Raw genomic sequence first — 72,089 nt, forward strand, 5'->3', positions numbered from 1 at the left:
GTAAATAAGCCTTTACACTGAATTCTGCACACATTAATAACTTTAGAGAAATCATCGTAAATATTCATACTTGAATCGATCAATAGTATTCAAGTTATACTAGCCCTTCCACTGGCCTAGTGGCTAGCATGTGCTACTTTGGTGTACAGGATCCTGGGTTCGTTTCCCAGTGCGAAAACGTTGAAATTTGAGCGTATTACGGTGATTGAAATTCAACCTTAAACCATATATATCCATGTAAACTGTACGAGCCTCACATGGTGCTAAAAATAATTCCTACACTCCACCCAACCAATACTCAATTTATAATACTTAGAATTTTGCACCAATGATTCTTAATACGCAGTAGAAGCATCTTTACAAGTCAGATTATTCATTCCCGTTTGGAAACTCGGTGTGTTTTCCTAAATATCTAAATTAAGTAATATTACATACTCCAAGCATGACATTTCTAAAATTTATTGCAGTGGTACCTCTGAAGCTTTGTCACAGTATTAACTATTTCCCCATAATTCATTTCTTATATAGATTTCCCCGCTCATTTTCGTGGGCACAATCATCTCTTAATCGCTGAAACAGGAATGTTGAAATATTCAGACGTTGCTTGGACTGAAAAACAGAAAATCAAAAGATGTAACAGAAATTTTACCGGTTAATGTGAATAAAGTAAAAGAGCATTTCCATGTAAAATCTGTTCAAAATTCAGCTACCGTATTTTTCCTCCATTTCTTACATGTTGTCCACACATTTTTCAATTTCCAAATCTTGCCACACTGTTACGATGCAAATGTAAAGTTTATATAGGTATTTCTATTGTGGGCAAGAATATATCTTTGGTTATAACGTCGTAATAGATGATACGACCTTCCAAGATGTAATTTGATTAATTACTTTTACCCATAAGTGCTGCAAGGAAAAAAGTGCTTATAACTAGACTGCTACATACTTTTGTGACGCGTATGCTTTTTTAAAAGCATGTTTGTGTGTCTCCTGTTGAGCTAACGGCTTCTGAGCAGTAGACAGATCTACTGCTTAATCTTGATAAATAATAGTAATAATCCTTTGAATATGCATATGTGCTAGCAATTTAGATAAAGCAAAGCTTGTTGCATTTCAACAAACAGAAGCAGTCTTTCTGTCTTCATTAATCTCCTATTGTTATTTCCGACATGTTCTGCTGCAGTTAACTCTAGTCACTTTCACATAATAGGCTATTTTGCTTCTCATGTACGTTCACTGATTTTTCATTCTAATAAATATGACGTTTTTCAAGTTATTTTTTCTATGGTTACGTAAACGATGCAACTTCTTAAACGATGTCATATTTAGTAACTTTTATGTAGGCTATTATGTGTATTATACGGGAAGCATGTTTTCAAATGCAGTTACTTGAGTTGATTAAAGATATATGTGGTTTTGCATATATATAATGTTTTTTAAACCGTGCTACATACTTTAAACCTCTATTTTTCTTCCTCACAACTTCTCTCTCAATATTTCATGGTATTGATAACTGGTCTTTCCCACGAGATAAGACGAGACGAGATATTAGGTTATTGTAAGTATTAGAATAATAATGATAAAATAATAATAACAACAATAATAAACAGGGCCCGGATGTTGTTGACCTAAAATTTTCTAAAAAGTGACCTATAAAATGACACTAAAATTCCTGTAAAATGACCCTAAAAATCACAAAAATTGACCTTAAAACTTGCGTTTTCTTAAACATTTATTTCGTTAAACATTGACATTTTTTAATATCCATTGGATTTTTAATTAACATTTCTCACTCATATTCAAAAAGTATTGTTTCACTTAGCTGCAGTCTATTGATCATTTATTTATAATGATCAGCCCATTGTATGGCATTGTAAGTATTGAAAGCGTCAATTCACTCGCGAGTTGAAGCTAGGAAGCACTCAATAAAAGTTCGCAAGTGTATACTACATGAAAATAATAGATAGAAACCTGTTTAAAATCCTTGTACACCTTCTAATCCATTTTTAGTTATTCACGTGATCACATCCTTTGTAGTCAACAACCCAAAACTATCTGTTTGGCCACCTACCAACTCCCACCTTTCGTTAACCAGCTACAGCTTAGTTTTCATTAGCTTGTTAAGAATGCAGTTTTTCCACCCCAATAGTCAGGAAGCAAGAAAAGAGATATTCAACTTCGTCTTTTCCACATTCGTAAACCGTGTTCATTTCAAGATTTCCTTATGTAGAAGAAAAAGAATAAAAAGACCATAAGTGACCCAAAAGTTACCTTAAAATATTAAAAAATGACCTGAAATTTCAAAACGGCAAAAGGTGACCAAAAATTGACCCTAAAATACTATATTTTTAGAACCTAGAGTTGATGGATAACGTTTTTATTTGAACTTACCATGTACTAAGCGTAACAGAAAAAGGTTGAGTTGTCAACAAGATCCGGGCCCTGATAATAAACATTAAACTTCAAGAAAGAAAGGCAAAATGTTAAGGGAATCATTCTCCACGACGGCAAAATATTGGTCTACAGAGCATGAAAAAAAAAAAAAAAATTGCATTTCTACGTATGTGAGACAAACTAGAATTTTCTTTAAACTCTGTTTAGTCAGCACTTTTCATATCTTCAATATCGACATTATTTAGTCGACATGGTATCTTTGTTGAATCTCTTTATGACAACTTTAATAAGACAAGAACAGGAGGAGTGCTATTCCAGGAGTTGTTACAGTGTAGACATGTGAAGGATGAATTTGTCGAAAGAACATGAGATTCTTTGGAAAACTGTTTCCTTTTATAGCTATTAATCTTGTTGTAATGGAATTTCTAATTATTTAAGCACCTTCAAATTGGATCTTTTCGCATAAAACTATTTCCTTGTATGTTTTATCTAACGCTACGAAGGTAACCAAGAAAGTTCTGCCACTTTTTGTGAACGTCTGTGTTCAATTGGCCCTCACACCGCGAGTTGAATGCGAATAATGGAGATAAGGCGAAGGTCAGTTGTTGGTGTGAGTATCCAACACACTACCTAGTTGTGGTAGGTCAGTTACACTGTGAACTTGCGTAAGGACAGAGTAAGCATGGGACCTCCACAGAGTGTCATGAGGGCGTGTATGCTGTACGAGATCAAACTGGGGTCTAACGCCGCTGCAGAACTAGTCCTTTCCAGGCCTTTGGTGAGGGTGTCGTGACTACGCGGACAGTGCAGCGGTGGTTTAACAAGTTTATGGACGGTAAGAAAACACTCGAAGACACACTATGTCCCGAAAGAGCAACATATGTAAAAATGAAGAACTTCAGACAGCAATTGAGGAGAAGAGTGGCCAGACATGTGAGGAACTAGGATTACAATTCAGTGTGAGTAGAGAAACCATTCGGTAGAACCTCCGTCAACCTCCATCAACGCGAGGAAACCCCGTGTTTATTTGTTGTCTCGTCTGAGGAAGGAGCCATTTCTGGACTGGGTGTTGACAAGTGATAAGAAGTGAGCCTTGTACAAAGCCCCACGTGGCCGTCATCATTGGTTAGCATCCCATGAACCAGTTCTAAAACTGCCGGAACCAGCACTGCACTGGAAGAAGGTCCACTTGTGTTTTTGGTAGACTTCTCGCGGCATCGTGCATCGGGAACTGCTATCAGCTGGTCAGAGCATCAATGCAACTGTGTACTGTCAGCAGTTCAGCCATGTTCAAGAAAAACTCAAAACTCTGGAGCCAGCACTTCTGAATCGAAAAGGTATCCTCCTGTTACAGGACAACGCTATGCCCCAAGTGGCTAATATGACTCGGGACACCATTCTACGCCTTGGATAAGAAACATTATCGCATCCTACATACTCCTCAGACATTGCACCGTCCGGTTATTACCTGTCCCATTTCATGGATAATCACTTTAAAGGACTCCAGTTCAAATCCCTAGTAGAGTTGCAAAATATACTTGATACCTTCTTTGCTTCACATCCCACCAATTTCTACCGCGATGGAATCCATGGCCTTCCAGAACATTTGAAGAAGGTTATCTCGATGTTGATGGGGATTAATTTTGATCTTCCAGGTACGTCTTAGGTGGCATATCGATGTTCAAAGATGATGGGTGACAGAGCGACAGAAGTTTCTTAGTTACCTTTATAAAACAATGGTTCTTGGGAAAGCATTTGAAAACTCTTTGAATAAAGGATAGGCCTACAGGTCACAACTTTGTCACTTCCATTTCTAGACTTCGAAACTATGCTGTGGATAAGTATCGGAAGTCTGAAAGTTAATTCACAGAGTGTACAGTGGTCCATGAAGCTTCTTTTCAGATTTTCACATTGAAAAATCATTGGATTGTCTTTTTTAATTCACACATGGCGTGTCTGTCTGTGCCGTTTGCATACCGTGCCCCGATAGGCCGCTTTGAAGAGAAATCACCCCGGTCACGACTCGACTTTCGAGATGCTTCGTCTTTCCTCGGAGTACTCGAAGCTGCACGAAGTTGATCCTCCCTGTAATCCATGTTAGGAAATGGCATAGGAAGCAGTAGCGGGACTCCACGGCACAGCATGGTATGTGAGAATGGTCACTGCCGTGACACAGACGGAGCATGGCAGGGGAACATGGAAAGAAAAATTTCATCTGCATCTTTCTACTAAACCGAAAGTGGTAGAAATTTACACGTATGGCAAGATAGCCCCCCCACTTTAGAAAATTGAAACAATGACTAGGTCATTCGTTTGTACTACGTTTGTACCGTTTGTACCGAAAATATTTTCGTTTGTACCATTTTCCTTATAGGGTTACTTGAGAGGTCAACTGGGGGGCTATCTTGGCGCCAAGATAGCCCCCCCGTATCACAGAACAAAAAATTGGAATACACCATTCGAAAGCAAATCGTTTGTACCGTTTGTACCGAAAAAAGTTTTGTTTGTACCCTGATACTTTTCGAGAAACAGGGAATGATATTTGGGGGGGCTATCTTGGCGCCAAGATAGCCCCCCCGTATCACAGCACAAAAAATTGGAATACACAATTCGAAAGCAAATCGTTTGTACCGTTTGTACCGAAAAAAGTTTTTTTGTACCTTGATAGTTTTCGAGAAACAGGGAATGATATTTTGGGGGGCTATCTTGGCGCCAAGATAGCCCCCCCGTATCACGGCACTAAAAATTGGAATACACCATTCGAAAGCTAATCGTTTGTACCGTTTGTACCGAAAAACGTTTTGTTTGTACCCTGATAATTTTCGAGAAACAGGGGATGATATTTGGGGGGGCTATCTTGGCGCCAAGATAGCCCCCCCGTATCACAGTACAAAAAATTGGAATACACCATTCGAAAACAAATCGTTTGTACCGTTTGTACCGAAAAAAGTTTTGTTTGTACCCTGATAGTTTTCGAGAAACAGGGGATGATATTTTGGGCGGGGGGCTATATTGGCGCCAAGATAGACCCCCGGATCACAGCACAAAAAAATGGAATACACCATTCGAAATCAAATCGTTTGTACCGTTTGTACCGAAAAAAGTTTTGTTTGTACCCAGACAGTTTTCGAGAAACAGGGGATGTATTGTTGGAGCGGGAGGCTATCTTGGCGCCAAGATAGCCCCCCAGGTATTACAGCACAAAAAATTGAAATGCACCATTCGAAAGCTAATCGTTTGTACCGTTTGTACCGAAAAAAGTTTTGTTTGTACCCTGATAGTTTTCGAGAAACAGGGGATGAAATTTGGGGGCTATCTTGTACGCAAGATAGGCCCCCTAATGTGTACTTTTTCCATGTCCATTAGTAAGTATTGTATGTTTATCCATTTGAATTGATGTGTATTTAGAATTCTGGTTGTGCCTAAAAAATAATAAAAAATGAATTTTTCAGTAATAACTCAACGTTAGAATTGAATCGGCGAGTGGGAAAACAGTGTGAGTCCAAAATAAACCATTTTGAAGTAAAGGCAAAAATAACACTAAAGATGGAGAACTACAAGTTGTAATGAAGAGCAGTGCAATTTGCAAGACCTTGCACGTTATAACAGAATGCTATAATGTCGACTGTACATTTGTGGCATTAACAAAAGAAAGTTATTTTTTCAAATATCTCAAAATGCGTTTTCTGAACTAGTAGTGATTTTCCACTCACCGATTCAATTAAATTTTCTCTATTTCTGCCCTTTTCCTTAAGTAAATACGTATTATTCAGCAATGGCCTATTCGCTTTCGTCTATTGTCCATGAAAGCGGCAAACTTCTCGAGCCGTTAATGTGACAGATATAAACAGCTAATTTTTTCAGTTGGTGTAAAGCTGAAACGTGAAAGGACGCAGTTAGGTGAGCAAACATTTCATCTTTTAGTTTTCTTTGTTTAAGATTATTTCTGTAAATCCAGTATCTTTCTGAATTTGTACACACTTTGTTGTTATTTTTACGATATTTATTTGCGGAAAAGGGCACAAATAGAGAAAATTTAATTGAATCGTTGAGCGGAAAAATACTACTAGTCCACAAAACGCATTTTGAGATATTTGAAGAAAGAACTTTCGTTTGTTAATGCCACAAATGTACAATCGACATAGCATTCTGCTATAACGTGCGAGGTATTCCAAATTGTACTGCTCTTCATTACAACTTGTAGTTCTACATCTTTCGTGTTATTTTCCCCTTTAACTCAAAATGGCTTATTTTGAACTCACACTGTTCTCATACTCGCCGATTCAATTTTAACGTTGCGTTATTCCCAACAAGTCCTTTTTTTTTTATTTGGATATGTACAACAAGAATTCTAAATACACATAAATTCACATGATTAGACACATAATACTTATTAATGGGCATGGAAAAAGTACATATTAGGGGGCCTATCTTGGCGCCAAGATAGCCCCCCCAAATATCATTCCCTGTTTCTCGAAAACTGTCTGGGTACAAACAAAACTTTTTTTCGGTACAAACGGTACAAACGATTTGCTTTCGAATGGTGTATTCCAATTTTTTGTGCTGTGATACGGGGGGGCTACCTTGGGGCCAATATAGCCCCCCGCCCAAAATATCATCCCCTGTTTCTCGAAAACTATCAGGGTACAAACAAAACTTTCTTCGGTACAAACGGTACAAACGATTTGCTTTAAAATGGTGTATTTCAAATTTTTGTGCTGTGATACGGGGGGGCTATCTTGGCGCCAAGATAGCCCCCCAAATGTCATCCCCTGTTTCTCGAAAACTATCAGGGTACAAACAAAACTTTTTTCGGTACAAACGGTACAAACGATTTGCTTTCGAATGGTGTATAACAAATTTTTGTGCTGTGATACGGGGGGGCTATCTTGGCGCCAAGATAGCCCCCCCCCCAAATGTCATCCCCTGTTTCTCGAAAAGTATCAGGGTACAAACAAAACTTTTTTCGGTACAAACGGTACAAACGATTTGCTTTCGAATGGTGTATTCCAAAGTTTTGTATTGTGATACCGGGGGGCTATCTTGGCGCCAAGATAGCCCCCCCAAATATCATCCCCTGCTTCTCGAAAACTATCAGGGTACAAACAAAACTTTTTTCGGCGCAAACGGTACAAACGATTTGCTTTCGAATGGTGTATTCCAATTTTTTGTGCTGTGATACCGGGGGGCTATCTTGGCGCCAAGATAGCCCCCCAAATGTCATCCCCTGTTTCTCGAATACTATCAGGGTACAAACAAAACCTTTTTCGGTACAAACGGTACAAACGATTTGCTTTCGAATGGTGTATTCCAACTTTTTGTGCTGTGATACGGGGGGCTATCTTGGCGCCAAGATAGCCCCCCCAAATATCATCCCCTGTTTTTCGAAAACTATCAGGGTACAAACAAAATTTTTTCGGTACAAACGGTACAAACGATTTGCTTTCGAATGGTGTATTCCAATTTTTTGTGCTGTGATACGGGGGGGCTATCTTGGCGCCAAGATAGCCCCCCCAAATATCATCCCCTGTTTCTCGAATACTATCAGGGTACAAACAAAACTTTTTTCGGTACAAACGGTACAAACGATTTGCTTTCGAATGGTGTATTCCAAAGTTTTGTAATGTGATACCGGGGGGCTATCTTGGCGCCAAGATAGCCCCCCCAAATATCATCCCCTGTTTTTCGAAAACTATCAGGGTACAAACAAAACTTTTTTCGGTACAAACGGTACAAACGATTTGCTTTCGAATGGTGTATTCCAATTTTTTGTGCTGTGATACGGGGGTGCTATCTTGGCGCCAAGATAGCCCCCCCAAATATCATCCCCTGTTTCTCGAATACTATCAGGGTACAAACAAAACTTTTTTCGGTACAAACGGTACAAACGATTTGCTTTCGAATGGTGTATTCCAAATTTTTGTGCTGTGATACCGGGGGGCTATCTTGGCGCCAAGATAGCCCCCCCAAATGTCATCCCCTGTTTTTCGAAAACTATCAGGGTACAAACAAAACTTTTTTCGGTACAAACGGTACAAACGATTTGCTTTCGAATGGTGTATTCCAAATTTTTGTGCTGTGATACCGGGGGGCTATCTTGGCGCCAAGATAGCCCCCCCAAAATGTCATCCCCTGTTTTTCGAAAACTATCAGGGTACAAACAAAACTTTTTTCGGTACAAACGGTACAAACGATTTGCTTTCGAATGGTGTATTCCAAAGTTTTGTACTGTGATACCGGGGGGCTATCTTGGCGCCAAGATAGCCCCCCCAAATATCATCCCTTGTTTCTCGAAAACTATCAGGGTACAAACAAAACTTTTTTCGGTAGAAACCGTACAAACGATTTGCTTTCGAATGGTGTATTCCAAATTTTTGTGCTGTGATACGGGGGGACTATCTTGGCGCCAAGATAGCCCCCCCAAATATCATCCCCTGTTTCTCGAAAACTATCAGGGTACAAACAAAACTTTTTTCGGCACAAACGGTACAAACGATTTGCTTTCGAATGGTGTATTCCAATTTTTTGTGCTGTGATACGGGGGGGCTATCTTGGCGCCCCCCAAATATCATCCCCTGTTTCTCGAATACTATCAGGGTACAAACAAAACTTTTTTCGGTACAAACGGTACAAACGATTTGCTTTCGAATGGTGTATTCCAATTTTTTGTGCTGTGATACGGGGGGGCTATCTTGGCGCCAAGATAGCCCCCCAAATGTCATCCCCTGTTTCTCGAATACTATCAGGGTACAAACAAAACTTTTTTCGGTACAAACGGTACAAACGATTTGCTTTCGAATGGTGTATTCCAAAGTTTTGTACTGTGATACCGGGGGGCTATCTTGGCGCCAAGATAGCCCCCCCAAATATCATCCCCTGTTTTTCGAAAACTATCAGGGTACAAACAAAACTTTTTTCGGTACAAACGGTACAAACGATTTGCTTTCGAATGGTGTATTCCAAAGTTTTGTACTGTGATACCTGGGGGCTATCTTGGCGAAAGATAGCCCCCCCCAAATATCATCCCTTGTTTCTCGAAAACTATCAGGGTACAAACAAAACTTTTTTCGGTAGAAACCGTACAAACGATTTGCTTTCGAATGGTGTATTACAAATTTTTGTGCTGTGATACGGGGGGACTATCTTGGCGCCAAGATAGCCCCCCCAAATATCATCCCCTGTTTCTCGAAAACTATCAGGGTACAAACAAAACTTTTTTCGGCACAAACGGTACAAACGATTTGCTTTCGAATGGTGTATTCCAATTTTTTGTGCTGTGATACGGGGGGGCTATCTTGGCGCCCCCCAAATATCATCCCCTGTTTCTCGAATACTATCAGGGAACAAACAAAACTTTCTTCGGTACAAACGGTACAAACGATTTGCTTTCGAATGGTGTATTCCAAATGTTTGTGCTGTGATACCGGGGGGCTATCTTGGCGCCAAGATAGCCCCCCCAAAATGTCATCCGCTGTTTCTCGAATACTATCAGGGTACAAACAAAACTTTTTTCGGTACAAACGGTACAAACGATTTGCTTTCGAATGGTGTATTCCAATTTTTTGTGCTGTGATACGGGGGGGCTATCTTGGCGCCAAGATAGCCCCCCAAATGTCATCCCCTGTTTCTCGAAAACTATCAGGGTACAAACAAAACATTTTTCGGTACAAACGGTACAAACGATTTGCTTTCGAATGGTGTATTCCAATTTTTTGTGCTGTGATACCGGGGGGCTATCTTGGCGCCAAGATAGCCCCCCCAAATGTCATCCCCTGTTTCCGAATACTATCAGGGTACAAACAAAACTTTTTTCGGTACAAACGGTACAAACGATTTGCTTTCGAATGGTGTATTCCAAATTTTTGTGCTGTGATACGGGGGGGCTATCTTGGCGCCAAGATAGCCCCCCCAAATATCATCCCCTGTTTCTCGAAAACTATCAGGGTACAAACAAAACTTTTTTCGGTACAAACGGTACAAACGATTTGCTTTCGAATTGTGTATTCCAACTTTTTGTGCTGTGATACGGGGGGCTATCTTGGCGCCAAGATAGCCCCCCCAATATCATCCCCTGTTTTTCGAAAACTATCAGGGTACAAACAAAACTTTTTTCGGTACAAACGGTACAAACGATTTGCTTTCGAATGGTGTATTCCAATTTTTTGTGCTGTGATACGGGGGGGCTATCTTGGCGCCAAGATAGCCCCCCCAAATATCATCCCCTGTTTCTCGAATACTATCAGGGTACAAACAAAACTTTTTTCGGTACAAACGGTACAAACGATTTGCTTTCGAATGATGTATTCCAATTTTTTGTGCTGTGATACGGGGGGGCTATCTTGGCGCCAAGATAGCCCCCCCAAATATCATCCCCTGTTTCTCGAATACTATCAGGGTACAAACAAAACTTTTTTCGGTACAAACGTTACAAACGATTTGCTTTCGAATGGTATATTCCAAATGTTTGTGCTGTGATACCGGGGGGCTATCTTGGCGCCAAGATAGCCCCCCCAAATGTCATCCCCTGTTTTTCGAAAACTATCAGGGTACAAACAAAACTTTTTTCGGTACAAACGGTACAAACGATTTGCTTTCGAATGGTGTATTCCAAAGTTTTGTACTGTGATACCGGGGGGCTATCTTGGCGCCAAGATAGCCCCCCCAAATATCATCCCTTGTTTCTCGAAAACTATCAGGGTACAAACAAAACTTTTTTCGGTAGAAACCGTACAAACGATTTGCTTTCGAATGGTGTATTCCAAATTTTTGTGCTGTGATACGGGGGGACTATCTTGGCGCCAAGATAGCCTCCCCAAATATCATCCCCTGTTTCTCAAATACTATCAGGGTACAAACAAAACTTTTTTCGGTACAAACGGTACAAACGATTTTCTTTCGAATGGTGTATTCCAAAGTTTTGTACTGTGATACCGGGGGGCTATCTTGGCGCCAAGATAGCCCCCCCAAATATCATCCCCTGTTTTTCGAAAACTCTCAGGGTACAAACAAAACTTTTTTCGGTACAAACGGTACAAACGATTTGCTTTCGAATGGTGTATTCCAATTTTTTGTGCTGTGATACGGGGGGGCTATCTTGGCGCCAAGATAGCCCCCCCAAATATCATCCCCTGTTTCTCGAATACTATCAGGGTACAAACAAAACTTTTTTCGGTACAAACGGTACAAACGATTTGCTTTCGAATGGTGTATTCCAAATTTTTGTGCTGTGATACCGGGGGGCTATCTTGGCGCCAAGAGAGCCCCCCCAAATGTCATCCCCTGTTTTTCGAAAACTATCAGGGTACAAACAAAACTTTTTTCGGTACAAACGGTACAAACGATTTGCTTTCGAATGGTGTATTCCAAAGTTTTGTACTGTGATACCGGGGGGCTATCTTGGCGCCAAGATAGCCCCCCAAATATCATCCCTTGTTTCTCGAAAACTATCAGGGTACAAACAAAACTTTTTTCGGTAGAAACCGTACAAACGATTTGCTTTCGAATGGTGTATTCCAAATTTTTGTGCTGTGATACGGGGGGAATATCTTGGCGCCAAGATAGCCCCCCCAAATATCATCCCCTGTTTCTCGAAAACTATCAGGGTACAAACAAAACTTTTTTCGGCACAAACGGTACAAACGATTTGCTTTCGAATGGTGTATTCCAATTTTTTGTGCTGTGATACGGGGGGGCTATCTTGGCGCCCCCCAAATATCATCCCCTGTTTCTCGAATACTATCAGGGTACAAACAAAACTTTCTTCGGTACAAACGGTACAAACGATTTGCTTTCGAATGGTGTATTCCAAATGTTTGTGCTGTGATACCGGGGGGCTATCTTGGCGCCAAGATAGCCCCCCCAAATGTCATCCCCTGTTTCTCGAACACTATCAGGGTACAAACAAAACTTTTTTCGGTACAAACGGTACAAACGATTTGCTTTCGAATGGTGTATTCCAATTTTTTGTGCTGTGATACGGGGGGGCTATCTTGGCGCCAAGATAGCCCCCCCAAATATCATCCCCTGTTTCTACAAAACTATCAGGGTACAAACAAAACTTTTTTCGGTACAAACGGTACAAACGATTTGCTTTCGAATGGTGTTTTCCAATTTTTTGTGCTGTGATACGGGGTCTATCTTGGCGCCAAGATAGCCACCCCAAATATCATCCCCTGTTTCTCGAATACTATCAGGGTACAAACAAAACTTTTTTCGGTACAAACGGTACAAACGATTTGCTTTCGAATGGTGTATTCCAAAGTTTTGTACTGTGATACCGGGGGGCTACCTTGGCGCCAAGATAGCCCCCCCAAATATCATCCCCTGTTTTTCGAAAACTATCAGGGTACATACAAAACTTTTTTCGGTACAAACGGTACAAACGATTTGCTTTCGAATGGTGTATTCCAAAGTTTTGTACTGTGATACCGGGGGCTATCTTGGCGCCAAGATAGCCCCCCCAAATATCATCCCCTGTTTTTCGAAAACTATCAGGGTACAAACAAAACTTTTTTCGGTACAAACGGTACAAACGATTTGCTTTCGAATGGTGTATTCCAAATTTTTGTACTGTGATACCGGGGGGCTATTTTGGCGCCAAGATAGCCCCCCCAAATATCATCCCCTGTTTCTCGAAAAATATCAGGGTACAAACAAAACTTTTTTCGGTAGAAACCGTACAAACGATTTGCTTTCGAATGGTGTATTCCAAATTTTTGTGCTGTGATACGGGGGGAATATCTTGGAGCCAAGATAGCCCCCCCAAATATCATCCCCTGTTTCTCGAAAACTATCAGGGTACAAACAAAACTTTTTTCGGCACAAACGGTACAAACGATTTGCTTTCGAATGGTGTATTCCAATTTTTTGTGCTGTGATACGGGGGGGCTATCTCTGCGCCCCCCAAATATCATCCCCTGTTTCTCGAATACTATCAGGGTACAAACAAAACTTTCTTCGGTACAAACGGTACAAACGATTTGCTTTCGAATGGTGTATTCCTAATGTTTGTGCTGTGATACCGGGGGGCTATCTTGGCGCCAAGATAGCCCCCCCAAATGTCATCCCCTGTTTCTCGAATACTATCAGGGTACAAACAAAACTTTTTTCGGTACAAACGGTACAAACGATTTGCTTTCGAATGGTGTATTCCAATTTTTTGTGCTGTGATACGGGGGGGCTATCTTGGCGCAAAGATAGCCCCCCAAATGTCATCCCCTGTTTCTCGAATACTATCAGGGTACAAACAAAACTTTTTTCGGTACAAACGGTACAAACGATTTGCTTTCGAATGGTGTATTCCAAAGTTTTGTACTGTGATACGGGGGGACTATCTTGGCGCCAAGATAGCCCCCCCAAATATCATCCCCTGTTTCTACAAAACTATCAGGGTACAAACAAAACTTTTTTCGGTACAAACGGTACAAACGATTTGCTTTCGAATGGTGTATTCCAATTTTTTGTGCTGTGATACGGGGGGCTATCTTGGCGCCAAGAGAGCCCCCCCAAATGTCATCCCCTGTTTTTCGAAAACTATCAGGGTACAAACAAAACTTTTTTCGGTACAAACGGTACAAACGATTTGCTTTCGAATGCTGTATTCCAAAGTTTTGTACTGTGATACCGGGGGGCTATCTTAGCGCCAAGATAGCCCCCCAAATATCATCCCTTGTTTCTCGAAAACTATCAGGGTACAAACAAAACTTTTTTCGGTAGAAACCGTACAAACGATTTGCTTTCGAATGGTGTATTCCAAATTTTTGTGCTGTGATACGGGGGGAATATCTTGGCGCCAAGATAGCCCCCCCAAATATCATCCCCTGTTTCTCGAAAACTATCAGGCTACAAACAAAACTTTTTTCGGCACAAACGGTACAAACGATTTGCTTTCGAATGGTGTATTCCAATTTTTCGTGCTGTGATACGGGGGGGCTATCTTGGCGCCCCCCAAATATCATCCCCTGTTTCTCGAATACTGTCAGGGTACAAACAAAACTTTCTTCGGCACAAACGGTACAAACGATTTGCTTTCGAATGGTGTATTCCAATTTTTCGTGCTGTAATACGGGGGGGCTATCTTGGCGCCCCCCAAATATCATCCCCTGTTTCTCGAATACTATCAGGGTACAAACAAAACTTTCTTCGGTACAAACGGTACAAACGATTTGCTTTCGAATGGTGTATTCCAAATGTTTGTGCTGTGATACCGGGGGGCTATCTTGGCGCCAAGATAGCCCCCCCAAATGTCATCCCCTGTTTCTCGAATACTATCAGGGTACAAACAAAACTTTTTTCGGTACAAACGGTACAAACGATTTGCTTTCGAATGGTGTATTCCAAAGTTTTGTACTGTGATACGGGGGGACTATCTTGGCGCCAAGATAGCCCCCCCAAATATCATCCCCTGTTTCTCGAAAACTATCAGGGTACAAACAAAACTTTTTTCGGTACAAACGGTACAAACGATTTGCTTTCGAATGGTGTATTCCAAAGTTTTGTACTGTGATACGGGGGGGCTATCTTGGCGCCAAGATAGCCCCCCCAAATATCATCCCCTGTTTCTCGAAAACTATCAGGGTACAAACAAAACTTTTTTCGTACAAACGGTACAAACGATTTGCTTTCGAATGGTGTATTCCAATTTTTTGTGCTGTGATACGGGGGGGCTATCTTGGCGCCAAGATAGCCCCCCCAAATATCATCCCCTGTTTCTCGAATACTATCAGGGTACAAACAAAACTTTTTTCGTACAAACGGTACAAACGATTTGCTTTCGAATGGTGTATTCCAAAGTTTTGTACTGTGATACCGGGGGGCTATCTTGGCGCCAAGATAGTCCCCCCAAATATCATCCCCTGTTTTTCGAAAACTATCAGGGTACAAACAAAACTTTTTTCGGTACAAACGGTACAAACGATTTGCTTTCGAATGGTGTATTCCAATTTTTTGTGCTGTGATACGGGGGGGCTATCTTGGCGCCAAGATAGCCCCCCCAAATATCATCCCCTGTTTCTCGAGTACTATCAGGGTACAAACAAAACTTTTTTCGGTACAAACGGTACAAACGATTTGCTTTCGAATGGTGTATTCCAAATTTTTGTGCTGTGATACCGGGGGGCTATCTTGGCGCCAAGATAGCCCCCCCAAATATCATCCCCTGTTTCTCGAAAACTATCAGGGTACAAACAAAACTTTTTTCGGTAGAAACCGTACAAACGATTTGCTTTCGAATGGTGTATTCCAAATTTTTGTGCTGTGATACGGGGGGAATATCTTGGCGCCAAGATAGACCCCCAAATATCATCCCCTGTTTCTCGAAAACTATCAGGGTACAAACAAAACTTTTTTCGGCACAAACGGTACAAACGATTTGCTTTCGAATGGTGTATTCCAATTTTTTGTGCTGTGATACGGGGGGGCTATCTTGGCGCCCCCCAAATATCATCCCCTGTTTCTCGAATACTATCAGGGTACAAACAAAACTTTCTTCGGTACAAACGGTACAAACGATTTGCTTTCGAATGGTGTATTCCAAATGTTTGTGCTGTGATACCGGGGGGCTATCTTGGCGCCAAGATAGCCCCCCCAAATGTCATCCCCTGTTTCTCGAATACTATCAGGGTACAAACAAAACTTTTTTCGGTACAAACGGTACAAACGATTTGCTTTCGAATGGTGTATTCCAATTTTTTGTGCTGTGATACGGGGGGGCTATCTTGGCGCCAAGATAGCCCCCCAAATGTCATCCCCTGTTTCTCGAATACTATCAGGGTACAAACAAAACTTTTTTCGGTACAAACGGTACAAACGATTTGCTTTCGAATGGTGTATTCCAAAGTTTTGTACTGTGATACGGGGGGACTACCTTGGCGCCAAGATAGCCCCCCCAAATATCATCCCCTGTTTCTACAAAACTATCAGGGTACAAACAAAACTTTTTTCGGTACAAACGGTACAAACGATTTGCTTTCGAATGGTGTATTCCAATTTTTTGTGCTGTGATACGGGGGGCTATCTTGGCGCCAAGAGAGCCCCCCCAAATGTCATCCCCTGTTTTTCGAAAACTATCAGGGTACAAACAAAACTTTTTTCGGTACAAACGGTACAAACGATTTGCTTTCGAATGGTGTATTCCAAAGTTTTGTACTGTGATACCGGGGGGCTATCTTGGCGCCAAGATAGCCCCCCAAATATCATCCCTTGTTTCTCGAAAACTATCAGGGTACAAACAAAACTTTTTTCGGTAGAAACCGTACAAACGATTTGCTTTCGAATGGTGTATTCCAAATTTTTGTGCTGTGATACGGGGGGAATATCTTGGCGCCAAGATAGCCCCCCCAAATATCATCCCCTGTTTCTCGAAAACTATCAGGGTACAAACAAAACTTTTTTCGGCACAAACGGTACAAACGATTTGCTTTCGAATGGTGTATTCCAATTTTTCGTGCTGTGATACGGGGGGGCTATCTTGGCGCCCCCCAAATATCATCCCCTGTTTCTCGAATACTATCAGGGTACAAACAAAACTTTCTTCGGTACAAACGGTACAAACGATTTGCTTTCGAATGGTGTATTCCAAATGTTTGTGCTGTGATACCGGGGGGCTATCTTGGCGCCAAGATAGCCCCCCCAAATGTCATCCCCTGTTTCTCGAATACTATCAGGGTACAAACAAAACTTTTTTCGGTACAAACGGTACAAACGATTTGCTTTCGAATGGTGTATTCCAATTTTTTGTGCTGTGATACGGGGGGGCTATCTTGGCGCCAAGATAGCCCCCCAAATGTCATCCCCTGTTTCTCGAATACTATCAGGGTACAAACAAAACTTTTTTCGGTACAAACGGTACAAACGATTTGCTTTCGAATGGTGTATTCCAAAGTTTTGTACTGTGATACGGGGGGACTATCTTGGCGCCAAGATAGCCCCCCCAAATATCATCCCCTGTTTCTCGAAAACTATCAGGGTACAAACAAAACTTTTTTCGGTACAAACGGTACAAACGATTTGCTTTCGAATGGTGTATTCCAATTTTTTGTGCTGTGATACGGGGGGGGCTATCTTGGCGCCCCCCAAATATCATCCCCTGTTTCTCGAATACTATCAGGGTACAAACAAAACTTTCTTCGGTACAAACGGTACAAACGATTTGCTTTCGAATGGTGTATTCCAAATGTTTGTGCTGTGATACCGGGGGGCTATCTTGGCGCCAAGATAGCCCTCCCAAATGTCATCCCCTGTTTCTCGAATACTATCAGGGTACAAACAAAACTTCCCAGACAACACGTACCTGTACGGCACATGTGCACTTTCCATGCATAAGCCGTACATATGCACATGTTCATTTGTGTGGATGATGCATACATACATAACCCGTGCTTAAGCCGTACAGGTGAATTTGCGTGGATGAAGCACACATACAGAACCCGGGCAAACACACATGTGCATTTGCGTGGATGAAGCACACGCACATAACCCGTGATTAAGTCGTGCATGTATACATGTGCACCTGCATGGATGAAACACACATTTATATAACCCGTGCTTAAGCCGTTATGTGCACATGTACATTTGCGTAGATGAAACACACCCACATAACCCGTGATTAAGTCGTGCATGTGCACATGTGCACTTGCATGGATGAAACACACATTTATATAATCCGTGCCTAAGCCGTTACATGCACATGTGCATTTGTGTGGATGCTGCACACGTACATAACCCGTGATTAAGAAGTGCACGTGCACATGTGCATTTCCATGGATGAAAAACATTATATAACACGCGCTTAAGCTGTTTCGTGCATATGTGCATTTGTGTAGAATAGGCACACGTACATAACCAGTGATTAACAAGTGCATGTACACATGTGCACTTGCATGGATAAAGCACACACTTACATAACCCGTGCTTAAGCCGTTATGTACACATGTGCATGTGCGTAGATGAAACACACGCACATAACCCGTGATTAAGAAGTGCACGTGCACATGTGCATTAGCATGGATGAAACACACATTTATATAACCCGTGCATAAGCCGTGATATGCACATGTGCATTTGCGTGGATGAAGCACACGCACATAATCCGTGACTAAGTCATGCATGTGCACATGTGCAATTGCATGGATGAAGCACACATGTATATAACCCGTGCTTAAGCTGTTTCGTGCATATGTGCATTTGTGTAGAATAGGCACACGTACATAACCAGTGATTAACAAGTGCATGTACACATGTGCACTTGCATGGATAAAGCACACACTTACATAACCCGTGCTTAAGCCGTTATGTACACATGTGCATTTGCGTAGATGAAACACGCACATAACCCGTGATTAAGAAGTGCACGTGCACATGTGCATTAGCATGGATGAAACACACATTTATATAACCCGTGCATAAGCCGTGATATGCACATGTGCATTTGCGTGGATGAAGCACACGCACATAATCCGTGACTAAGTCATGCATGTGCACATGTGCAATTGCATGGATGAAGCACACATGTATATAACCCGTGCTTAAGCTGTTTCGTGCATATGTGCATTTGTGTAGAATAGGCACACGTACATAACCAGTGATTAACAAGTGCATGTACACATGTGCACTTACATGGATAAAGCACACACTTACATAACCCGTGCTTAAGCCGTTATGTACACATGTGCATTTGCGTAGATGAAACACACGCACATAACCCGTGATTAAGAAGTGCACGTGCACATGTGCATTAGCATGGATGAAACACACATTTATATAACCCGTGCATAAGCCGTGATATGCACATGTGCATTTGCGTGGATGAAGCACACGCACATAATCCGTGACTAAGTCATGCATGTGCACATGTGCAATTGCATGGATGAAGCACACATGTATATAACCCGTGCTTAAGCTGTTTCGTGCATATGTGCATTTGTGTAGAATAGGCACACGTACATAACCAGTGATTAACAAGTGCATGTACACATGTGCACTTGCATGGATAAAGCACACACTTACATAACCCGTGCTTAAGCCGTTATGTACACATGTGCATTTGCGTAGATGAAACACACGCACATAACCCGTGATTAAGAAGTGCACGTGCACATGTGCATTAGCATGGATGAAACACACATTTATATAACCCGTGCATAAGCCGTTACATGCACATGTGCATTTGCGTGGATGAAGCACACGCACATAATCCGTGACTAAGTCATGCATGTGCACATGTGCAATTGCATGGATGAAGCACACATGTATATAACCCGTGCTTAATCTGTTTCGTGCATATGTGCATTTGCGTAGAATAGACACACGCGCATAACCAGTGATTAAGAAGTGCACGTGCACATGTGCACTTGCATGGATGAAGCACACATTTATATCACCCGTACCTAAGCCGCTATGTGCACATATGCATTTGCGTAGATGAAGCACACGCACATAATCCGTGATTAAGAAGTGCACGTGCACATGTGCATTAGCATGGATGAAGCACACATTTATATATATATATAACCAGTGATTAAGAAGTGCACGTGCATATGTGCATTATCATGAAGCACACATTTATATAAGCCGTGCTTAAGCTTTATATGCACGTGTGCATTTGCGTAGAATAGGCACACGTACATAACCAGTCATTAACAAGTGCATGTACACATGTGCACTTGCATGTATGAAGCACACATTTATATAACCCGTGCTTAAGCCGTTATATACACATGTGCATTTGTGTAGATGAAACACACGCACATATCCCGTGATTAAGAAGTGCACGTGCACATGTGCATTTGCATGGATTTAAAACGCATTTATATAAGACGTGCTTAAGCCGTTATGTGCACATGTGCATTTGCGTGGATGAAGCACACGCACATAACCCGTGATTAAGAAGTGCATGTGCACATATGCATTCGCATGGATGAAACGCACATTTATATAACCCGTGCTAAAGCCGCTATGGGCACATGTGCGTTTGCGTAGATGAAGCACACGCACATAACCCGTGATTAAGAAGTGCACGTGCACATGTGCATTAGCATGGATGTAAAACGCATTAATATAACACGTGCGTAAGCCGTTATGTGCATAAGTGCATTTGCGTGGATGAGGCACACGTACATAACCAGTGATTAAGAAGTGCATGTGCACAAGTGCATTAGCATGGATGAAGCACACATTTATATAACACTGCTTAAGCCGCTATGTGCACATGTGCGTTTGCTTAGATGAAGCACACGCACATAACCCGTGATTAAGAAGTGCACGTGCACATGTGCATTAGCATGGATGTAAAACGCATTAATATAACACGTGCGTAAGCCGTTATGTGCATAAGTGCATTTGCGTGGATGAGGCACACGTACATAACCAGTGATTAAGAAGTGCATGTGCACAAGTGCATTAGCATGGATGAAGCACACATTTATATAACACTGCTTAAGCCGATATGTGCACATGTGCGTTTGCTTAGATGAAGCACACGCACATAACCCGTGATTAAGAAGTGCATGTGCAAATATGCATTCGCATGGATGAAACGAACATTTATATAACCCGTCCTTAAGCCGTTATATGCACATGTGCATTTGTATAGATGAGGCATACGTAGATAACCCGTGATTAAGAAGTGCACGTGCACATGTGCATTATCATGGATGAAGCACAGATGTGTATATCACGTGCTTAAGCCGTTATATGCACATATGCATTGTGTGGATGATGTACACGTACATAACCCGTGATTGAGAAGTGCATGTGCACATGTGCATTACCATGGATGAAACACACATTTATATAACCCGTGCATAAGCCGTGATATGCACATGTGCATTTGCGTAGATGAAGCGCACGCACATAACATGTGACTAAGTTATGTATGTGCACATGTTCACTTGCATGGATGAAGCACACATTTATATAACCCGTGTTTAAGCCGTTTCGTGCATATGTGCATTTCCGTAGAATAGGCACACGTACATAACCAGTGGTTAAGAAGTGCACGTGCACATGTGCACTAGCATGGATGAAAAACGCATTTATATAACCCGTCATTAAGCCGTTATATGCACATGTGCATTTGTGTAGATGAGGCATACGTACATAACCCGTGATTAAGAAGTGCACGTGCACATGTGCATTATCATGGATGAAGCACAGATTTGTATATCACGTGCTTAAGCCGTTATATGCACATATGCATTGTGTGGATGATGCACACGTACATAACCCGTGATTGAGAAGTGCATGTGCACATGTGCATTACCATGGATGAAACACACATTTATATAACCCGTGCATAAGCCGTGATATGCACATGTGCATTTGCGTAGATGAAGCGCACGCACATAACATGTGACTAAGTCATGTATGTGCACATGTTCACTTGCATGGATGAAGCACACATTTATATAACCCGTGTTTAAGCCGTTTCGTGCATATGTGCATTTCCGTAGAATAGGCACACGGACATAACCAGTGGTTAAGAAGTGCACGTGCACATGTGCACTAGCATGGATGAAAAACGCATTTATATAACCCGTCATTAAGCCGTTATATGCACATGTGCATTTGTGTAGATGAGGCATACGTACATAACCCGTGATTAAGAAGTGCACGTGCACATGTGCATTATCATGGATGAAGCACAGATTTGTATATCACGTGCTTAAGCCGTTATATGCACATATGCATTGTGTGGATGATGCACACGTACATAACCCGTGATTGAGAAGTGCATGTGCACATGTGCATTACCATGGATGAAACACACATTTATATAACCCGTGCATAAGCCGTGATATGCACATGTGCATTTGCGTAGATGAAGCGCACGCACATAACATGTGACTAAGTCATGTATGTGCACATGTTCACTTGCATGGATGAAGCACACATTTATATAACCCGTGCTTAAGCCGTTGTGTGCACATGTGCATTTGCACAGCTACTGCACATGTGTATGACACATTCGTAATACCGTGCAAGTGTATTTAGTTTCATTCTGCTAATATTTACATTAAATATGGCTATAGTATTTTTAATTGAAAGTTCAATTTTTTAAAAATTATTATATTACTCATTCTAAATAAACAATATAATGTAACCTGCATTTTTCGAAGGCTTAAGTACATTGGAATAAATATTCAATCAGATAAATCGACACGCTATAAATAGGCTCTCTCAGTAGCATAAAAAATGTGCAGTGTTCGCTTTGATGTAATAAATGACGTGAGAACCGAATAGACATGTGTCTGATTATATACATACAAAAAGATATGTAAATATAATAATCTTAATAAGATTATTATTGTTTGGAAGTAAAATATTATTTTTCTCTATTAGTTATTAATTTAATTTTTATTTCGAATCACGCATGCGCACTGGTTGGAGCTGTGTATTAGCCATGCACGGCGCGCTTATTTGTGTGGTCGGGTACGAGCTGTGGTGTGGTGGTGTTTGTCCAATGTTGTTGAAGGCGAAGAATTCAACATTATATTATAATCAGGTGAGTGATGAACTTAATTTTACTGTAATTTGTAAAATTTAATAAAGCACCCGTTTAAATAATAAAACTGGTGTTAATGTTGCCGTATACACATGCATCCTGTTCTTCTCAAGCAGTATTTATTAGTTGACATTTTATGTTTTTGGAGGGGACATTGAAGCTATAGATATACATTGAAGGCACTGTCATGATTTGCATCTCTTTAAAGAAAGATCTGCAAGAGTCATTATCACGTAGTCCTTTTAACATGAAATAAATTATGCATACATAACCCTACATTTGAAAGGAGGTAGTGTTCCAACGGCAGAACCTCCGAGATAATTTACAATCAAATCAAGGTATGCTAGTATCATTACCAAATCCAGAATGGGAATTAGGGGTAATAGTTAAAATAGGGAAGGTTCTAGCTTACTGGTCCCCCATATAGATTAGTAGCTGGGTAGGTTTCTTTCTGTACTAAGTTTATGCATTTAACTTATACAGTATTGCCGAGCGAGCGTTAGCGAGTGAAGGCGGGTTAGAACCCCGCAGGGCACGTTGTTTTCTGTCTTTATTACTGCTCAATGGGAAGGGACCAGTAATCAAGAACCTTGCCGTTAAAATAGAACCTGATCGTATGCATGTATTTTTCTTGAGCCATCTTTTAAGAAAGGTATAAAGGCATTACTCGAGCAAACGGTTCTATGAAATTTACACGCATTTATTGCATTTTCCGGTTTCTTTTTGCAGAACATGCACTAAATGAGGAGCTAATGCATAAACCACGAACCAACTTGTCTAGGTGGCCACTAAAAAGCACGAATGCTATCTAACCGAATCAGGGCAGGAGCGCAGCAGGAGGCCCGAGCGGATCAAAGGGGTGCGTTCGTAGGGAGCAGGCGGGTCAGCAACAAGGGCATACGCATAAACGAGGATAGTGAAAACATACATTAAATATCTGCAATAATTTTTACCTTCAAAAGCACTTATATAATAGTAGTAATTCTTAATTTCAAAATGGCTTCACTGCTTTCCCGCGTACAAATGGTCTGCTGCGAGGAGAAATTCGTATGCTCTGAATTTTTACTTTTCTACACTTACCATGACGCTTGAAAAACTATAATACGACGCTCTTTATCACACGTATCGACGCTCTCTAATCGTATGCTTACATTATATCTATCGCAGTCGTCCATTGCTAACACGAACGGAACTTTCCCGCAGTTTATTTTCACCTTCTTCGCATTCTTGTATTCTTCCGCTTCAGTAAATAGTTACATGTAGAATACGTTCACTACCATTGAAAATGTATTTCAATATGATATCCACTGACAGAAATTACTTATATTTACACTCTGCTTCTTTTACGAAAAGTGTTTCACATCGTATTTTACCTATAAATTTTGTTTTCGGTAGAACCGCCTGCTCGAGTGAACCCATACAAGCATTTTTTTTGAAGACCTTACTGCAACATGCAATATTTAAAAAGGATATTTGAATATAGATCGAATTGATTCAGGATATAGCTTAAGGGCAACTCTTTACTGTAGGTCTCACATGTAACATCTCCACTGTGACTTACTTCACAAAAGATAACTCTGCGAGGCAGGGTTGGTTTAAACCAGCTGGTTTTTCAGAAAAAAAAGTGGTTTAAACAAGAAAGAAAAAAAAAAAATGTTTAAATCGTGTGAACTTTATGGTGACGTTTCCACATATCAAACCATCCGCATTACGTTTATCTACTTTTCACCTTTTAATCGAGGGGTCCCGTGTTCAATTCTCGGTCCATCTTTCAGGTGTAAAGCAAGTAGCAATTCGAGGTGTCTCTTTAAGCGAAAGTCTTCTCCGTGATAACGTTGGTATTTCATAAGGAATTTAAGCCTAAACATACGAAATGAAACCAAGTTATATATTTCTACTTGTTTTATAAAGAAGCCAAGGCTGCTTAAACATATTGATAGAAATTGGCAAAATTTATCAACTGCCTACGTAGCTTCCAACATCAGCTTGGATTTCACTTTGTTTTAATTTTATTGAATATCTACATACCCAATTTTTAATTTAATACCTCAGTTTTAGCCTAGTGATTATGATATGTTGACCTTCAAATTTTACACACAAATACATTTAAATAACAGGATTTTCCCAATGGAGTTTCCCGATTTATATATATAATTCTGTATAATGTTTTTACTTGTGTAACTGTTTGTCTTTTAGTCCTTCTGAAATGACTCTTGACTAGGGATGGCCACAAAGTTCCGGTTCCAGAACCGGTTCTTAGGAACCGGTTTCAGACTTGGATCCGAAAGCCCCCAAAGACCCGTAAAGGAGCCACAAATTTCACCTTCAAAACACTGCAAAGAGGACCATGCGCTTGTGCTCTCCCCGCCCAAACTCTCTTGTGCCCCCAGAAAACAATTTTGGTCCACCAGTTTTTTTTTGTTTTTATTTTGGTCCACCAGTGTTTTTTGTTTTTATTTTGGTCCACCAGTGAGTGTTTAGCCAAATGAGTTGGCCAATTTGCCTGTTTAACCATTAAGTTTGCCAGTTACCCAGTTAATTTAGCTAAATGAGACAAGCGGCCGCCACCTGGGTGCCTGCCTGTCGCTTCCACCATTTCATCTAGCACACTGTTCACAGCCTTCCAGCAGCTCGTGTTTAGTGTAGGGATCGTCACAAAGTTTCGGTTCCAGACCTGGATCCGAAAACCCAGTTCCAGAACCGGTTACAGACCTGGATCCGAAGAACCGGTTCCGGACCTGGATCCGAAAAACCGGTTGTTGAACCGGATCTTCTAGAACCGGATCCGTTCAGACCCGAAAAACTGTTCCAACAGGAACCGGTTCTGGCCATCCCTACTCTTGACAATTATAGCTATTAACAAGCAAGCTTATGTAAAGATCAGTACAACGTATTTTTATCAAGAGTCCTTCGTGAGTGAGTCGGCAATCACATTTGTGACCAGTTAACCCCGGTTTCGTGTCCAAATGGACAATTTCTCTTGGATGTCTTTGAAGCTAGAACAGCTGGGGGATAGCCCAGTGCCTAGAATAGATAACTTGGTTTCAAATTTTATGCCCGAATGCAATCTCTTTGTCAAACCAAGGACCATGGGAGGGGGACCTCTCATAATTTGTACGTGAGAGATACTGGCGACCATCATGTTTGTATTGGCGAGTGAGTCTGACTTTGAAATTTTGCGCCCTGTTGTCTGTTATGCTATTGTCATTTTTTCTCTCTCTCTCTCTCTCTCTCTCTCTCTCTCTCTCTGTAATAATGCACGAAATTTGCACTTCACAAAAAAATCAAAGCTCTGTTCAGTCATGTCTTTAACCCGTTATGTAGATTCTTACAAAAAATAAAGTAGTACGAGAAAAAGCACAATCTTATCAAAAAAGAGCTGAGTTTGAATGATTTATGAGTGTTATCTAGTTAGGATATTTTTTCCTTCACTGCTATTAAATTTTTCATAGTCACTTATGAATCTTTGTAAATAGTGAATTGAAAAAATGAAATGAAATCTTTGAGTTTTACGTCCCACGGTTATGCCGGTTAGGCTAAAGGAGACGGTGATAATGAGAGATGAGTAAAATGGTGGCATGAAGAAAGTGGGAGAAAACGGGAGTACCCCGAGAAAACCCACGAGCACGGTGTTTGTCCACCACAAAGCTCACTTGGCGGGGGCTGGGATCGAACCCGGGACCCCAAGCACCAGAGGTGAACGCTCTACCACTGAGCCACCGCGCCTCCCAAATAGTGAATTGAAACTAAATTGTCCACAATAATGTAAATGGATTGTGTGTGCTAGATTTGACTTTAAAACTTGTTTTGAGAACACACAAAATTTAAATTTGAGCATATTACAAATGTGATTTGACGCGAAATAACTATGTAGTAATATGTAAGAAAGATATGGTAAAAATTGAAGTGTTTTCTTTCATAATACTTTCATTTTCTTAAATGTGGGAAACTAGGTCGTATCTACATACTATAATTTTTCCGCTATTTTTGGAAACTAATAGGAAGTTTTTAATTATGTATACGACAAACGCCATGAGATATTTATTATTTGTCCACACGGGCCAGTTAATTTATATATATTAGTATGGCGCTAAATACGTTGTACAACTGTTAGGTGTTACACTACCGAAAACGTGAGAAAATTAACTTTAAGGATCCATGGCTCCAGTACTATGGGACCAATCGTGGTCGGGTCAAAGCGTCACATAGGAACTAGTATGTGTCCTATCCAAATATCCACGTTTCAGAATCGTGCGGCATTTGCGCATCAATTTCTGTAGAGGCAGTTGATTAGTACTTCAAATTTCCGGAGCATTTCCGAAATGCCTCTCTAAGCTTTAATGCGCAAATGCCGCACGATTCTGAAACATGGATATTTGAATAAGGCACACACTAGTTCCTAAGTGATGTTATGCAGGGCTCCCAGCTGTCCTCTTTTTCCTATTTTTTCTTATTTGTTTGGAAATGTGTGTATATTTGTCCTATATTTTAATCTTCTCCTATATTTCCTATATTTTTAGTGATTGCATTATTAAAAATACAAGCCAAAGACAGTTCCAGTGATGATTTAAGTTGCTACATATTAGCAATATGCTAAATAAGTCATAGCATTTTTTAAGGGACAAGTCACTAATCCTCACTATTACTTTTTTTTAAAAAATTTGCTCTTTACTATCCTCCTCTGTTCATTTTTTTTTCTGTTTCCTATGTGCTTATTCTTCCTCAATGAAGCTTAGCTGAGGAACCTTACCGTGCTCCAGACTCTTGTAACGCAAGCTGTGTTAGCATTTTCTTTCAGCAGTGTGTGCAGCAGTATTGTTTCGGCATTAAGGTGTGTTGGTATTCACCAACATATCCCAACGTCTTCCAATATTGCTGTACATAATATGCAAGGTCCACACGCGTCCTGGAAACCCTGGAAATAAAAGTGTTTCGTAAAAACGTCCTGAAAAGGTCACGGAAAACGTCCTGACGAGAACTTTCTGGAACTTCAAGATTTCCATTGAAAGTCAATGAAAATCCTCAATATTGTTAGAAGCTCTGTTGTATCTTTTCTAGAGCACAAAGGTGAAAAATCCAGGAGTCTGAAATAGTTACCTATAATGAGCAACCAAGACAATATTACGTGAGTAGACATTTATAGACTTTATAACATTTCAGAAAATAAATTGTTTTCACAGAAATTAGTTATGTAGCGCTCCCTAGCAGAATGCTCCCGATTTTTGGTGACTGAATTTGATCTAACTTTGACCTAAGTTTTCCGGAGATACATAGATTATCTCCACTTTATAGGTTCAGATTCGCGTACATCCTGTATGAGATTTACCATTGTTATTTTTTTTCCTACTAGATAGCACCATTAATACTCCTCATTGTGAATATAAACAACTAAAAGTAGTACTGATGGCACAGTCCGTCAATCTTCTATTTCAGTGTTCTAACTTATTAAATTAAAAAAAAAAAAAATTCGTCGCTTTGCATGAGTAAGGTTGTGAATTTACGAAATACATATTTTTCTGAAGTCATGGCAATTGTATTAATTTGAAAGGGATGTTTGTATGATACTTTTTATATTGCTACTCTCACTATTTCATTGTAATAATAGAATATTGAGTGTCTGTTATTTATCTTATTGTGCTCTGAAATTAAACTTCACTTTCTGCTCACTTTTATATTGACTGTTCGCTTCTATATTCATGTGTAAGACAAAAACTTGACATTTACAACATTGGTGCTGAATACTAAATTGTCGTAAGAGTTGACATTTTGAAGTTATTAAATACGTTTCATCCGTATGCATGTTTTTTTCTATAAGTTAAATTGTGTAAAAAGTTTTCAACAACTAAGAATGTATGTGTATATTGACTATGTATATGTATAATTTTATCAAATTTGCAGAATTAAGACACATTCAAAAAGTCACACATTAAAGAATTATCTTCTTTAGCGATCATGGGAACTCGGATAGTACTACATTCCTCCACATGCTCTATGAAGTAAAAACAGTGGAGTTGGCAAAAAATGTAATGCATTTCCTAGGTTGGTTTCTTCAGCAAACAAACGAAAGTAACATTGAAAAAAAAAAACTACCAATAACATTGATTGTTTAAAAGTAAGATGTATTAATCTATCCAAATTGGATCCTAGTTTTCATCAGATTTGCTGATTTATTTTTGCCACCACATTTCACATCATATAAAAGATATGTAACCTTGGCAGATAACTTAATCACAAGAAATAATTTATGGTGATTATTTGCTCTAACATTAACTAAATATTGAAAAATATTATTTATATGCATGAAATTTTTTCGCTGCATTAACACAGCACAATCGATACAATGTTACTTTCAGTTTCAAATGTTGGCGAGTGGTGGAAAAACTCCAAAACAACTAGCACAGAATATTCTTCGTCGTGTCGTGGTGGATGAAGTTGCTGAGCTGTATAGCCTCACAGGAAAGTCGGGAATAAATTGTGTGAGGAAGCTGTCGTTTGTGGAGACACAAACCTACAAGTTTATTGTTGGTAAGATTTTTTTGTGCATTTTTTTTTTTTAATCGTGATCGCATTGTCTTCAATGCTTGATAGTTTATAGGGTGTTTATTGGGAAAGGGCAATAATTAGGTTGTGCTCAAGCATGTCCAGAACAAGAAGTCCATATAAACTTTGTTTCAGGGATATTACTATATGAATTTGGTACATGTGGACAAGGAAATGTGTACATTGGAGTTACGTTGAAACAGTTTCATTAATTTTATGTTCCCGCTGTTATTTACCAACACTGTACACCTTTTCTTTCAACCACCCATACAGTAGCCCAAGGGTGTTAGAACAGGTGCCTAGGTGGCCATTAGACTAGCCCAAAACATCCAATCCAACGACTAGTATTTTGCGTGAAGGCACTGGGTGATAGTCGAGTGAAAACGGTTCACCGTCCATTTGGTATCACATGATGCGTAGAAAGAATACTATCCTCCAAATACGGAGGGAAAGTATTTTGCAAAAGATGAAGGTATGGTGCACTGTCAACACGAAAGTTCCATCTGGTAACTGTTCGCATGAAGCATGTTGGTTTTCCGCGGACCATTGGTGCCAATTATGAGTAGTGTTAATCCTGTAGTATCCTCCTCAGTCCTCTTTACATTAGTTACCATTCTCGTGTCTTATAGTATCACAGTACGCATTTCAACATAATTGCAGTGTACCCTTGTCACCATGCATTAAACTTCATGTAGTGATATATCTGAAACAAAGGTTTAAAACGTATATGTTTATGTAAACTTGATTGTTGTAGTCGACAAATCTGACCGCCTCTCAAATTATTGACCTTTCCTCCTGAAGCACCCTGTATATTGTTTCTTTTTGAGTAACAAATTGTTCTTTGATATAAAATATACTGTTTTGCAATAGAATGTAAGTTGAGTGTTTGTAGTAACACAGACCCCACCAAAAACAAAACAAACAGAAGAAAAGCGAGATGAGTACAGTTATGTTTAATTATTTCAATAAGTGAGGAATTTTTAATTTGATAGGTTCTTTTTCTGGCGTTAGTAGAAGCCATAAAATTCTACTATATTTACTCAATTATACCGCTGAATTGTTCCAAATTTTATTACCTTAAAACAATGATTCTCATTATAAACAATAATTTTGAAAGGCATGTGAAACATGGCCGTTGGTTCAATTCCAGATCACACAAAATATTTCCAATCCTCTCCCCACATTATTTAAACTTGTAAGACGAAAATATCATACGTCGTATATGCTTTGTAATGACTGCACTTTTTTATTTACTTAAAAAGTCACTGACAATTGCTGCAAATGATAAAAATGTCAATTAGATTGAGAGGGGAGTCATTGGTGTGGTGAGTGACTCACTGCTGGGAATGACAATTTCAGTAATCTTCAATACAGAGAGGCAGTGGGAGGGGGGGGGGAAATCGGAGCATAAACTTCTCTGTATGCTGTATGCGAAATAGTTTTTCTTTATCTGTTCCGTATAAAAATTGCGTGAAGTATTATACTCTCGTAAATACAGCAAATATCTCATTACCAAGGTATCATTCAGACGGAAAAGGATTGCATACCAAAATTGTTGTTAGGGTTTCTCTTTCTCACTTTTGATGTTCTTATTTTAGGATTTAAGTTTACTAATGAATGTATAATTTCATATATATCAACATAGTCATATGTACATTTTTTTCTAGCATCTGCAAAGAAATTATATCCTGAGTGTTCGGAGGAGCAAATCAGGGAAGCGATAAGTGATTGGCTGCACCACGCCAAAACAAGGAGGTCACGAAGGTACGTATCACCTCTGATGTTTGGTTTTCATGTATTCGTAAGCCTTTATTTTAATATTTACATGCAATTTTGCAGCAGTTTTCAAAATAAGAACGGTTAACAAGTGGTCTCCAAGCTTTAAATTGTCACTATAATCTACATCAGAAGTCGGCAACAGGGCGGACATTTTTGCATACTTGGGACCTAGCGGGCAAGGAGGTGCGGAACTGTGCTTTTACCTTGAAATATGTGCGAGTAGCTAACGGAGTATAAAATGTGTTTGCTCTCGTAGGTAATTTATAAGCAGAAAAAAAAAACCTTTGACGCAGTCATTCTTTCAACTTTATTCTCTATAATTTATACGCACCTATTCTCAACGTGTATATTAACGCTCTCCAGCGGCGTTCTCATTTTCAAAGGGGACACTAGAACAAAACTGGGCGATTCGGGGGTGTTTGAGATTTCATGATCTTTAAGACTTTTTTCTTATTCTGCGAGAACGATTATGTATTTTACAAACTATTAGAAATTTGTAGACTTATATGACACAAACAAACTTTTTCTTTTTTTTTTAAAGGTTAATATCGACGGAAAAGAGAGGAACATTTCATTTTTTTTTTTCGTCTTGTACAGTGTTCAATATAAATATCGCAACTCGACTACAGTTTTAAGATTTTATCTTATGCAATACATTTGAAATCAATGTTCTGCAGGTTGCTGCATAATCAATCTAACCTTAAACTAACGCCTGATAGGCAGGTAACCAGCGAAATATTGATTTCAAATGCATAAATTAAAGTATTGTACTACTATAGAGTTGCGATATTTATGTGGAACACTGTACCACCTGATGATAAAAAGAAATTGACTCATTGATAGTAAAAGAAATGTTTCTTAAGAATCTTACTAGTATTGTTTAAATTCAAAATGTACATTATATTAGTTGAAAAAAAGAAGAAACCTTTACGTCAGGATTGCAACGCTGAGTTAGGAAGGAGGATAATCCGATGTCCCGTCATTGCACTATTCGATTTACAGGCACGCAGACAGAGAATATGGATTTTGCCGATCGCTTATCTAGGATATAGGATCTTTTTTTCTTACACAAATTTGCCACTGTGTTTTTGCATATTTTGGGTTAAATTTTAAGCAGTACTTAGTCTTCCAGTGTCTCAGTATCTAGTAACATGACTTGAAATATGAATATCTAAAAAAATTTATTAATAATGCCATTGTACTTGATAGCAATAAGATTTATAAATTTGTTTCACTGTGAGTCATATAAGTCAGGGGCGCACTGACAGGAAGTCGTCGGATCTGAACCCCTATAACGTTTAATTTGTATGAAAATGAATATAATTTCAAGGGCAGGTACGTAACTTATTTGCATTTCATACTCTAAACCATCCTCGGCCGCTCGCAGAGAGGAATACAGAGTGCACTACTGTATATACTTCTGCCTATCTTGCATAACGTGGTAGAGATCAGCCAGTTATATACAATTGATAATATGGAAAAGGCAACGTTTTTATTGGTTGTTCATGCCACAAAAATAAATCTTTTTCATCTTGCTTGCTTCTCTGAATATTGTTTCTTACTTTCAACCCACTTCCCGTAGCTTAGGTAACATAAAACTTCGATTTGTGCTAGATTTTTCTTCGTTATGCGTTGCCTCACAGCTTTCGTCTTCATTTTGAACTTTTCAGAAGGCATTCGAAGTGTAGTGTTTCGATCATCCGTGAACATTCACCTCAATTTCTCTACCAAATTCACTTCTCATAGTTCTTACTGCATCCAGTCTTGAGTTTATTCTCATCCTTCACTGTCCGTACGAATGAGCACGGGGTGAACAAGCATGCTCATACATTTACTCCTGTTGTAATAACTCAGTTTTACGTGTACTTAAACCCACACTTGTCAATGTCATTCAAGGTCAGTGCATTTAGTACCATTTACTCATGAGATGTTCTACCAGTGTTTTCAACACACGTTTGCACAGGATTGCCACCTGTCGATAAAAAGCCAGCCTCGTTTTCAAATTGCTAATTTAAATACTCTTACTGGAATTGATTCAATACCCTAAGAAATCTTATTTCAGAGATGCTGATGGTGGTGATTTATTGAGCTTAAATGGTAGTCTTTAGCTTTGTTTCTGGAGAAAATGGTATGGCATGTATAATTTGGATGGACCATATTTAAATTCTTAATCTCAAACTATGCTAAGAATATGACTGTGATTTAGTTTAAATAGATTGATTTAGTGTCTGCACTTACTGTATTACTTTTAAAACTTCTCTTTACAGGATGCAGAGGACTGAGGCCAAGGATTTATCGGAGAAAGTAAATTAAAAGAAAGAAAAAAACTACAACCATCTTGTAGATTACTTTTTATATTTAATAAGAAATAAATGTATAGATATATATATAATCAGTTGTTATCAATGTTGTAATACCTACTATTTCCATAAAATTACAGCGGAGTTGCACCAAGTTACGGTTAATAGAATATATAAACATTTTTGCACTTGGATTTTGTTTAAAATCTAGTTTCACTTGTGATTGAGTTGAGGCCACTTTGCTTTATCAAGCATATATTTTAAATCTGAAATAGCTCCATGATGGCTTTTGATGAAATCATACTATGTAAAAGCTATGTTGACAAACCAAGCACTGTATTAAAAGAAAAAAATATATATGCAAACCACAACTGTTTATAAGTTCAGAACCTAATTATTCAGACAAGTATGAGTTTTTTCTTTCTTAATATTTTCAGTATCATATATAGGGGTCGGAAGTTAAAGATAGTTTTTCCCAAGTGCCCGAAGGTAAGAGGAACACCATAATATATGTTAATTTCGGGTCATTTTAGGCCAGAAAATGCTTAGTTTTAAGTCATATTTGGCTTATTGGTCCCCATTTCCCTTTAAGTCTTAACAGCTGGTTTTGGTACTTGACCTTTTTTCAACTACAGTTTTGCTGCCCATTCTCAATTAGAAACTCTTAAACATAGTTTTCTGTAATAATCTCTGACAATAGGAACCCTTGAATGACTGGAGCAGGTATAGTAGGTATGACCAGACAGTAGATGCTTGTGAGGATTGTCCTCCAAGTAGTTCAAAATGAACAGCAGAAACAGGGCGACGAAAATGCAAATTTGCAATTTTTTTTCTGTTCAACATATCACCAGAATTGTGTATTATTTAAATATTATACACATTAAGTGTATCATTATTGATTTTATCATATTTTAAGTATTTTTTTCCAAATTTAGGTCATTTTCTTAATATGTTTAGGCTTTTTAAAAATTTTTTTAGGTAAGGTCTTCAACTTCCAGGCCCTAATGGTACGATACCCAATATGCTGCATAGCAAAATGAAAAGTCTATAATGATATATGTGTAGGAAGAAAGAAAAATATTGTCTAAATGCTCGTGACAGTGGTTTGTTAATATATACGCTACTGATAAACAAAGTTTCGTCAGAGTACCATATTGTCTCGTCTTCAGGTGACGAGAATATGCTGTAGCTGCCTTTTGAGGGGGGGGGGGGGATTGGAATATAGAACTTTGGGATTACTGACCTGGAACGTTAATGGTGCGGTAGAGTAGTGCACGAGTCAGTAATTTTGGGTAAGTATATAATTGCTTTTTCGTTACATGTAACTCTGTTACTTTTCAAGAAGACGTTTACAATGTTGTATTTGAACTGCGTAAGGCACCAAATATATAAACTCCTTTTTTTTCGTTGTATCTCTAATATGCTTTTACATCACCTCTACACTACGAGGAAATCACCTGTGTCCTACATGAAAATCCTCTCGGTACTGCGTGTAAATCAAATGTGCGGAAGGTGTAAATCACTTGTGCAGGACGTGTGCATGGTAGGTATTGCGCATCCGAAGATGTTGAATAGAACCTGTGACGCTTATGTGCATCACATGTACAGGCGTACATTTATACAGATGATGCACATGTTGCATCCGTGCAATTGTACATGTACTACATGTAAATCACCTCTGTCGTTCATGTAAATCAAATACGTGCTACGTGTAAATCAACTGTGCGAAAGGCGTAAATCACTTGTGCAGGACGTGTGCACTGCACATGTACTGTGCACGTGAAGATGTTGAATAGGACCTGTGACGCTTATGTGCATCACATGTACAGGCGTACATTTATACAGATGATGCACATGTAGCATCCGTGCAATTGTACATGTACTACATGTAAATCACCTCTGTCCTACATGTAAATCAAATACGTGCTACGTGTAAATCAACTGTGCGGAAGGCGTAAATCACTTGTGCAGGACGTGTACACTACACATGTACTGTGCACGTGAAGATGTTGAATAGAACCTGTGACGCTTATGTGCATCACATGTACAGGCGTACATTTATACAGATGATGCACATGTTGCATCCGTGCAATTGTACATGTACTACATGTAAATCACCTCTGTCCTACATGTAAATCAAATACGTGCTACGTGTAAATCAACTGTGCGGAAGGCGTAAATCACTTGTGCAGGACGTGTACACTACACATGTACTGTGCACGTGAAGATGTTGAATAGAACCTGTGACGCTTATGTGCATCACATGTACAGGCGTACATTTATACAGATGATGCACATGTTGCATCCGTGCAATTGTACATGAACTACATGTAAATCACCTCTGTCCTACATGTAAATCAAATACGTGCTACGTGTAAATCAACTGTGCGGAAGGCGTAAATCACTTGTGCAGGACGTGTACACTACACATGTACTGTGCACGTGAAGATGTTGAATAGAACCTGTGACGCTTATGTGCATCACATGTACAGGCGTACATTTATACAGATGATGCACATGTTGCATCCGTGCAATTGTACATGTACTACATGTAAATCACCTCTGTCCTACATGTAAATCAAATACGTGCTACGTGTAAATCAACTGTGCGGAAGGCGTAAATCACTTGTGCAGGACGTGTACAATACACATGTACTGTGCACGTGAAGATGTTGAATAGAACCTGTGACGCTTATGTGCATCACATGTACAGGCGTACATTTATACAGATGATGCACATGTTGCATCCGTGCAATTGTACATGTACTACATGTAAATCACCTCTGTCCTACATGTAAATCAAATACGTGCTACGTGTAAATCAACTGTGCGGAAGGCGTAAATCACTTGTGCAGGACGTGTGCACTGCACATGTACTGTGCACGTGAAGATGTTGAATAGGACCTGTGACGCTTATGTGCATCACATGTACAGGCGTACATTTATACAGATGATGCACATGTTGCATCCGTGCAATTGTGCATTTACTGCGTGTAAATCACCTGTGTTCTACATGTAAATAACCTCTGTCTTACATGTAAATCACCTGGGTATTGCGTGTAAATCACCTCTATCGTACATGTAAATCACCTATGTGCTACATGTAAATCCCCTCTTTCCTACATGTAAATCATCTGGGTACTGCGTGTAAATCACCTGTGTGCTACGTGTAAATCACCGCTGTCCTAGATGTAAATCACCTGTGCACTACATGTAAATCGAATACGTGTAACGTGTAAATCAACTGTGCGGAACGTGGAAATCATTTGTGCAGGACGTGTGCACTGCACATGTCCTGTGCACGTGAAGATGTTGAATAGGACTTGTGATGTATATGTGCATCACATGTACAGGCGTGCATTTATACAGATGTTGCACATGTTGCATCCGTGCAATTGTACATGTACTATACGGATATTGTACGTGCATTGTGCTGTCTGGGTTTTTTCGGTACAAACGGTACAAACGATTTGCTTTCGAATGGTGTATTCCAATTTTTTGTGCTGTGATACGGGGGGGGGCTATCTTGGCGCCAAGATAGCCCCCCCAAATATCATCCCCTGTTTTTCGAAAACTATCAGGGTACAAACAAAACTTTTTTCGGTACAAACGGTACAAACGATTTGCTTTCGAATGGTGTATTCCAATTTTTTGTGCTGTGATACGGGGGGGCTATCTTGGCGCCAAGATAGCCCCCCAAATGTCATCCCCTGTTTCTCGAAAACTATCAGGGTACAAACAAAACTTTTTTCGGTACAAACGGTACAAACGATTTGCTTTCGAATGGTGTATTCCAAATGTTTGTGCTGTGATACCGGGGGGCTATCTTGGCGCCAAGATAGCCCCCCCAAATGTCATCACCTGTTTCTCGAATACTATCAGGGTACAAACAAAACTTTTTTCGGTACAAACGGTACAAACGATTTGCTTTCGAATGGTGTATTCCAATTTTTTGTGCTGTGATACGGGGGGGCTATCTTGGCGCCAAGATAGCCCCCCCAAATATCATCCCCTGTTTTTCGAAAACTATCAGGGTACAAACAAAACTTTTTTCGGTACAAACGGTACAAACGATTTGCTTTCGAATGGTGTATTCCAATTTTTTGTGCTGTGATACGGGGGGGGCTATCTTGGCGCCAAGATAGCCCCCCCAAATATCATCCTTTGTTTCTCGAATACTATCAGGGTACAAACAAAACTTTTTTCGGTACAATCGGTACAAACGATTTGCTTTCGAATGGTGTATTCCAATTTTTTGTGCTGTGATACGGGGGGGCTATCTTGGCGCCAAGATAGCCCCCCCAGTTGACCTCTCAAGTAACCCTGTAAGGAAAATGGTACAAACGAAAATATTTTCGGTACAAACGGTACAAACGTAGTACAAACGAATGACCTAGTCATTGTTTCAATTTTCTAAAGTGGTGGGGCTATCTTGCCATACGTGAAATTTACCACTAGTTTCAGTTTCAAAATTTATCTCCATGGAGCAAAAATGATAACAGTTAGCGAGAAGTGGCCTCCTGGAATAGAATCACCGTCTCAACCATAGGCTAGTTGTCGCTGGGGGCAAGAACTCAGCGTCCTCTCCCCCCGAGCAACAAACCAAGACGCTCCGCGACTACACCTGATATTAGCATCACACAATAATTCTCCTATTCCATTTTTTCTTCAAGTGGCAAAGCTTGATTTCAAAATTGCAGTACATCATATAATTTTTAGTAAAACACGAAACTAATTAGTATTTGATTACTAAATAAGTATAATCTGAGAGTAACATACTTGACACATTCTTACAGTCCTATCATAATAACTGTAAATTTCAATATTTTCGGAATTATATCAGGATGTACGTATGTGCAGAATAAATCAACAGTCTGTTGCTTTAGAATAGAATATTTAATTATAACAGTCAAGCTGTTGTCTCGAGTATTATGCTTGGACATTTTGGAAATCTCTTAAATTGATGTAACTTGAATGAAAACAGAAAAAGCTGGAACTAAAATGTAACTTTGTGGGTTCTTTCGGCTGAAAAGGATTTTACAATGTCCTTAAAAGATAGCTTTGAAGCTAACTTATGCTTTATGGATATGATTCTAAGGTTGGTGGGTCGTTGTTGTCTTGTTAAGACTTTGAGGTAATTTTTTATGAACTTTAGTTTGATAAAACTTTTTTCCTTGCCTTATAGTGAAAATCAATATTTGCTCAGTTTTACGCACCCCGAATCCGGCCCCCAGGGCACAAACTCCGTTTGCCTCCCCTTAGCTACGTTACTCTACTGTTAACTCTATATTAAAACCAGAAATGACAGAAATTGATAATTTTTATTTCCACGTTGATCGCCATAGAGCAAGAAATGTAAAATATAGCGAGAAGCAGTCTTTTGGGATCTATTCAAAGTTCCAAGAATATATCTTATTATATTCAGGAAGAGGAAGACCAAGGATAGAATATCTAGATGCAGTTACGAACAAGGGGCCTTATCAAGGTATAAAACTGCTCTCCCAAGCGAGAGAAAAGTTTTAAAATTTCTATGTTCCCACCAACGTATGGTTGAGGTGAGAATGAGTAAGAGGAACACTATTCAAACTAGAACCTGTAGAAAGTAACCACTTCTGGCGTCAAGCAAAAATTAAGAAACGGCGAGAAACGTTTTTGTAGAATCAATTCAGCATCCCCAGAGTAGATTCCATCTCCTTATTAAAACAACAAATGCTAGAAATTTGCTTCCAACCAGTTTCAATATTGGTCTCTATAGAGCGAAAATAATAATACATAGGGAGAAGTGATGATTTTGGGATATAGGTTATTCAGGTTTCTAATAGTAGGTGCCAACTCCTCTATTAACTTTCTATTCAGATAGCCAGAATTCTTGTAATCGACTCTGTGTTCAAAAGAGTAGATTCCATTTTCATCTTTATCCTTTTACTTAAACCGGAAGTACTACAATTTTACTATTATTTCCGGTTTCAATGTTGATTTCCATAGAGCAAGAATGGTTAAAAGTTAGCAAGTAATGGTTTTTCTTTTCTGGATTCGGCGTACGAGAAACAAATTCTTTATTTGTCCTTGTATTACAACTGGAACTTCTAGATCATCTACTGTAGTCTCATAATGTAAAGCGAAACTCGTTTGTTAAAATTTAGCCATGAATCAGAAAATATTATGGACTTATCAATTAAATATTAATTTATAAAATATAAACAAAGTCGTTAAAGCTGCCACCTAGAAAAAATGCAAAAAATAAAGAAAAATGTAATCATGAATCAGAAAATAATATGGATTTATCAATTAAAAATTAATAAATCCATAAATTTAATTAAAAATTAATAAAATTTAAACAAAGTCGTTAAAGCTGCCTCCTAGAACAAAAATCGTCCGAACGAAACAAACAGCATTAATACAGTTCTGATAAAATTAGACAATGCCATATTCTAGAATTGTTGATAATATATGAAATAGGAACGAAACATTTACAATAATTTTCGTGATGCTCTTGAGAATAAAACTCATCTGCTTCAGTAATTTCTTTACAGATTGTCTGAGTAAAACTTAATTGTTGAATCGTGTAGAGACCTGTACGTATATCTTTTAAGAGCATATATAATGGTAAATGTACAGCGAAAATTTTTAGGTGAATCCCTATATCCAAAAGATATTGCAAAAATTGGAACTTTTACGGTAAATTATATTTTAATTAGTAAGTCTGCCATATTGTTTTCATGAGAATACGGGACACCTTCCATCTCTCCCATCCAGATCCCTAGGCAGCCCAAAACTGTATGGGGAAGCAAGTAGAAGTTAGGGAGGGTCGATCCAAACATATTATACGTATAGTTCATCACCATATTATAGTTTATTTGCAAGCCTACCGTGAAAATTTTAAAGAGGGCAGTAAATTTTAGGGGGTCCGGCCCCATACCCCGTAAATACGGGCCTGCCCCCTTCCTTACTTTCCAGCACAATCCAATGAACTGTAGCTCTGATTATGGACATCAGTATTAAAGGCAAAAGTTCCCTCAGCTGCAGCTACTTTTCTTTCTTCGTTCCATGAAATTAATTGTACGGAGTGAAGATATTTACAATCCAACTACAAAAGAATCGCCTCGTTTTATTTAACAAATAATCTCGTTTTGTTTAAATCAGTAATACAATATATCTTCAATATTAGCAATCTGTAATACAATCGGGCAAATCGAAAGTCTGGACAATCCTGGTAATATAGTCCAGCAAAACAAATCGTTAATTAAGTAGACTTACCGGACTTATCTTTTTATTACGATAAGTAAACTTAAGTAGACTTATCTTTTTATTACGATAACTTGTCACACAATTTCTTAACAAAGAATTGGTCCGCTGTCTTTTGTTTCAAACACGTGTGACTTTTGAATGAAACACGGTCACGGAACTGTACTTTAATCAAAATAAAAAGAAGTTGTTTGGCGTAATTACTATCACGTTCTTGCTATCATAGTTAGAAATTATTATCTATGTGAACACTGAATTAAAAATGTCTACAAATCTGATCCAGATTATCCGGAGATCCGGGTCAACGAGGACGGATAACCATGACTAAACTGTATTATGAACAACAGGTCAGCTGGTCGTTAACTTTACCAAAGATTGCAGATCCCCTTGACTGTCAACGGACATCTGTAACTCTATGCTGCGTGTCTATTGGCTTGCTCGCTATCAAATAGGAGAGGGTGATGTGATAACTTGCTCGAAGCTGTTACAGGTTTCAGCTCATTGTTAATTCACTAATTACGGGATTCCCAGCTAATGTCAGAATTTTTGATTTTTCATTTTTCGAATAAGCTGATATTGATGACAGAAATGAGACAGGATTAAAATAGGGACATTTCCCTGTCCCGACTAAATTTACGGGGACGCGGGACACAGGTCCAAAAGCAGGACTGTCCCGTTTCTTACGGGACGTATGGCAGGCTTATAATTAGGGACGCAATATTATCATCGTTAAAGTTTCATGACATTCCCTTAAAAGGTACGAATACGTACGTACACGATTCAACAATTAGACAATGGGAACAAAGTCGACGAAATGAACTCAGAAGTTTCCGACGTGCAAAGCTGCGGAACACAGCCTCTTACCGAGTCGTCTATCCCTGACCGACCTCGGCCACTTGCAGAAGCTCTTACGCTGGAAGCGACTAAAGATACTGAGAATATAAAAGAAAGAAAACTACGATATTACCATTTTGTTATCAAAATAGATCCCTCTGGTATCAATATTGTGAATACCATGACCTAACGAGAACTAAAAACAACCTCTGGAGGTTTGCTTTAGGTATGAAATCAAATAGTGTGATTCGCATTCTTCTAATTGGCATGATGATCGCCATTTTCTTTTCTAAGCAACGCACACTAAGGATGTAACTTCAAAGCGCAAATAGTGCTGTGTTATATTCTGGTTTGCAAATATTAGGGTAAAAGAAGTATGAAACCCTGTATTTAATCTATAATTAAGATCTCTAATGGTTGAAAACTGAATAAAGATAGAAAAGTAATTAGGTAAATAATATGTGTAATATTATTACATATATGACAAGCATTCAAAGTAAAATCAGTAAGTGCACGTGCTTTGTGAAATTTTCTCTTTATTATTGTACACTCGTATATCGTATTAAATCTTCAAGCGTACTCACGTTCTTTATCATTGAATATCAAACTTAATAAAACTGGAAAATGTTTATTTACTAATATCGACAGAGTATATAAATAATATTGCAAACGTATAGAGAATTAAAGTTTAACAGTTGCTTAAAATCCATGCTGAACACCCTTATTGTATGTTTTCTTGTACTGTTACTACATGTTGTTTAAGTTAATAGGGAATACAAGAAAAGGTCCGATGTATGTCCACCGTAGTCCTAATTGAAAATTCCAAGCACACATGATTACAAGCTTAGTTTTTTAATAAAGTTTTGTAGCGGTACAGCACATTCATATTGTAAAGGGCGAGCGTAAGAAATATAGATAGGCCAATATGCTGTAATTAGCATTATTCTTTCTTTCCGTTTAACGTTCCACAATTATGTCCGTTAAGCTAATTGAATCGGATGATTAAAGCAAGTGAATGATGATGAAAGAATTTGTGGAATTATAATGTAGGAAGAAGCGGAAGTGCCCAGAGAAAATCCATGACAAAATGTTGTTCACCATAAGCAATAGGTGCCGGGCCGTTATTTTGGATAATGAAAAGGACCATGGACTCCAATATGAAATCAATCGAGTAATGAATGAATATCAAGAAATAATTGTCTGCAGACGGAAAAGGAACAATCAAATCAAATTACACTATTAGCTCAGTTCCTCTGTAATACATCCATCTACGAAGTGGTCCTTGTTCTTACATTACAAGCTGAAGAGTAAGGGCAAATGAGGTTGAGAAGTAACATCCAGAGAGTGGCCTTCTGCATACTGACAATTTATGGTCAAGTGTGTTAGATAGATAATCTTAGCTGAGGAGCTACATAAAGGGTCTTAGCTGGAGGGCTAGAAATAGGATCTTAGCTAGAGGACTAGATTGTGGTCTAAGCTAGAAGGCGAGATAGATCTTAGATGGAAGGCTAGATAGAAAATGTTATCTGAGGACTAGACAGAAGATCTTATCTGGAGAGCTAGAAAGAGAATCTTACCTGAGGGACTAGATAGAGGATATTAGCTGGAGAGCATTCCAAAGTTTAATTACCACGGATTTTTTTTTTTAAAATTCCATCCATTTATGGGTTTCACCATTTGTCTCCGTTAGTGGATTCTTCTGTGTGTAATTCATTAGTTGGACGGCGACATTCAAGACATTTACATGCTTGTGTGCCACAGTTTTACAGGGTCTTACCCAAATGATTAAGATGCTATTCCACCTTTCCCATCATATACATTAAAGCATGCCAATCTATAACCAATTCAGATGATAGGCAAGGACTCTTTTCCGAACTTGGAACATCTATGTCCAATTAGCTGTGCACCACGTATCCACTACTCTGTTTATACGTGTATCGCACGAACATTGTTCAGCGCTGGGAAAGACAATTTATTTGATCATGTGTCATCTTCTAGGCTCTTAACAATACCATATTCATATAATGCAAGTTTCATGACACTTAAAAGATAGAACACAAGTACACGTATGATGTTGTCACTTTCATTGTGTAGACCATCAAGTTTTCTATATCACTATGAATAAATGAAATTTCGTGGAAAGTATCTCACAGAAACGTATTACAAATACGAATCATATGAAATATATTTATATATTTTTCAGTATATTTAGTTGAATCCCAGCGGGCTGATCCATGTGGAGTTTTAACTTATATTCAATCTATTACAATCTGTGCAGTTGCAGAGCGAACCGGTTTCGTTGAACTATGAAACACTGACATGACAGTATTTTGCTGAATCGATATATGAAAACTGATACTTAAATTACTCAACAAAATATTTATCACATTGCTGAGTAAGAAAAAATACTTTGTACAATTGAATGTCAAAAATGCAGTCACTGCATATCGTCTCTAAAAAGTCGATGCTTTGGTATCTACACACGTAAATAACAGAACTCACTCACCTGGAGCACTTGGCATATAGTCCGAATCCAGAAGATATTGAAGTAAAAGTCTGTATTGACCTCTGAGTATTCACTTTCTTTCCAGGAGTTTGGTTGAGGATGGTACTTGTTATGATATCTTGAGCTTTTACATACTTCTGTTGCTTTATCCATTGCTTTAAAATATATCTGAAAAATAAACAGTAAAGTGTTTCTTATCATTCAAATCAAAATATAAAGGTTGGTGCAGGCAGATGTTGGTTGAAAACCCCACAACATCGTCAAGGTCTCTACCGTCTGTGAAGGCCTACTTTTGACTGGAGAGGGATGGAAGGTCATATGTACCATACGATCTTACTTCGGAGAACCAGATTCTAGCAAATTCCTTGATATTTCACTTAGCAAACCCTTTGGAATTCCTTTAGTGCCAAAGGGTTTTCTGCGATCTTTTATCAAGTTAACTTGCTCGTGGATGATGATGAGATGAAGGGTGGGGAATTCTAACAAATTCTTTGGTATTTCACAATACAAACCCCATGGTATTCTTTCAATCCCAAAGATTTTGCTGCGATACTGTACCAAAGAATTTGTTATTTTCAGGGTGGAAAAGGGGGAAGAGAATATTGAACTAGAAGGATGATAGTGAATGTGTATGGAGTAATGTTGAAGATGTGAAAATAAGGAAATTTTAAAGAAAGTGTTATATGTAAGCAATGAGGGAAAATGAAAATAAATTAATGAAATGTTGTTATGGTTATAAAAGAATATTATTGTAACAATTAATTTTATTGATATTTTTATTTCTTTAACAATTTGATAAAATTACCTGAACGCATTTTTTTTTTTTTTACATATTTTATCACAATTTAGAATCATATTTTGTAACTGTTTCGTGTAGAATCATGAGTTCATGAACCAGAAGGTAGTACAGAGAACCTCTAAAATCTTCATCCAACATCAAACTGTCATAGCTTGAAAACGACTAATCATATTTGAATGAACCACATACAGTTCGAAAGAGAAAGAGTGCCCAAGTTTATATCACCCGCTTTCAAAATCTTGTATATTGGCTTCAGAAAACAATACAAATTTGTTGCAAAATTCTAATTCATTGTAGTTATATCACAATTTACAAATATTCAATGCGGACTCCTTCGGCCGCACGAAAGAACAAGAACATGTTCAAAATCTTCCCATAGCTTCAACAGAGGGACGTAGGATCCAGGCCTCTAGCCATCCCAAAAATGTAGGGGGAACCCGGCTGAAGTTAGGGTGGCCCGATGCAACCATATTATAGTTCATTTGCCAGTCTATCATGAAAATTTTAGGGAGGGCAGACAAAATTTTGGGGGGCGACCCCCTAGACCCCCCTGGATACGGGCCTGGTAGGATCTATTAAGGCTCGGCCTATCCAAATATTCTTATATCAGTCTCAAATAATGCTTTCATACATTGATACAATGAATTTTATTAAAATTGATTTATTTTATAATGTGCTGTTTAAACATCAAGCAAGTACTAATAGATTTTGAAATAGAGTTATTCAACATCGCACTTTAGGCTATTTTCCTCTAGCCTTCAGTCCTTTTCATAGAATCAAGTGAAGTGCGCGGCAACACTAAGTCAACCATTACTCTCATCAGACGAAAAATGTTTAAGCAAGACACAACTTCAACACGATGCAGCGAAAGTGGATGAGTGCTGACGAAGTTAGCTAAGGCTAGCCCCTATTGCCAATTGGGGAAAAAGTCGCTAAATTTAGGGGATTCGACTTCCAGGATAGCGACAAAAAAATATTTTTTCAGATTGGTGACTTCTTCCAGATTTGCGAATTTCTTAGAAACCTAGCGACTTTTTGTGTTGCCAACACTATGACTTGAAACTGATCCCAGATCTAGTATATATATATATATATATATATATATATATATATGGAGAACGAGACGGGATTTTGCAGATTATTTTTAGGGACATACCCCGTTGATTGGAGTCTTCCCATCTATATCATTTAGCAATTTTTTTGTCAACTATTTGGCAACACTGAGGCTAGCCTTTCGGGTATTCGGGAAGATAAAGCAACAGACGCACTCCTGTCAGGAAATACGAAACGGAAAAACTATGAACAATTTAGCAACATGGATACAATAATAGCTTCCGACGAAAAAAGAGAATAAAAATATATTATAGCACCTTATTCCGTACTGGTTTGCGTTATCGCAACGAAAAATTTTAATTTTAGTTAAGTTTGTGTGTATGATTTGGAAAATGTATACTTAAATAATGGCCTATATCCGTTTTTACTTGTAATACAGTGTAGTTTGTCAGTTTTGTTGATATCAGAACCGTAATTAGGGGAAGGGGGCGAGCGGGGACGAGTGAGGCTCCGGGCGCTGATAGCAAAAGGACTCGGAACGAGCAAGAAGAAAGAAAAGATGTTGGAAAAGAATAAGCAATGCGGTGGCCCGTAAACATATTGACACCCTATTAAATCAGTATTGTCGGTTTGCAAAGAAATTGATTTGGTAAAAATTTTCTTGATCGCTACGCCCGCAACCCAGAAGTTTCAAGAAGTGTCATAACAAGTTTTTATTATTACTTAATAGAAGTTAATGTATGATTTATTAATGACTATGTGATATACAAGGTGGCGAGTAATCACTTATAGTGTAGTGGAAGTGTTTTCAAAATTAAGAACGGTCAAAGTCTGAAATTCGTGTTCGGCGTTTTGATGGTGACGAGTTTCGTTAATCAATCATGCTTTTCTAAACAATCGGATAAATCACCACAATGAGAATAAAGGTATGAAAATGAGAGGAGTGAAGAGACACACGCAAGCTGCTGTTTGCGCGGGAATATTAATAATGAAGGTAAACAAGAGGAATAATAACATTTTTGTGAAGAGTTGAAGAGGAGTCAGACAAGGTTGTTGTATGTCTCCCCAGTTTTTCAATATCTACAGAGAATGTTTAATGAAAAAAAAAATATTAACGTTAATCAGGGATTTCAAGATTGGAGGGCAGATCATTAACAAGATCAAATATGCAGACGATATGGTTATTATAGCTAGAAAAGAAGAAGGGTTACAGGAGATGATTGACAAAATAGTTGATACTGAGAAACTGCATGGAATGGAAATCAACATAGAAAAATCGAAATTTGTGAGAATATCCCGTGGAAACGCGCCCTTACAGATCAGAGGAGAACAAAGAGAATATGGACAGGTCAATAATTTCAAGTATCTCGGAAATATTTTGACGAGAGACATTTACTGCACAAAAGAGATCAGGTCAAGAATTGCCATAGCGAAAGAAGTATTGAAGACAAGATCTGTCTAAATTTGCAGGTTTAATAGTGCACTAATTAAGAACTTGGTCAAGTGTTATCTATGGAGTATTGGAATGTAAAGTTCAGATATCTGACTATTACAAAATTCATATGAGAAGAAATATTTAGAGTTTCGAAATGTGGTGTTGAAGGAAGAAGGAGAAGATAAAATGGATGGAGAGAGAAACAAACGAAAACGTTTTAAAATGGATAGAAGAGGACACTTTTATCAAGTATCTTTTATTAGAAGACCAGTTGGATTGGATACATCTTGCAAAGAAATGCCTTCTTCATACCACCATAGAAGAAAGGATGGAAGGAAAGAGAATAACACAACTGATCGACGATTTGAAAAACAGAAGAAAATATTGAGTTAAAAGAGAAAACTGAAAATCGAGAAACGTGGAAGAAACATTTCCAGGCCTAAATCTTAAAAAAAAAAAAAAAAAAAAGATATCTTTTAGTTTTACTCCCACGCTTATGCCGGTTAGGCTAAATAGACGTTGATTATGAGAAATGAATGAAATGGTAGAATGAAGAAAGTGAGAGGAAACGGGAGAACCCCGAGACAACCCACGAGCACGTTGTTTGTTAAATCTAAAATAGAAAAAGAAAGAAAAACAAACTAATTAGTCCAAGGCCTCAGATTGTGCTTTACTTTTGTCACTTAAGAGCCTGCCTTACTAAAAATAATACATAATTTACCATTATTCTTTTGCTTGTTTATTCATAAATGAAAGAAGATAATGAAATGCAACTTACCACAATTATAGATAATGCTATTCTACAGCAGAAAATATGAACCTGAAGGATTTTCAGTGTTCATTTGGTTACGTATCATGTTGCTTTGGTTTTTTGTGAACTACTTTTTAAATAACATTATTATTTAGTTTTAATAACTATATGTTAAAACTATTTTGTTTATTACAAACTAAATACAACTATTATTTAGTTTTAATAACTGTATGTTAAAACTATTTTGTTTACAACAAACTAAATACAACTATTATTTAAAAAGTAGGTCACAGGAAACCAAAACAACATAATACGTAACAAAATGCAGTTGAATTCGTTCCTCTAGTAGCTGCCTTAACTTAGATTTTAGGGGTGTTGTTTTTCTGGCAACAAAGTAATTTCTATGGATGGCAACACTCAACATTCTTCAGGTTCATATTTTCTGTTCCAGAATAACATTATCTATGATTGTGGTAACTTCCATTTTCTTATCTCCTTTCACTGATGAATAAACAAGGAAAAGAAAAATGGTAAATTTTGTATTATTTTTAGTAAGGCAGGCTCTTAATACTCAGGTCTTAATACCAGCCTTTGCCTATACTTGACCAGAATAGATTGAAATCTTACTCGAGTCACCTCCTAGTACATTTTGCTGCTCATTTTATGAACAAATAATCTTTCTTTTTTGTTGTTTTAAATTAAAGGCTAGAAATAAATGTTAGAAAGGCAAAAACCATGGTGATTGGAGGGAAGAGGTCTGTGTCAAGTATAAAAGTGGGGGGGGGGAGCAAATAGAACAAGTGAATAGTTTTCAATATGTGGGTAGTAATGACATGAAGTGCGAACGTGAAATAAACGCAAGGATAGGAATGGCGAAAGAAGCCTTTAGGAGGAAGAAAAGTCTGTTTTGTGGGACCTTGAATAGAGAGTTGAGAAAAAGACTCATAAAATGCTTCGTGTGGAGTGTCGTACTGTATGGGGCGGAAATGTGATGAAAAACGACTGGAAGCATTCGAAATATGGGTGTGGAGAAGGATGGAAAGAATTAATTGGGTCGAGCGGAAAACGAATGAGTGGGTGTTAGAAATGGTGGAGGAGAAAAGAACACTTTTAGATATTGTTAAGAAGAGGAAGAGAAACTGATTGGGACATTGCCTAAGAAGAAATTGTATCATGAGGGACGTCATAGAGGGTATGGTGGCAGGAAAGAGAGGCAGAGGGCGAAGGAGATTACAATGAATGGATAATATAAAAACAGAAAGATAATACGTGAAGACAAAGAGGTTAGCGGAGGACCGTGGAGCATGGAAGCTTCTCAGTTGCTGCAAGTGACCTGCCAGTAAGGGCAGAGTACCTATGATGATGATGAAATTAAAGACTAACCGACTATGCCCACCTAGAGTTAATCTGCACCCAGGAATGCGCCTCTGCCTACAAAATATGACTATTTAAGTTACTAACAGTCTTTTTTTATTAAAAATGCAAGATACTGATACCTATTGGGCCTACATTTTCAATCTGCTTCTAATATATTTAGTTAGTTATATAGTATATGTAGACTATCTCCTTCTTGCTACTCAATTTTTATGTACTTGTAGTTCAATATGATTCAGGAAGCGAGTACAGAAAATCATGTAGCAGTTTTCATAATCACTGATCATTTTAATCAAATTTTGCATTGAATTTACTACGTTTTAACAACATTACTTAGTGATGATGTAGGTGCCACGGACCTGGGCCTGCACCTGAAAGTATAAAACTTTAATTAACGGCACGAAAGAAAGAAAGAAGAAAAATTATAAGAGTATCTGCTTTTCCAGTTGAAAAGTACAAGTACATAGAAGGCTATGTGACCTGTGCATAGAACGGCGGTAAATGGCTGTGAAACAGCAACAATGACTTAATAACTATTTGTCGATGAAGTTATAATTTAGGTTAAAGTTTAAAAGAAACAAGACTGATTTTAATATAATCAAAAATATGGGATAAACTAATTTAGTTAGTAAACTGTCAGCTTTTACGCTGGCATTTACTAGTAAATTAAAAGTATGGTTGTGAAATAATGTTAATCATGATATTTACGTCAGAAGAATGGACTTAACTACAACAACAGACTTCCGTATCAAAGTGCTAGTGACCACGTGTAATTCCTAATATTTCAGTGGAAGTTTTAACAATTACTATGGGACGTTCTTCCATTCAATTAAGAGTTGAAACAGCTAGTAAGACAGGAGTATTGAAACTTGATTCGGGACAGTTAAAGAAAATTCCTAAATATGCCGATACTTTAAGTAATCTTCGCTCATTAGACATTTCAGATAACAAGGTTAAACATTTACCGGGCACAATACTAAGTTTTAGAAATCTTAAAATTCTAATATTGGACAATACTAAGTTGGTGGACTTAATAGAAGAGATAAGTTATTTAAGTAAGCTTGAGCGACTGTCTCTAAATGATAACCAATTAACTCAGTTACCCTCTACGCTGGGAGATCTACAACGTCTGAATAGTTTATTTCTTCGTAATAATGCGTTTCGTACGTTCCCAGTAGTTGTATGCACACTGAACAATTTAGATATTCTAGATCTAACAGGTAATAAAATTTCTGATGTTCCAGATGATATCAAGTTCCTAAATGCGATAGAACTTATACTAAGCAAAAACAAAATAGCATTTATTTCAGAATGTATTGCTGAATGTCCTAGATTGAAAGTTCTAAGGTTGGATAACAATTCTCTAACTCTTAAAAGTTTCCCACGGAGAATATTCCCAGACTCACAAGTTGGTGTTCTGTCAGTAGAAGGTAACAATTTTGACGTAAATGATTTAAGTAAACTTCCAGACTACGATAAATTTGTTCAGCGCAAAGCAGCTATGATACGAAAAAGATACGCCTAGTAATGAAAAGAATATAGGTTCCGTTAAAGATAATAATATGAATTAGATATGAATGCAGTAGTCTGAACTGGATTATAGAGCAATAAAAAGAAGTTCTACCAATTTTATTTTTGAAAACCCCGATCGTAAGGTTACTTTTAGGGTTATTTAGATTTATTTTGTACGTATGTTTGTTCAAGAACAAATAATGAGTTAAGTTTAGAGATGCCCTTCGTTTTTTTATATATAAAAATTACAAATTTTACAGAAGAAATGAGGTAAGAAATGGTTATTTGGAGTTCTTACGTGATGTTTACGTGTGTGTGCAATCTTGGCAGTAAAGTTTTGTTCAATAGGAGAAAACATATGTAGAGGTTGATACTATTTGCAATAAGCGGAAACTTTCGATGATTGAGGAGCATGATAGTAGTATAGGAGGCGACTTTTTACGTTGAGTATGATATTCTCTCATTGAGTTTTACAGAATTATATAAGAGTAATGAAGAGAATCTATTATCCAGTGAAATCCAACTTTTATGAGAACCGGTTCCAGCAACTGTTCTAGTGTTAAGGAAAGTCTTACCAGGTAACCTAAACTAACCTAACCTAAACTAACTTAATCTAGCCTAACAATTGTTAATGTTTTAGCTGTATTTTTTAGAGATGCAAGGGCTCGAAAAAAAACGGCTTTTTTGAAAAAAAAACTCGGTTTTTTCTGCTTCGCTTTTTTGCTTGGGAAATTTTGGGCTTTTTTGAAAATTCTGCTTTAAATTGATAAACCAGATTTTGTTTCGCTTTTCTACAACACAAAAAGTCATTTAATTAGTGGTTGATGCCGATAATAATATAAAACCTCGAAAATAAACCATGAATTTCGAAAAGATATTTCAAACAGTTTTACTTCTCAACACATTTACATTATGAATTCCAAAGGATTAACCAATGTATATAATAAGATTTTTTTTTAACCTCCTACATACAAAAGTAAGCAGGGTTGGCAAGAGCCATGGTTGTTTTTGAAAATGCCAAAAACCCGTTTTTTGGGGGGAGTTTAAACTAGGCTTTTTTGGTTTAAACCAGGTGTTTTTGGGTTTAGATATTTTGCTTTATGTATTTATATTACTTATTGACAGAAATAAGTTTGTTTCGCCTTGGTGTTATTATGCAACAACGGGGTTATGCTGGAAGAGGTCACATAAGGTTAAAGAAGTCCGGTCAGTAAATTTCTTAAATTGAGAAACTCCCGCCCTAGCCATCGGGAAAATCCCGTCATTACTCTAAATGTAAAACAATAACGGAAAATAATCCTGTTATTGCTTTGCATGTAAAATTTAAAGGTCAACGTATCATAATCAGTACGCTAAAACTGAGGTATTAAATTACAAATTTAGTGCGTACATATCATTGAAAATACAATCCAAGCTAATGTTGGAAGCTACGTAGGCAATCGATAAATTTTGTCAATTTATATCAGTATATTTAAGCAACCTTGGCTTCTTCATAAAACAACAGGCATTCTGGCATGCAGAAATATACAATTTAGTTTCGTTTCGTATGTTCAGGCTTAACATCCTTACGTTATACCGAGGTTATCAAGGAGAAGACTTTCGCTTAAAGTGACATCCGAACCACTACTTTGTTTATGCATGAAAGAAGGGTTGTGGTTCGACCGAGAATTGAACATGGGACACCTTGATTAAAAGGTGAAAAGGAAATAAAACTAATGCAGATGGTTTGATGTATGGAAACGTCACCATGAAGTCCACACGATTCGCATTTTTCGTACCTTTTATTTTTTTTCGGTTTAAACCAGTTGTTTATTTTAAAAAAGAAGAAAAACAGCTGGTGTAAACCAGCCAACCCTAAAAGTAAATACTTCTTTTAAAAAAATACTCAAATAAGTAGCAAAATTCTATGTAGTATTTTTACTTCAAAATATTCCATACCCTCTTTTTGGAACAAAATAAAATTAAAATAAAACATAAGAAAAATACTTAGATTTATATGATACACTTAAAGGCTGCACACCTAGAGCTTTTGGTTTTGTATATTCTTGAAATTCTACAGTTTTATATAAGCACCATCACGGTTTATTCAGTCCTCAAGTTTTCTGTATTTTTAACAACAGGGATTAAACATAAAGGGTGTGAGATAAGAACATGGTAACCCATAATTTTACTATTTTAAGAAATTAGAAATTTTCTGCTGCACAATCCATTTTGAAAGTCGGAAAGCTGATTTTTCACATAAGTCTATACATGAGGGATTAAACGAAGCGGTATGCGTTGCTGCCTATCTGATGCTGCGTAACTCAGCAATTGAAAATTTGTTAGTTACCATGTTCTTGGCTCACACCCTTCATATCATTATGGAACTCTCCCCACCCCACCAATACACACAAAAAAAGAACTACGGAATATATTTAAGTTAAGATAAATACAACTACACAACAAACATGATTGACTGGAGCTTTTGCGCTTCTATCGAGAAGTCCGGAATTCAACTCAGCATTCGACCATTCTGACAAAACTTTTCTTCATTCCATCTATGAAGTAGAAATAGTGCGTGTACTGTGAGTTGGCTGACTTCATTTCTTATTGTTTTTAAATCGTTATTATTACTAATTACCAGCAGTGACGGTTTTGCGACGGTCTTTCGGACTGAAGCCTGTTCCCCAAAATTACGGAATGTCTAAAACAAACGAAATATCTATTAGTTATGCCTTTACTCATTAACTTTAAGCTGCCGTCAAATAAAAATTACGAATGTTTAGAAAAACTAAACATTAGTAAGAAAAAAACCCTCCCAGAATACTTTTCTAAATCCGCCACTGATTCTCAGTATAAAATGATCTTCAAGGTTGTATCCGGAAGATTATCGCTAAATATATAAACGAAACGAAATACAGTATTAGTTATGCCTGTACTCATAAACTTCAAGCTCCTCCCAAATAAAATTAGGAGATTTTAGAAAATGAAACAATCAGAGAAACCCGTCCCAAAGTACGTTTCTAAATCCGCTACTGATTATTTGTATAAATTAGTATTCAAGGTTGTATCCGGAAAATTATTGCTAAATCGTTGCACAGCTACAGTATAACAGAAATGTGGAAGTACGGTTAGACGGATATATTGAAAAACGTACGCTTTGACGGATATATAGAAAAACGTAAGTTTAACTTCTGCGTTAGAAGCTAGATTACTAAGCTCTTAGAAATGAAACAGACGACAAACTGAAATGATATCGAGAAGAAAAAATATCGATAACTCAAAAGTTAAAATAAAGTTAAATAGCCTCTAAAATTGCCCTCAAATACTACAATCTTCATGTTAGCTTTAATTCGTAAAACATGTGCTCCATCCATCTTGATGGTGAATTTTAGAGCGAAATATGCCATTTAGGTCATGGAATTCTTATCTAAGTATAGAATATACTATAAGAAAGCTATTTAGATAGAAAAATCATGAAAATGAAAAAAGCCAAAATTTCCAAAATTCTCGTTTTTTCCCCAAAAAAGCCGGCTTTTTATGTGAAAAAAAACCATCGATTCAAAAAAGCCGGCTTTTTTGCATCTCTAGTATTTTTGTAGATTTGAAACTGGAGGGACATCTCTAAACTTAAGCCCAAATAATTATTTTATATTTTAGCATAAACCATTAACGTGAACTATTCATTTTACTTAGAAGTACAGGATATATATTAAATTTACAAGTTATCTACTTAATATCACTTGTTTTAATATTATTATTTTAAAAATAGTGTTATGAGATTTATTTTTATCTTATCAAGTTGGTACATATCAGTTCTTGTAAATAGATATGTTGTATTAGAAAATTCAATTGAGGTTAGATACAGTGTATTTCACGCACCAAAAGTTTTCAGTCACTTCTCACCACGAACTACCACCACCTGATGTAAATACACAGATGATATATATACACATCTGGATCAGAAATTGAAAGAGACTCAAAGCATGTAATCTGCGTCGAGTCACTGGTCATTGATTTTGGAAGGAACTATGGATACGCTGAAAGATGTATGATGAAATAAATCGTATTGAGTTATCGTAATTCTGATACACATTCATTACTAAGTTCATCAGATTACTCAACTTCCTTCTGTGAGGTGATACCTATGACTCAGGGAACAAATCTTAAGTTAAAGATATTGAAATGTTGAAGACTAAGATAGGGTAATTTCTGCAAATAACGCCACCAATTCAACATATTTTTCTGGTACTCAAGTGTTTTTACATCTAGAACCGTGAAAATTACATGGAAGATAGGGTCAACCCTCCGCTATAAAACAATGAAGAAACAAAGATCCTATACACACAATATCGACCACAATGTAATGAGAATCGGCATGAGTATGAGATGGCGTTATTACCTGACGTGTCGGCAAATAACGCCACTTGTTTTACAACAACGGAAAGGTGTTAGAATCGTAATGAGATACATTTTGAACACAACTAAACAATGTACATGACAATGTGCTACCTGCTTTGCTGGTACACAAAACTCATCGTCATAGTGCATATCGTTAACCGATAACTCTTGTGATGATTGCGAAACTCTTAACCTAACAGCTGCAGTCATATGGGTCACTACTCATCGAAGCCAGAAAACAATGCACAACCAGCGTCACACAATGTTCACAAGCCACATTTAACAATGCTGCCAGGATCACGTGATTCGTGAAACCAAATCTTGTATTCAATACACTGAATCCACGTTTTAGGTCCCTTGGGATTATACTAATATCCTCCACAATTCCCACGGAGCATATCGCCTTCCTTATTCCCCGTAGAGGACACTTGTTTCTTCGTGCCGGAAGAAATGGAAGGGCCAGCTCTTGCGAACAGGTCTGGTGTTACCAATACTTCCCTGGTAGTAAGAGAACACTCCCCTGGGATGAGATTTGCTCCTATTTATTTTAGGTGTAGGTAGAAGTTCGAGGATGGAGTGGACACTCGGTGGTGTTGAAGGATAGATGGAGGCTGGTCATGTGCTTGGAGGTGTTGGTGGAGGTTGCTATTGCTCTGAGACATCATTTGGGGAAAAAGCTACATCATATTATATCATTTTTGTTAAAAGAATGCGCTGTAGCGTTGAAGCCTGAAATTCTGTTCTGAAGTGTTGATGAACGGAACCATGCCTGTGAAAACAGTTTTGGAAACTGTAGCTTCCCAAGTGTTCTTCCGGGATGCGTTCGTCGATAACTGTTAACTGGTTTAGAGCAGTACAATTTAATGATTTGAAGAAGCTTTTACGAGAGGTTGAAGTTCATGGATGCAATGTGCAGGCAAGCACAGTGGTTGAATATTCATGGTCCCAGCAGCATTTAAAATGGTAATATCAGGATGACTGCGATGACAATGTGCTATAAGTAGTGCTCGGCCAGAGATCCGATATTTGTTGAAATATTCCAGAAATGTGCGGAATTCTTTCTTTGTAACATAACCTTTAGGTGTCATTGCATAGGTGTTACATCTAGGAAGATCATCACCAAACTCTTTTTTTTCCTGTATAACACCATTGGAGGGATCCAACTTCAACTCGATCCATTGGTGCACGCAACACTCAGTTTCACCTTTTTCGCCATGTATGGCATTAAATACTCGCTTGCTCCCTTTCTGTGCCAGAAATTTTAAGCTGCTGTTGTATGTTAGTGTAGCCCACTTTTATCTGCATTTTAAATAAGTTCAGGAATGTCACGTAAGTTCATAGCTTCAAGTGTATTTTGCAATAGCGTATACAATTTGTTCACTATAATTCTGTTGAAACGCATGAGTTTACCATAGCTCAACATTTTCAACTTTCTGCACACGATATACGAATATCTTGTCATGAACGCATAAAAAAAATCTTTTCCGGTTCTACAACTACGAAATGGATTAACTATGGTGTTCTCTTCACATATTCTATACGCGGCCTCATAAACATTTTTTTCTAGTTAAACCATATCCAATTAGTCTAGGCATCGGGGCTTAAAAATTGAGTTCTAAGGGCGAATCATGTAACAAATTTGGCATCCGATATGTTTTGAATATATATCCATCACTGATCACAAAAATGCCGGATGCCAGAAAAAACACCTCACGGGAGAGTAGGGGAAGAGGAAGAAAGCCGAAATTTTAGCCGTTTCTATTATTCACTATATCTCCGTAACTAATGGAGCTAGAGCATCCAAACTTTTTTTTTTTCACTTTGTTTGTATAATTGTCTTCTACAATTTAATTCTAGTACATTTTTGAGCTAAATATAATTTTTTTCTTGTTATTTTCATTTTTACATAGTATTGAGCGAAACACAGCGGGAAACAGATTTCAAAATTGCCTTCAAGGGACAATCATGAACAATTTGCCACCCACGTTTTTTTTTAAATTTTTCTACCTTCTACTCTTAATACTTATTGTAACGGTAAGAGAAAAATCAAAAAATAAGATATAACTAACACATTTTATAAATGATTAGTTTTTAAACTGTTAAATTTTATTTACAGAAGAAGCACTTACCTATTAAGATTTTTTACGGTTACCGTACTATAATACAATTAATATATAATAAGAAACGTAATAGAAAGTAAAAATATATACTTAAGAAAGGGCCTGTGACACATCCATGAGGTGTCTGGGCCACAAGAACCGATTTTGATGAAACTTGGTAGACTAATAGGAAACCTTGCAAAACTAATGTAATTAGCAGGAATTAGTCGAAAAACTGTGGTTTCTGAGATACAGTCGATTCGTTAAAGATGACATTTATCGTGATATCTCGAGAACGGATCCACCGAGATCAAGCAAACTTTGCAAGCTATAGTAGATACATGATAGCTTTAAAACGAAATTAAAACTAATTGCCTGCACCTGCGCAGAAGTGCGCAGAATGCATAAATAATTGTGCCATGCGCATATCTTGAAGACGTGAAGACAGAGATATTTTTCTCTTGCTTAGTTTTAACTATATGACGAGTATAACATAATGCAAGAAAAAAACTACAATCAAAGGTGAGCGTTTTCAAGCAATTGAGGTTAGAATATGTTAGGGTGGTCTGCTCCCGGACACCCGCCTCTAGTTACGCACTCTGGCTTCTCAGTCATACATTTCCATTACACCTGTGTAGAGGTCATATAGTTAACGTTAATAGTCGTCTTATTCGGGTCGTAGTAATATCAAGTATTGTAAGTCATCAATGTTGCACAACAGTAACACAGTATCAAGAGAGCGTAAGTATAAACTATCAGGCCTATTGTCGCGGTCTATTGGAACACGTCATTGTGATGTAGGCATCTATGCTTCAAAGAAACTTGCAAAATCTTAGGCCATAGTGTTACCTATATATAGTTAGTGTGGCTATGAGACAATACCTTTTTGGTTGTCTCATCTCGTCGCGTGAAACAGTCTCGTCACAAAAAGTATAGACTGGTTCCAATTAGGGATGGGCAAAACCGGTTTTTATAAAAACCTGAAACCGGTTTCTAGAAAAACCGAAACCCGAAAACCAACATTTCGGTTTTCTCCAAAACCGGTCTGGTTTTCACCAACACCGGTTCGCTTTTTCACCGAAACCGGTTTCGGTTTTCTTCCAAAACCGGTTCGGTTTCTCACCAAAACTGATTTCTGTGAAAACTTTTGGAAACCATAAAACTATTTATGTGAAAACGGAATCGATTTCCGGAGAACAACGGATACTGTTCTGGTCAGAAATAGAACCAATTTGAAAAAACCGGAACCGAGTTTGAAGGAAACCGAAACCGGATCCGGTGAAAAACCGAACCTGCTTTGTAAAAAGCGGACAACCGGTTTCGGTGAAAACCGAACCGATTTCCGTTAAAACCGGTTTCGGTGAAAAATCGGGTTTTTGAAACTTTTCAAAACCCGGTTTCGGTTCTCCTAAAAATCGAAAACCGGAAAACCTGTTTTTGTGCCTACCACTAGTTTCAATAGATCGCGACTATAGGCCTCAAAGTTTATCCTTACGCTCTCTTAATACTGTGTTACTGTTGTGCAACAGTGATGACTTACAATACTTGATATCACTACGACCCGAATAAGACGACTATTAACGTTAACTATATGACTTCTACACAGGTGTAATGGAAATGTATGACTGAGAAGCCAGATAGAGTGCATAACTAGAGGCGGGTGTCAGGGAGCAGACCACCCCAACACATTCTAACCTCAATTGCTTGAAAACGTTCACCTTTGAGTCTAGTTTTTTTCTTGCATTATGTTATACTCGTCATATAGTTAAAACTAAGCAAGAGAAAAATATCTCTCAGTCTTCATGTTTTCAAGATATGCGCATGCGCACAATTACTTGCGCATTCTGCGCACTTCTGCGCAGGTGCAGACAATTTGTTTTAATTTCGTTTTAAAGCTATCTTGTATCTACTATAGCTTGCAAAGTTTGCTTGATCTCGGTGGATCCGTTCTCGAGATATCACGACAAATATCATCTTTAATGAATCGACTATATCTCAGAAACTACGGTTTTTCGACAAATTCCTGCTAATTACATTAGTTTTGCAAGGTTTCCTATTAGTCTACCAAATTTCATCAAAATCGGTTGTTGTGGCCCGGACACCTTATGTATGTGTCACAGGCCCTTTCTACACGAGAGAACTAATTATTTGAAAACTAGAAAATTGTTCTCAATCATGTTATACCACTCATATATAGGTAACCAAGAAAGTTCTGTCGCTTTTTCATCCACCACTTTCGAACATTGATATGTCACCTAAGACGTACCTGAAAGATAAAAAATAATCCCCATCAACATCGACGACATTCTGCCAACGTTCTGGTAGGCAATGGATTCCATCGTGGTAGAACTTGGTATGCGAAGAAGGTATCAAGTGCATTTTGTACCTCTACTAGGGATTTGAACTGATATCCTCTAAGGTGATTGTCCAAGGAATGAAATAGGTGATAATCGGACAATGCAATGTCTGGGGAGTACGACGGATGCAATAGTGTTTTTCCATCCAAGCCGTAGTATGGTGTCCCGGGTAGACACGTGGGGCTTAACGTTGTCCTGTAACAGGAGGATCTCTTTGCGATTCACAAGTACTGGATCCAGAGTTTTGAGTTTTTCTTGAACACGGCTCAACTGCTGACAGTACACAGTGGCATTGATGCTCTGACCAGCTGGTAACAGTTCCCAATGTAAGATGTCAAGAGCAGTCCACGAAACACACAGGAGGATTTTAAGTTGGTGCCGTGCTGGTTTCGGCTGTTTTGAAACCTGTTCATGGGATGCTAACCATTGATGACGGCACCGTGCAGCTTTGTATGGGACATACTTCTCATCACATGTCAACAACCTGTACAGAAATGGTACTTCCTCAGACGAGACAGCAAAGAAACACAGGCATCTCATCGCGTTGCCTTTCGGCACGGAGTCAAATCATGTGAGACATATCGACCCACGTGTAGTGTTTATCAAGTTGATGGAGGTCCTGCTGAATGGTTTCCCCACTCACACTGAATTATAATCCCAGTTCCTCACATTGCTGGCCACTGTTCGCCCCAATTGCTGCCTGAAGATCTTCGTTTTGTACATGTGTTGGTCTTCCGCCAAGTAGTGCGTCTTCGAGTGTTTCGTCACCGTTCTTAACTTGTTAAACCTCCACTGTACTGTCTGTGCAGTCACGACACCCTCACCAAAGGCCTGGCATATCTTCCGCCTCACTGCAGAGTTGTTTGCTCCCAATTTGAACTCGTACAGCATACACACACTTATGACTCTCTGTGGAGATCCCAGGTTCATTCTTTCCTTACACAAGTTCACGGTGTATCTGAATTGCCACAACAAGATAGTATGTTGAATATAACACACCAATGACTGACCTTCGCCTTATCTCCATTCGCATTCAACGCGGTGTGAAGATCAATTGAACACAGACCTCCACGCAAAACCACAGAACTTTCCTGGTTACCTTTATATCTCGAAAAAGATAAAGAAATTTTCGATGTCTTTAATGAGTCATTCAGTCTTCTTCGTCACCCTGTTCACTAATTGATATTTAACTTTTATACTCGCTCGGACAGCTACACATTGGAGTGCACAAAAAACCACGATTCTTACATTTGCATTTCAAACTTACACATTCAAGTTCTGACAGCTACAGGTGGTAATCTCTAAAGAAGCCTTCGGTATATCTTCGACTGGTTTCAAAACTGGCTTCAGAATTTGGTCCTCCAACGCTCCAAGTACCATCCGGAGTCTTCTGGCCTTGGTAAATAGATCTTACACCTGTGAGCGTTTCCCAAATTGCTGTTTGGTAATATCTTTTTATGTCTTGTTTCAGAGCATCACTACTTGGAGATAATTTCTCCAGGCTGCATTTTCCGAAAGGTAGGAGACTAGCTTCATTGCAGATCTACGCGTTATCCTTGAGGACCTTTGTGAAAAACAGTTCTGCAGGTTCAATAGCGCTTACTGATAAAGGAAGCTGTCCTAAAGAAAATAAAAGGTCACATTTTTCTGACATAAGTAAGTAGGCAGTTCTAGATCTTTGATGTTCTAACTGACTTGACGTTATATCGCAGCCAAGTGAAGCGTGATAAGCCATTACCTCTCTTCTCATTCTCAGATAACGGGTGACAAAGGTGGTGAACTGGAATAAACTTTCTTGTCTTAGAAATCCCACCATCATGTACAATTCTTTACAAGAAATTCTGTCATAATGGTGTATCAACAGCAGGAATACATCGGTGGCTCTACTCATCACAACAATTCTTTCTGAATTGTGATTCACAGTTTGAAGTATCATTGTAGTATCTGATTCTTCATGCTTACCTTTAAGATTATGAACATCGATCTCGAAGTTTGACTTAACAGTCTTCTGATCTTTGAAACAACGAAACAACAACAGAGTTCTGAAGGTGATAATTTCAGCAATGCATTATCTACTTATGGTCTAGTTACTCAGAGAACTGTGACCTTAAATTTTATCTAGAACAGATTCCTTTATCAGCAAACGTTAATGAATCTGCAGAACTGTTTTCCACAAAACTTCTCAACAAAATGTAAAGATGTATGATGGAACTAGGCTCCTACTCTTATGAAAATGAAGCCTGGAGAGATTACTTCCAACTAGTAATGCTTTGAAACAACATGTAGAGAGATCCCAGTACCAAACAGCATTTTGGGAAACGCTGACAGTTGTAAGATCTATTTACCAAGGCCAGAAGACTCCGGATGGTACTTAGAGGACCAAATTCTGAAACCAGTTTTAAAAACAGTCGAAAATATTCCCAAGGCTTGTTTAGAGATTACCCTGTGTAGCTGTCAGAAACTTGAGTGTCTAAATTTGAAATGCAAATGTAAGAATTGCGGATTCTTGTGCACTCCAATGTGTAGTTGTCCGAGTGAGTATAAAAATGCAATATCAGTTGACGAACAGAGTGATGAAGACTGAATGATGCATTAAATATATTACAAATTTCTTTATCTTTTTAGGATATAAGAGTGACATAACATTATTAAGAACTAATTCCAGAAATCAAATAATTTGTTGTCTTGTGTAGGGATTTCTTAAGCATATGGTTTCTTTCTATTGCGTTTATTATTATAGATTTACGGTACTATAGCAACTGTACACAATCTTAATATAGGAAGTGCTTTTCTGTAAATAAAATTTAACAGTTTAAAAACTGATCATTTATAAAATGTATTAGACACATTTTACTTTTTGCTTTTTTTCTTACCGTTACAGTAAGTATTAAGAGGGAAAGGTATCAGAGACACGTACAAAGAAACAGATTTGCAGGGTTTCTCATACTATGTACTAGAGAAAGCTCTCTTTTCATTCTTCAGAGAAATTTTGTGTTTTGACAAGGCTATTTTCCGAATAGCCTCTAAACTGATATTAAAAATGGATGCTTTTAATTAGATTATAGACAGACTTAATCACTAGGATTATATACTTGCAGGCAAACAGGATTATATTTATATTAATCATCATCAGCTGCTAATACCTACCGTTTGTGGGAAGGTAACTCTTGGGCCGCGCCGTGATCAGTTTCGCACACGACAGAATAAAGTCGCTTATAACTCAGGCACTATTAGTCCTACACTAATATAAGTATACATTTTTTGAGAGAGAATAAAATGACGAAAATCTTTTAGAGGAAATATTTTTTCTGAATTCGATCTTGTAAACAATTTGTGGCTAAAAAACTGACATCACGCGCAACCTACACTGAGTAAAAATGAAAATAGCAAGAAAACCATTATATTTAGCTCAAAAATGTACTAGAATTAAATTTTAGAAGACAATTATACAAACAAAATGAAAAAAGTTTGGATGTTCTACTTCCAATGGTTACGGAGATATAGTGAATAATAGAAACGATTAAACTTTCGGCTTTCTCACCCTCCCCTTTCCCTCCCGTGAGGTGTTTTCCCTGGCATCCGGCATTTTTGTGATCAGTGATGGGTGTATATTCAAAACATATCGGATGCCAAATTGTTACATGATTTGCCCTTAAACTCGAAAAGGAGAGCACTTTTGGCAAGTTGATGCCTAGACTAAATTGTTTGTAAACGAATTATTCTCTGTTTTATTTCTTCTTCCAGTTCTTGTGACAATACAGAGCTGTAATCAAGTTTTCTAAAGGGCTTCTTGCCCTTTCGTTTTCCCCAGTCTCTTAACGTACTACTGGGAATGTTAAACGCACATGCAGCCCTTGCAATTTTCATACCCTGCTCGATGGCAGTGATAGCTTGACGTGAATCATTTTCAGACCACATGACCTGTACGTTTTGATATGTTCTTGCCATCTGGAAAAGCAAACGAACAAAACATCGGACATCTCACATTTCATAGCCACTTTGACAAAAAACAGACTTTTAACACTTGTATTAGTTTCAATCAGCGATTAGATGGAGTGATGTTATTTCCTGACGCGATAATTGCGTTATTTCCAGAAGCAATAGACTTTGTTTTGATCATGCTTTCTATCCTAAGAATAGCAGTCCTGAATATGTTATCTATATCATAATATTATGCAAGTATGACCCTATCGACGCACACCTTTAGTAATAGCCAAATCTTACTTTACAGAAACAATTCACCTACCTCGTTTGACGCACTAAAAATTCGCTAGCTGTTTCCTCTGCTCCGCGGCTGCCACGTCAAGACTTGTTCACTGCTTTCTCTCTACTGACGCGTGACTGGCCTCTAGTCTTTGTGTCTACAAAGAAAACAAACATCACTGCTTATCACATATACATAAGTAGTCACTTACGAACCACGTGTTCATGCTAGCACTGTGGAAAGTTTTAAATGTCGTTATTACCCGAGTGGCGTTATTTGCCGAAGTTACCCTAATATTGAAACAATTGAATTTTTCCTGGCGACATGATTTTAGTAACTCTTCTCGGGCTTACATCCAGGTGAAGGTATTGACATCCGATGTTTCGAATGCAGACATCGCATTCATCTTCAGGGATTGTAAGGAATACACCAGAAACGTCAGCATGTCCGTATAATGACTACTTAGAGGCAGAGCTATGAAGGGGGGCTTGTGCTTGGCTGAGGAAAATGCTGACTTCTGATTGACAGAGGGATGTTGGCTCCTGATTGGCTGTTGTTGTGGCTACGAGAGATGGATTTGTTTAATGTTTGTTTTTGTTCCTAAAAAGGGCTGACTAGATAGAACTGACAAGGGACATCACCCAGGTGTCCGGCTCCGATTTCAATGACTTTTTTTCTGATAGAGGGCATGTATGCGTTATTTGTGATGACAAAAATTTTTGCCATGGTGCATGTTTTCTATTTTTTTTTAAAAATAATTTTAAGAGTTGTGATGTGGATATTAGAGATTACTGCAGAAGTCCCTTACTACCCTTTTGTAAACGGAATGTTAATGAAAGAAAAATCATGTACAGTGAGCAAGGAAAGTATTCGTCTTAAAGCGCACACAATATCAATCGTCTCATATATTAAAGAAAAGAAGACTTTATTGCTCAATAATATATCCATAGGTTTGTCTATACTTCCTAGCATAAAATAAAGGAAGAAACAAATGAAACTTTGTCTTTCGTTCTCTACAGGTTACAATAAAGCAGAGAGAAGTCATATTTATTCCCAAAAAGTATTCGTCGTGTATCTATACCTGAAGCAACATACTCTTCGTAACGGTGTCTTTGGGTACTATAGCTACAGAAGCTTCTGTCAGTTAATGAACTGTAATCGAAGAGTGTGTGTGTGCTGCTATTGGAGTCAACAACAAACAGAAAGTAACCAGGGGAAGAGAAAATGGGACAGAAATCAAAAGAAACAAGTAATGGGGAAAGACCAGTGAGATCAGTGATATGATTGGTCGGCCTATTACCACCATTAAAACCTTCATATGTAAGATTCAAAAGACGAAAACATACAAGAATCTACCGAGGTCTGGGCGTCCATCACAACTAACGCAGCAAGATAGACTCATTGTACGTAAAGTTAAGAAGAATCCGAAAGTGAGTGCACAACTCACAGCTACAGAGCTCGAACAAGAGTCTGCAAAGAAAGTGTCAGTCCAAATCGTGAGAAGCGTCTTCCATGAAGCTGGATATGGAGCCCGAACAGCCCGCAGAGAACCATATTTCAGCGAAATCAACAGAAAGAAGCGCCAGGAATATGCAACATCCCACAGAAACGAGACATTCGACTTCTGGAAAAGGTGGTTTTCACTGATGAAAGCAAATTTCATTTGTTTCAATCAAATGGACGAGTTCAGGTATGGAGGGAGAAGAATTGTGAGCTGCAGGAAAAGAACCTTACAGCTACAGTGAAGCATGGGGGCGTCTCAGTACTTGTTTGGGGGTGCATGAGTGCGTACCGGGTTGGAGAATTGTTTCATTGAGGGAATAATGGATCATGCAACATATATCAACATCCTGAAGATACATCTTCTCACGAGTGTTGCGCAAATGTGCCTAGCAGTGGGATTACATATTCACCCAAGATAACGACCCGAAACACACTGCCCTGAATACGAAGCTGTGGCTCTTATACAATACTCCAAAGTGGATGGAGACCCCTCCACAATCACAGTACACAAATCTAATTGAGCTTCTATTGCACTCTCTGGAAACAAACTTAAGAAAACGCCGTATTTCAAATAAGACTGACCTTTAAAACGCATTGTTGACAGAATGGAGGAAAATTACCAGGGCAAAAAAAGAAAATTTAGTTAGATCAATGCCAAGGAAGTTGCAGGAGGTCATACTGCTAAAAGGAGGACCCACAAAGTATTAAAAGTTGGCGGTAACAACCTAAGCTATTGCAGATGAATACTATTTCTTTGTAGACTAGTGATGAGCAAATGCAAGACCAAGACAAAGCCTCGGGTGGTCTTGGTCTTGTTCTTGCACACCCGGTCTTGGTCTTCGTCTTGCACTGGAATACTTGGTTTTGGTCTTGCACACCCAGTCTTGATCTTGGTCTTGGTCTTGGTCTTGGTCTTGCATGCAAGTCTTGCAAGTCTTGCAAGTCTTGCTTTTAAGGAAGCTTATGCTTTTCATAGGTAAATTTAAAACTGAAAAGGAAAAGAAAGAAAGAATACTAAGCTCGCTCTGCAACAAATGAGGGTTGGGAAACCCTGTATTGTGCAAATGAGATGCATGGGATAAGTCGTGATTGGGAACCCTTCACCCCTTGTGGGGATATTCATGAAGCTATAGGCTTATGTCTAATTATATTGGAATATATTATCCATTTCTTAAGTTCGAACATACTAGATTCGATCGAAATGAGAAAACTTTTTATCGGACTTCTGAAGAAAGTAAAATAAAATAAATAAACACATTACCATGTTTATTATATATGGAATTCCCAGTCACGACCCCCTTTTCAGTTTTATTAAAAAATAGAAGAAGTAAAGAAGAGAAAAGAAAGTTGGGATAAGAAGAAAAATAGGGAAAGTAAGAAGATGAAAAAAAGGGAACTGATACTGGATATTTTTGAGAAATATGGTAAAGGAAAGTGAATAATTATCGAATTGGGATCATTTCCAATGGCTATTGGGTGAATGTTTGGTATTAAGGTGATCAAAGGTAGACACATGTTAACCCATACATCCCAGACCTAGATCCGTTTAACCCCAACTACCGAATTATCCCAATCTAGCTCTGAGATAGATGAGAAAGTTTAATTTAAACGTTTACTCAATATTTCCAGAAGTTCTAGACTAATATCCAATATTTGAAAAATAAACGACGAAGTTGATGGCATGTTAGAATCGACCACAGAAAAAAAAATCAGAGCAACACACGTTTGTCGAAGATTCTGACTCTCCAAGTTCTCCCATGATGATCGTTCGTTCAGGTTACTTCGGTCCTTTTTGCTTCCTTCATAGAGCCAACTTAAATTAAGTTAGTATTGACATTAAATGACCTTAATTGCCAAATACCATTAATTATAGTAAGTCACACATATATGTCAAAATAATTGGTGCCCTTAATACTAAACCTACATTTCACTCACACACACATTCATACAGGACAATGTATGCTTCAGGTTGTATTTAGTTGAATTAAACTAACCTAACTACATTTCTATAGACATTTATTACATTTCAATAAAAGAAAACTTGGTTTGACATAACAGGAAAAATTTGATACATGAAAAAAAAAAAAACGTTTCATAAGCATGCATAGAAATCTGCTACTTTCAACAATATCAAATAACACATTTCTCTTTCTAGAGATATTAAAAGTTGGATTACATTAAAAAAATAATATTCGACAAAAGACGAAAGACAAAAAATAAAAAAAAAATAAAATTCAAAGGTCAACATTAAACATATTTAAGATTCAGTGCAATGAATACATATCATTGTGAACAAAGGAAGAAAAAAATATAATTGGTTAATCATTCTTTTAAAAAAACACTTTAGTAGCATTTTATTGAGTCTCTGTCCCAAGAGGAGAAATTTCGACAATTTTATGAGTCTTTGTTCTCACGTCGATAATAACTCCTTTTTCAACTCTCTTTATTCACTATGATTGGTGTCCATGAGAGTATTTAATCGTTTGTCTTAACGACAGACAAAAAATTTAGTTTCTTCATATTATATATATATATATATATATATATATATATATATATATATATATATATATATATATATATATATATATATATATATATATATATATATATATATATAATTTCTCATTTCGTCACTTGACGCACTTGGTATAAAATTTCAAAGTTTATCGAGATTTAAAATATCGAGTCCAGTCCCAAACATTGGGAACTTATTTCCATTATACTATATCTAAATGGAGCTATGTCTTTGGACCTATCTAGGTCCTGTATTCACATTACTAAATTATTAACCAAAATCAGTTCAACTTAAGATCACTAAATTTTTATTTTCAGTATAGATCGTGGAGTCAAGCGACTGTAGTCACTGAACTGACGAAAGCCAAATAGTTATGTTTCCAGTCGTAGGGGAGGATTTGTTTAATAGATTACTGATAGAAGGATTTGTTGGTGGGGCGCACTGTTTCGTAGTTTACTGATTTCACTATGATCTCGCAAAATAAATTTGGATAAGGATTAGGGTTATTTTTACTTTTCTTACGACCTGCTACTTGTTCTATTTACATGTAGTATTTAACATGATATTCAACTTTAATAGTCACAAACATTAACAACAACTCAATAAGGAGTCATTTATTACAATTTACGCGGTAATACTTTATATCACAAATAGTTGGTCAGTGTCGGGTGTCAAAAATCTATGGCAACCTAAAACAACCAGGGTAAATACCGAGCCCTTTACATACATACTCGTATATATATATATATATATATATATATATATATATATATATATATATATATATATATATATATATATATATATATACAGGGTGAGTCAAAATAAGTGTTACAAGCCAATATCTCGCGAACTATACATTATATAAGAAAAATATTAAGAGACAATGTACAATACAGAGGGGCCTAAGAAATGAGTCAAACATTAGGTTTCCCCCGCCCCCATGTTGGGGGGAGGGGGGTGAACGTGAAATTTTTAAATGGGAACATAGGTCGAGTGATACCTCGTTCGAAAGAGCTTGAAAAATTGAACAATTGTTGTGGGAAACAATTTTTGATATGGGGCACCGTTTTCAAGATAGACCCCAAAATTGGTCCTGTATCCGATAAAATTTCCAGTACTTATAAATCGGAAACGTATGAGTAGTAAACGATTAAACAAAAAATGAAAAACGAAAACATCATAGGCAAAGTGGAATGATGTTGTCGTGGTGTTCCCAGGGCCCTAATCATGGGGCCCCGGGACCTATTTCAAAATTTCAAATGGGAATATACCTGTAGGTTGAGTGATACCTTGTTTGATAGATTATGGAAAACCAAACAGCTTATTAAAAAATTATTTTGATTTCGGGCAGGCCTGTTTCAAAATGGCCGCCGGAAATGGTTCCACATTCAGATAGAAAGTGCAGTGTTCAAACTGAGTGTTCACTTATATTCAGATTTGAAATTTTAAAATTGGTCCCGGGGCCCCATGAAGGGGGCCCTGGGGCACCACGACAACACCATTCCACGTTGCCTATGGCGTTTACCTTTTTCATTTTTTGTTTCATGTTTTTCTACTTAGCCGTTTCCGATTTATAAGTACTGGAAATGTTATCGGATACAGGACCATTTTTGGGGCCCATCTTGAAAACGGTGCCCCATATCAAAAATTGTTTCCCACAAAAATTGTTCAATTTTTCAAGCTCTTTCGAACGAGGTATCACTCAACCTATGTTCCCATTTAAAAATTCCACGTTCACCCCCCTCCCCCCAATATGGGGGGCGGGGGAAACCTAATGTTTGACTCATTTCTTAGGCACCTTTGTATTGTACATTGTTTCTTAATATTTTTTATATATGATGTATAGTTCGCGAGATATTGGCTTGTAACACTTATTTTGACTCACCCTGTATATATATATATATATATATATTCATATTCCTCAATATAATCAATTTCACTCTAATATCAATCTCAGTATTTCGTCGACGTTTAAATTCTACATAACCTTTTTATATTCGATAAATATTCACATTTTATTGGCTCAAAGACAAAACAAAAACCCTGACTAACAAAATTCTTTTTCTTTTCATAAGGTTGCAACATTGAAATGTATATGTATAAACCCGATAATTAATAATAATTCTCAATTTACTAAGATCCGCGTATAAAGGAATGGTTGATATTATTTAGTAAGTTGACACAAGAGGTGGAAATACAACAAATAGAGCAGGCACGTAACCCTTTAAACTATGTATGTACATATATAGATGTATATACAGAGAAAGAAAAAAATCAATGTTATTCGAAACTAGTGGGCCCAAACTACTAATACATACACCATATAACCAATCAATAGAAAGAAAACCAGAAATCAGTAATCAGCGGGTATAAGTTGTACGATCAATGAATAACAAGTAAGTTTCTAGGAATCTGAAACCATGGTGTACCTTCTCGTCAGTTTCTCCCGTGGTGGGTTGAATATCGCGAAAATGGTCCTGAGTTGTGCTGAAACACCTCCACGAATTGCATTCCTCGATGTCTCACTTAGTACATACGATCGAAATAAGTGATATGAACATTGTATGTTTTCATGAGTTTCAGAACCGGGGGGGGGGAAGGTTGGAAATTAAAAAAAATTAAAGAAGAAGTAGAAGAAGGATAGGTAAAAAGAGAGGAGACAGAACACTACAACTATGAAAGATAAGTGGTCGAATTTACGTATACAAAATACTATAACCAAATATTCTCTTTTATGCCAAAAGGGGTTCGGCTTACCAAATAAATAGCCGATAAAAGATGTCTGCAAAGTCGAGACGAGTCTGTGTCCTCGATGGGATTTTCGGAAAGACAAAGGCTTTAGGGAAATCCCACCACTCACCGTATCCGGTCAACGCCCTTGCAGATCCCGGAATCCACCGGAAGGTTAGAGAAGGCGATAATTTAGAATTTCAAAAAGGAAAAAAAAATCATCCGACCTCTCGGAAAGTAAAAGAATCCAGAATAGTAATGAAATTAGAGCGAAAAAAATAGCTAAGATGTCCCTAATTAGTAATTTGCCAAAATAAGAAAAAGTAAATAAACTACATTTTGGATCGGTGATTTCAATGACCAAACATCACCGATGGCTACCCTGCGCAGACATGCCACAGTCTGGGACGTCGTTAATTTCCATCAATTAATTAAACTGAGAAAAGAAACGAAAATACTTAAGAGGGTCATGGGTCGACGTCCGGGTACGCGAATGACATAAATATTAATTTAGTAGCGGTTGATTTAATCGGATAGTCCGAACTGGGCTGTTAGCTATATGAACACTGCATAATAAATAAGATAAGCAACGAAAGAAAGAAAAAAATCTCGGAGAGTCAATGAATGTTAAAGGTACAAATGACCAAACCTGTACTTTTCGATGATCACAGGATATAGCAGTTAGTTTTCTTAATTATCATTTCTGTCAACCTTTAGAAGTAATTCCCACATGATGCTACCCTATCTGTTGAAAGGCTTAAGATCCGGGGCTGTTAATATGAGGTACTTAAATGCGAAGTAACACACAGTTCCCAACTATACTTCACTATCCAAATAGCAAACTCGGTTGGATGAATGTACTGGTGTAGAAGTCAAAACGCGAGAGATTTTTAGTAAACATATTCATATTCTCACTATATAACATACACTAGGCCTATCCATTTAAATATAGGTGTCATACCATCTCATTCATATTTTATATCATATTATTAATATATCATTACATTCATTCATTATTTACTCATTTTCGCGCGAAGTAATATTTTACAGACACCCTATTTCATGCATTTTACACGCAGGCCATACACATATTTATATTACACACTAATAAATATATAATTATCACAATCTATCACGCTCAAACTACTACACGATAACATTCATCGAACCACGGACTCTTTGTTTCGAAGCACCCAAATCGTATTTACTTCGCAGTTAAAAAAAATCATACGTGTATTTACTGAAAGTTAAATTGTCAACGATTAATTTATTT

The 72,089-nt window shown here is 37.9% G+C and overlaps 1 protein-coding gene and 1 pseudogene across 1 annotated transcript; both read left to right on the plus strand.

The window, feature by feature from the left end:
* Window positions 1-22,319: 22,319 nt before the first annotated feature.
* On the plus strand, window positions 22,320-33,607 carry LOC145693426 (uncharacterized). Its single transcript, XM_081769408.1, has 4 exons — window positions 22,320-22,894; window positions 29,248-29,419; window positions 31,102-31,198; window positions 33,481-33,607. The coding sequence occupies exons 1-4, from the start codon at window positions 22,763-22,765 to the stop codon at window positions 33,524-33,526; spliced, it is 447 nt and encodes a 148-aa protein (XP_081625534.1). The 5' UTR covers window positions 22,320-22,762; the 3' UTR covers window positions 33,527-33,607.
* Window positions 33,608-50,318: 16,711 nt separating this feature from the next.
* Window positions 50,319-51,035, plus strand: LOC145692436 (leucine-rich repeat-containing protein 57 pseudogene; annotated as a pseudogene).
* The last annotated feature ends 21,054 nt before the right edge of the window (window positions 51,036-72,089 follow it).

The sequence above is a fragment of the Thermobia domestica genome, chromosome 8, assembly GCF_964235325.1.
Source record: "Thermobia domestica chromosome 8, izTheDome1.hap1.1, whole genome shotgun sequence".
Taxonomy (NCBI): domain Eukaryota; kingdom Metazoa; phylum Arthropoda; class Insecta; order Zygentoma; family Lepismatidae; genus Thermobia; species Thermobia domestica.

Coding starts and splice junctions, on each gene's coding strand:
- LOC145693426 (XM_081769408.1), top strand. CDS start 22,763: ATGCGCACTGGTTGGAGCTGTGTATTAGCCATGCACGGCGCGCTTATT. Junction 22,895..29,247: donor CAACATTATATTATAATCAG/GTGAGTGATGAA, acceptor TGTTACTTTCAG/TTTCAAATGTTGGCGAGTGG. Junction 29,420..31,101: donor AACCTACAAGTTTATTGTTG/GTAAGATTTTTT, acceptor ATTTTTTTCTAG/CATCTGCAAAGAAATTATAT.